Source organism: Amia ocellicauda, chromosome 7 (genome assembly GCF_036373705.1).
Source record: "Amia ocellicauda isolate fAmiCal2 chromosome 7, fAmiCal2.hap1, whole genome shotgun sequence".
NCBI lineage: Eukaryota > Metazoa > Chordata > Actinopteri > Amiiformes > Amiidae > Amia > Amia ocellicauda.
This window is the reverse complement of record NC_089856.1, coordinates 13,292,922-13,364,132: the sequence shown is the minus strand read 5'-3', so window position 1 is coordinate 13,364,132 and position 71,211 is coordinate 13,292,922. Positions and strand designations below refer to the sequence as shown.

The 71,211-nt window shown below is 44.2% G+C and overlaps 4 protein-coding genes and 1 long non-coding RNA gene across 7 annotated transcripts in view; all 5 read right to left on the bottom strand.

The window, feature by feature from the left end:
- Window positions 1-4,921: 4,921 nt before the first annotated feature.
- LOC136752852 (EEF1A lysine methyltransferase 3) lies at window positions 4,922-6,499 on the bottom strand. Its single transcript, XM_066708521.1, has 3 exons — window positions 5,999-6,499; window positions 5,699-5,810; window positions 4,922-5,607 (listed from the first exon to the last, which is right to left on the bottom strand). The coding sequence occupies exons 1-3, from the start codon at window positions 6,182-6,184 to the stop codon at window positions 5,210-5,212; spliced, it is 696 nt and encodes a 231-aa protein (XP_066564618.1). The 5' UTR covers window positions 6,185-6,499; the 3' UTR covers window positions 4,922-5,209.
- Window positions 6,500-20,990: 14,491 nt separating this feature from the next.
- LOC136754046 (uncharacterized) lies at window positions 20,991-21,911 on the bottom strand. The gene is made up of 3 exons (XR_010817505.1): window positions 21,793-21,911; window positions 21,369-21,444; window positions 20,991-21,077 (listed from the first exon to the last, which is right to left on the bottom strand). It is a non-coding gene; the product is annotated as an uncharacterized LOC136754046 (long non-coding RNA).
- A 19,965-nt stretch (window positions 21,912-41,876) lies between these two features.
- LOC136753830 (serine/threonine-protein kinase N2-like) lies at window positions 41,877-46,946 on the bottom strand. Its single transcript, XM_066710217.1, has 7 exons — window positions 46,869-46,946; window positions 46,486-46,577; window positions 46,074-46,248; window positions 45,290-45,366; window positions 45,046-45,179; window positions 44,178-44,285; window positions 41,877-42,080 (listed from the first exon to the last, which is right to left on the bottom strand). The coding sequence occupies exons 3-7, from the start codon at window positions 46,142-46,144 to the stop codon at window positions 41,877-41,879; spliced, it is 594 nt and encodes a 197-aa protein (XP_066566314.1). The 5' UTR covers window positions 46,145-46,248; window positions 46,486-46,577; window positions 46,869-46,946.
- Window positions 46,947-58,017: 11,071 nt separating this feature from the next.
- cyp27b1 (cytochrome P450, family 27, subfamily B, polypeptide 1) lies at window positions 58,018-66,534 on the bottom strand. Its single transcript, XM_066708520.1, has 9 exons — window positions 66,299-66,534; window positions 61,928-62,118; window positions 61,375-61,571; window positions 60,928-61,128; window positions 60,534-60,697; window positions 60,148-60,314; window positions 59,926-60,007; window positions 59,530-59,727; window positions 58,018-59,317 (listed from the first exon to the last, which is right to left on the bottom strand). Exons 1-9 carry the CDS (start codon window positions 66,485-66,487, stop codon window positions 59,204-59,206), a joined length of 1,503 nt encoding a protein of 500 aa, XP_066564617.1. The 5' UTR covers window positions 66,488-66,534; the 3' UTR covers window positions 58,018-59,203.
- Window positions 66,535-70,382: 3,848 nt separating this feature from the next.
- Window positions 70,383-71,211, bottom strand: part of mettl1 (methyltransferase 1, tRNA methylguanosine) — a 5,036-nt gene continuing 4,207 nt past the window's right edge. For all 3 annotated transcript variants that reach the window (XM_066708518.1, XM_066708517.1, XM_066708516.1), the window contains exons 5-6: window positions 71,192-71,211; window positions 70,383-70,962 (exon numbers count right to left, since the gene is read on the bottom strand). The exon at window positions 71,192-71,211 is cut by the window's right edge and continues 82 nt beyond it. In XM_066708518.1, the coding sequence (XP_066564615.1) occupies window positions 70,837-70,962; window positions 71,192-71,211 (146 nt within the window). In that variant the 3' untranslated portion in view covers window positions 70,383-70,836. The remainder of the gene's footprint in view (window positions 70,963-71,191) is intronic.

Below are 71,211 nucleotides of genomic sequence, written 5' to 3'. Positions count from 1 at the left end.
GCAGCAAGAGCAAAAGGAGAATCGACGGTGACTAAGTCAGGTCGAAGGGGGCTGTGACATGGCACGTGGGGTTCTGGGGTTAGGGGTGGAGTGGGAGGTGGAGCCTCCCTTTTATCCCTGTCCTCACTCTCCCTCTCCTCCTCCTCCCTCTCCCTGTCCTCCTCCCTCTGCCTCTCCTCCTCTTCCCTCTCCCTCTTTTCCTCATCCCTCTCCCTCTCCTCCTCCTCCCTCTCCCTATCCTTCTCCCTCTGCCTCTCCTCCCTCTCCTTCTCCTCCTCTCTCTCCTCCCCCAGTACCTGCAGTCTGCCTCTCTGTGCTCTCTGCTGAGGACTGGTGAGGCGTCTATTCTCGGGGCCAGTGCTGCAGGGAGAAGGAAGAGGAGGCAGGCAAGGTGGGGGGAGCTGCAGGAACCTGACGTGCTCCTTCTGGGGGGATGGGATGAACTCGGCCCGAACCAGCACACAGGTAGCATCAATTAGGACCCTGTGGCTGGGGGGCACATCCCCCCTACCACCATCCAGGACAACTGCTGGGCGTTGGCTGCTGTCGCCATGTTGACCGTCACCTTGACCTTTAATCTCCCCCTCCTCATCCGCTCCGCCTCCTCCTCCCCAAGCGTTTGTCCCCTTGCCCCCCACCTCCGCACAGTCCTCCCTCCAACCCTCCTCTCTCTTCCTCTCCCTCTTGCTCTCCTCCTCCTTCCTCTCCCTCTCCTTCTCTCTTCTGCTCGCCTCCTCCTCCTCCTCCCTCTCCCTCTCCCTCTTCTCCTCTCTCCCTCTCTCCCTCTCCCTCTCTCCATCTACACCAGGGTAGCTGCACAGGGCTGATTCAGGCTCTTGAAGGGGGTGTGCCGCCACCACACTTTCCTCCTGCTGGGTCGGGTCAGCCCTGTGTGGGTGGCGGGGTGCTCTCCACAGGGGGTGCCAATCTGCACCCTGTCTGCTCCTGTGGGCCACAGAGATACTGCCAGCCTGCACAAACACTGCCCTGTCCCTCTCTTTCTCTTGCTCCCTCTCTTTCTCCTGCTCTCTCTTCCTATCCATCTCCCTCTGCACTCTCTCTCTCTCCCACTCACTCACCAATGCCCTCTGCCTCTCTGCCTTCTCCCTCTCCCTCTTCACCCTCACCATCTCCTTCCTCTCTATCTCCTCCCTCTCCCTCTCCCTCTCCACTCTCACCATCTCCTCCCTCTCCCTCTCCCTCTTCACCCTCACCATCTCCTCCATCTCCCTCTCCCTCTCCCTCTCCACCCTCACCATCTCCTCCCTCTCCCTCTCCCTCTCCACCCTCACCATCTCCTTCCTCTCCCTCTCCCTCTCCACCCTCACCATCTCCTCCATCTCCCTCTCCCTCTCCCTCTCCCTCTCCACCCTCACCATCTCCTTCCTCTCCCTTTCCCTCTCCACCCTCACGATCTCTTCCCTCTCCCTCTCCTGCTTCTCCCTGCCACCGATCCTGGGCACAGTATGGTACCCAGTGCCCCATGTCTCCCCCTGACTCCTGAGTCCCCTGTGAACGGCTCTGCGCAGCTCCTCCCTGTGTGCGGCCTGCTGTCCTCCAGCCTGGGGAGTGGAGTTACAGCCGAGGCCTGGCTGCGGTGCCCAAGTCTGAGGGAGGGTGTTGGTGTAGCCGGGGAGGCATCCCTGGGGCCGCCGCCCTACGGGATCTGGGCCTTTTCTCTGGAGGACTCCAGTACTCCTCTCCTCCTCTTCCCATCTCTCGCTCCTCAGCGCCCCACCACTGCGTGGGAGAGGCAGGGTGAAGGATTTGGGCCACCCCGAAGAAGAATCAGGGACAGACAGGTTCAAACATCTTCCACCCCCTCCACCACTATCAGGCCGGGACACTAAACAGAACACAGTCTCCCCAGCTCTCCTCTGCCTCCCTGTCCTTGCCTGGGTCTCCCTGCTCCCTGCTGAGACCCCGCCCTCCATGGCCGCACCCCACCCCAGCCCCGGCCTGGTCTCTGACAGGACCGGGGCAGCTCCCTCTAGTGGCAGTGGGTCGAGTGCATCCTGGCCACCCCGAGTCCTGTCCCTAGCCAACTGTGGACAGGAATCGGGATCCACTCTTCCTCTTGCCTCCTCCTCCTGCCCCCTCTCTCTCCTCGTGTCCATTCCGGCCACATTCCTCTGCTCCTTCCCCACACGCTGTTCCTGCACTGTCCTGTGCGGGGCGCTGTAGGGTGGCGGGGGAATGTAGCAGGGCGGGCGGCTGAGGTAGCTGCTTGGCTCGTTCTCCTTGCTCTCCTGCCTCCAGGGCTTCTCCATGTAAGGGGGTGGTGGTGGGCGGGGCAGGGAGAAGGAGGGTGTGTGAGCAGGGTAGGGCAGTAGCTGGGGGGCTGGGGCACCTCTAACAGACTCCTTACGAGGGGGAGATACAGACTGACTGGGGCTGGACAGCTTCTGAGACCCAGTACTGACCCCCCAGCCTCCTCCCCACTGTAGTCCCCTCTCCCTCCCCCTCTCCCTCTCCCGCCCCAGAAACTGGTTCCTGGGCAGGGAGAGGCAGTATCGGACTCCCTGGCCCTCCAGCCCCCCACCCATCCTCCTACCACACTCCTCCCTCTCCCTCTCCCTCACCGCTCCTCCCCCACAGCTCCAACCCTCATGCCCCAGCCCTGGCTGCTCTCCAGGCGGGCTCTCCAGGGAGAAGGGCCAGTGCTGTTGAGGTCGGTTGGGGGACAGTTGGCGGGACGCTGGCAAAGGCAGTGTAAGTGGCAGGGCGTTGGCCCAGCTGGTGTAGTCCTGCAGCACCCCCCCGGTCCTCGTCCCTGGCACGGCCCAGGGGAATCCTATGGCCCCCGGGGTCTCTGGGGATCTGGGGTATGGAGAGAGAGAGGGAGAGAGAGAGAGAGAGAGGAAGAGAGGAAGAGAGGGTGAGTGAGATGTAATACTGATGTAACTAATTACATCCCTTCCCTCACTCACTCCCTCTCTCTCCTTCTACTCCTGCTCCATCTATCCCTCCCTCCTAACTCTGTTGCCACTCCATCCCTCCTTCACACCCTTCACTCCCTGTCTGTCCCTTCCCCCTCCCTCCCGTGGTCTTAACTCACATGTGTCGTCCCGGCAACGTCCCAAACTCCAGGAACGAAGACTGGGCCCCCCCCCTCTGCGCCCAGAATTCCATTGCAACGGCTCCAGTACTGGGCCTGGCGACTCTAGAACAGGATGCCTCTAGAACACAATAAAGCACAGCGCAATTCAGTACAGCACAGCACAGACTAAGTACACCTGCTTGTAATTGCTTATGATCACTAGTTATATTTACCATCAATAATTAGTGATTAAAATGAATCAACTGTTATTAATAAATAAATAAATACAGCAGTATTCTCTTGTCACAGCAAATTAGGAATTTTTCAAAAAGAGTGCTGGTGCCTCCCTGTGTATTCCCTCAATTCAATTCAAGTCAGACAAGACATGATTGAGATGATTGATATGCTAAAGCAGTGACACAAGCCCAGTGCTCAGGAACTCTCTCTCTCTCTCTCTCTCTCTCTCTCTCTCTCTCTCTTTCTCTCTCTCTACCTCTACCTCTACCACTATCTCTGCCTCTCTGTGTGTCTCTCTTTGCCTCTTGGTTTGTCTCTCTCTTTCTCTCTGGACACAATTCCCATGCACCCAAAAGTCAAAATCAGACCAGGTCCCAACTACACAACTCTACAGACCTGTGTGTGTGTGTGTTGTAGATCTCCGTGTTGAGCTCCGGACTGTGTATCTCAGCAGTGAGAGGTGATAGAGTCAGCTTGTTGCTGAGCCACGGTTTAATCACAACACACTGCTGTGCCCCCTCCCCTTGCTCCCTCCCTCCCTCTCTTTCTCTCTCCCTCTCTCTCTGTCTGTCCCTCCATCTCCAGCTCCAGGAATGCACCCTCCTCCACTCTGTGTGTTTCAGTAATTAAAAGTAAATACATTCCAAAAGAAAGCAACCAGGAATGAATTAATGACAGTGAAATGTATTTTGTCATTAACAAACACTGGCAAACCTCTACTCTAACTCACATACACACACACAGACACTCACTCTTACACAGATACACACACAATCTTACATCGTACAAACACATTTACACATACTCTCACTCTCTCACAGACACTTGTGCACACAGACACAGGTGCACACTCTCACTCTCTCTGACAGACACACACTCACGCAGCAACTCTTGTTGCTGACCTCAGTACTTTCTCGTCCTTGTTTTGAGTTGAGCTGGACGGGTCACATCAGGGTGTCTCTACAGACAGGACAGAGAGAGGTGAAGGGAGCAGGGAGGGGGGGAAGAGAGAGAGAGAGAGAGAGAGAGAGAGAGAGAGAAGGGGCCAAAGAAAGTAAAAAAAGAGCAAGTGGAAAGAGAGATCAGGATGGCACGAGACAGCAGCCCTGTTTTTGATTTTTTTAATGACACACTGTTCAGTAGACCTTTAAACAAAGGAAATGCAGCTCTCAGATTTGCAGATATGTGTCTTTGTGTGTGTGTGTGTGGGGGGAGATAGGGATCAGCTGTGTGCTGTCTGACAGGGGGGTGCTGGGGTGACCAGACTATCCCACCACCCCAGCCTGTCTTTCACTCTCTCCAACACACTGGAAGTAACAGGCTTTACTGGGAGAGCACAAACTACAGTCATCAGCACAGAGCGAAAGAGAGAGAGAGAGAGAGAGAGAGAGGGGGGGAGGGAGAGGGAGCTGAAGGAGAGAGGGAAGGTGACAGAGAGGGAGAACAGGGGGATAAGAGAGGGAGGGAGAGGGCAAGTGGGTGGAGGTGTTCTTGCTTGTCAGGGGTGTCCATCGTGATGCACGGGTTTGTCTCCTCGGCAGTCCCGGTGTCTGTGTGTGTGTGTGTGTGTGTGTGTGTGTGTGTGTGTGTGGAAGAAGTGGGTGTGTCTGAAGGGAGGCAGATCGTTTGAAACACAGGAGTCTGTTTTCCTTTTAAAAAACATTTATTTTTATTAAAAATACGTACTTAAAGGAGTTGCACACCACAGCAGATGCTTGTTTATATAAAAATCTGGATAATTACAGAGGATACAGCTCAGTCATGGCACTGTCCCTCTCTCTGTGTTTATGGGTGTCTAATCCTGTCTGTGAGCCTCTTAGCATCCCTGTCTCATTACAGCTTTGTCCGTGTCCATGTTTCACTGTACATGTTTCTGTCAGTGTATCCTTATCCCAGTCTTCCTCCCTCTCTCCATCCCTCCCCCAGTCCGTGTCATGACGCTCTCCCCAGCCTGGCTCTGTACATGTTGATGTTGCTCTCTGGGTGGCTCTGCAGCAGCTCCACCTGGAAGATGCGGGGCAGCAGCTCCCCAAAGAACTGCCCCGCCCCGTGCTCCGCCCTCATCCGTGCAGCCAGGTACGCTGTGGCCCCGCCCCCGCACAGATGCGCCAGCGTGGCCAGCAGCTGCGGGAAGCTGTCCTGCAAGTACACGATGTCCGCCCCCAGCACCACGTCCCAGTCCTGCCCGAACTGCCCCTGGTCTTTACCCCAGCACAGCGCCCGCACTTCGGGGGGTGGCCCCGGCCAGCCCTGGGGGGGGCGGTTGGCAGAGACGTTGTGCCGCAGCTGGGGGAGGGTGTGGGGCAGGTCGGTTAGCGTCACCTGCGCTCCTGCAGGGGAAGAGAGGAAGAGGGTTAGACAGATAGTTGTGGGTCAGACAGACAGACAAGTGGGTGGTCAGACTGACAGGGGGTTGCTTACCCAGTCGTGCTGCCAGGATGCCCAAGATGCCAGTTCCAGAGCCCAGCTCAATTACACGCTGCCCTGAGAACACACACTGCTGCTGTTCCAGATACCTACATAGACACAGAGCCTGGAGAGAGGACAGATAGAGGGAGAAAGGGAGGGTGGTTGAATAAGAGGTAGGAGGTGTTTTATCGCAGTGTACAGAAATTAAAAATTTAAAAGACAAACATATTTCTGTTTTCTGTCAAAGTAATGTACAGTATACTGAACACCATTCTCTACAGCGCCCCCCTGTGGTCGCCACGCCGCACTCACCGAGTCCCAGACCTGCGCCGCGACGCCCAGGTCCGCGCTGAACAGCTGGGTGATCCGCAACTCCTCTCCGCCGAAGCAGAAGCGACGCTCCTCGGAGAAAGTGTCCGCAAACAGGCCGTCATCTACTGGGAACACGCTCTCTTCTTCCCCCTCCTGCTCCCGCTCTGCCTTCGCATCGAAACTCATACTAAGCCGCAAACACTAATAGTAGTAGTATTTATAATACCAATAAAAATTATAAAAGCATCAATTTTAGTTTCTTGTATACAGTGCTGAAAACACGCTGTTTCCAAAGTTACAGATCATAAATGCATTCCGACCCGATCGCTACTGCACTGAGCTTGTAGGTTGCACAATTAAAACATAATTATGAAAATATATAATAACAATAAAACAAATTAAATCAAATATGATTTCAAAACTCGCGTTCAAGCATATTCTGGCTCATATTGCAGCGCAGCCCGCAACGCCACGTCGTGCAGCACACACGCTGAAAGTTACATGTTGATGACGTCAACGAAGAACTCGACTTTCGACATTTGTAGTTCTTTTTGCCCCGACAGCCTCACTGTCTGGTTTCACGTGTTGCCTTCAGAACCGTGCCAGACGATCAAGATCCTTGCTGAATTCGAGCTTGTCAGTTATTATTATTATTATTATTATTATTATTATTATTATTATTATATATAATATATATATAACTATAATGTAAAGCATCGGAATACAAATTGCACATGCGAGTACGTTTTGCATGATATATTACGGTGTTTTTATGGTAGATTGGAGGTTAATATCAGTATGGTTTGTATTTGAAGTAGTAGTAGTATAATTTAGGTTAGGAGTAGTGTGCATCAGTAATAGTATGTGAAAGTAGGTTAGTAGTTGTAGTTTAATAGGTAGGCTTTGTTTATGTCCATGATAGTATGCCATTTACTATAAGTATGTGTAAGTTGTATTATTATTATTGATCATACAATGAAATTAGACCCAATTTGGTATCGTTACAGTTTGATGTCAGCACAGATTGTGGTCACTATTGAATCTTAATCGGAGGTAGAGAATGATAAATACACACGTGTCAGTAGGCTACCACAGAGCACTACACATTCGAACAAAGACAAAGACACAGTAGCAATTTCACACACAAATAGAAAAAAGGGCTTGTTCTATACATTCAAGTGCTGGCCTGGCTTATAATAGCATTTTACACGCGTCAGGTTCACAGGTCCTCCTCAGTGCTCAATACTGCCGATCACTACAGGGGCGGGTTAGTGCAGCCAGCACAGCACAGCTGCATTTAAAAAAAAACCCATGTATTTAAAAATGCCCTCGAAAGTGTAACTTATTTAATACGTATGATAACTTTATTGCAATACGAATCACAGCCAAAACACGATGTAGTATCTGAAATACTGTAGTTTTATAAATATCATGTATAGTTTCAGTTATACCTAACATTGTCTGAGAGATGCGCTTTTCACACATTTTCTTTAGATGTTTTACTGTGATCTGAGCTTGCTCGTCATTTGGAGACAGTTTTTGTTTGCTGATTTCCAGTCAGCATCTTCAGTGGACATTTACTGTGTATATTTTAATTGCTATTGTGAATCTTGAAAAGCAATTTAATTTACTTTTCAATAAAGAACGCGCCTCTATGACATAGTATACGGTAAGCTTCAGTAATAACGATTGTAACTTTTATTCATTTGAAATATGGAACCAGACATATTAATTCATATATTGCTTAACAGAAGGTTCAATTAATATGTCAGTAACCTGATTTTCTAAAACACCAGATATTAAACATAAATAAATAAATAAACACTAGGAACATTGTATTTTGTCAGGGTTTTTTACATCTAGATATCAATGATGCTTCATCCCAAATATAACTGGTTAGACTCAGGAGACTTTCCAATAGGTACATTTTGGGGGGTGTGTCATCCTCACTCCACCATCCCACTGTTCTTCACCAGAGGTCGTCATCCCCCGAATTCGAACCTGTCCTTCCCGTTCACCAGCTCCACTCGTTCCATTTACATTCCACACCACACATGCAGTGTTCAGCCTTCACCCTCATTGGCTCTGCACCTCACATCCCTGTTCCCTGCTTCACTATTTAACTCCCCCTTTTTTTTTCCTGCATTCAATGCTAAGTCTTGATCTTCCTTGTGTTGTCACTTCTAAGCATTTTTCTTGGTTATTACCTTTGCTTTCCTGCCCTGACTACCGCCTCTTGGATTCCCTCTACTGTCTTGTTTGTACCATCGCCCAACCTGCCTGCCTGCCCTCTTGATGACCCTCGCCTGTTTCGACTTCTCTGTCTACACCTGGGTTCTCCCGTCCTGTGCCTAGTCCTCCATAACTGGGCCTATATCTAAATTTCCATTAGTGACTGTGTTAAAATTACTCCCAGAATTATGTTGGCCTGAAGGAAATTACCCAAAGTTTGAATAACCTTTTCTTTAATACTATGATTTTTTTATTTTTTTATTTACGGTTTGTTGTGTGTGTATATATATATATATATATATATACAGTGAGGGAAAAAAGAATTTGATCCCCTGATGATTTTGTACGTTTGCCCACTGACAAAGAAATGATCAGTCTATAATTTTAATGGTAGGTGTATTTTAACAGTGAGAGACAGAATAACAACAAAAAAATCAAGTTAAAAATCAAGTTATAAATTGATTTGCATGTTAATGAGGGAAATAAGTATTTGACCCCTTCGACTTAGTACTTGGTGGCAAAACCCTTGTTGGCAATCACAGAGGTCAGACGTTTCTTGTAGTTGGCCACCAGGTTTGCACACATCTCAGGAGGGATTTTGTCCCACTCCTCTTTGCAGATCCTCTCCAAGTCATTAAGGTTTTGAGGCTGACGTTTGGCAACTCGAACCTTCAGCTCCCTCCACAGATTTTCTATGGGATTAAGGTCTGGAGACTGGCTAGGCCACTCCAGGACCTTAATGTGCTTCTTCTTGAGCCACTCCTTTGTTGCCTTGGCTGTGTGTTTTGGGTCATTGTCATGCTGGAATACCCATCCACGACCCATTTTCAATGCCCTGGCTGAGGGAAGGAGGTTCTCACCCAAGATTTGACGGTACATGGCCCCGTCCATCGTCCCTTTGATGCGGTGCAGTTGTCCTGTCCCCTAAGCAGAAAAAGAACTGCAAAGCATAATGTTTCCACCTCCATGTTTGACGATGGGGATGGTGTTCTTGGGGTCATTCCTCCTCCTCCAAACACGGCGAGTTGAGTTGATGCCAAAGAGCTTGATTTTGGTCTCATCTGACCACAACACTTTCACCCAGTTCTCCTCTGAATCATTCAGATGTTCATTGGCAAACTTCAGACGGGCCTGTACATGTGCTTTCTTGAGCAGGGGGACCTTGCGGGCGCTGCAGGATTTCAGTCCTTCACGGCGTAGTGTGTTACCAATTGTTTTCTTGGTGACTATGGTCCCAGCTGCCTTGAGATCATTAACAAGATCCTCCCGTGTAGTTCTGGGCTGATTCCTCACCGTTCTCATGATCATTGAAACTCCACGAGGTGAGATCTTGCATGGAGCCCCAGACCGAGGGAGACTGACAGTTATTTTGTGTTTCTTCCATTTGCGAATAATCGCACCAACTGTGTCACCTTCTCACCAAGCTGCTTGGCGATGGTCTTGTAGCCCATTCCAGCCTTGTGTAGGTCTACAGTCTTGTCCCTGACATCCTTGGACAGCTCTTTGGTCTTGGCCATGGTGGAGAGTTTGGAATCTGATTGATTGATTGCTTCTGTGGACAGGTGTCTTTTATACAGGTATGAGATTAGGAGCACTCCCTTTAAGAGAGTGCTCCTAATCTCAGCTCGTTACCTGTATAAAAGGCACCTGGGAGCCAGAAATCTTGCTGATTGATAGGGGATCAAATACTTATTTCCCTCATTAATATGCAAATCAATTTATAACTTTTTTGAAATGCGTTTTTTTGTTTTGTTTTGTTGTTATTCTGTCTCTCACTGTTAAAATACACCTACCATTAAAATTATAGACTGATCATTTCTTTGTCAGTGGGCAAACATACAAAATCAGCAGGGGATCAAATAGTTTTTTCCCTCACTGTATATATATATATATATATATATATATATATATATATATATATATATATATATAAATATATAGTGTATATATATATTCCCTAATATAAATTGTTATTGATTAATGTCCTACCTGCCAGAATGATTAATTGATGATGATTTTCCCTTTAAAATTTCCTTTCAAAACAGCTGATGAATGATTGCTGCCAGGAAAACCATATATCATTTCCTCAGTGCTCTCTCCAAAATCCAGCATCAGAAAAACATGTGTTTCCTAAATGAAATACAAGTAATTTATAAATACAGTTCTGTGCAAATGTTTTAGGCAGGTGTGAAAAAATGCTGTAAAGGAAGAATGCTTTCCAAAATAGACATGTTAATAGATTATATTTATCAATTAACAAATGAAAAATGAGTGAACAGAAGAAGAATCTATATCAAGTCAATATTTTGTGTGACCACACTTTGCCTTCAAAACAGCATAAGTTCTTCTAAAGAACAAGAAGAGAGGGTGACCGAAACAGAGGAGGGAAAAAGAGAGAGGAGATGAAATCCCCAATGAAAGGCACAGGATTAACTCCTTACTTTACTGCACTGCTGTACTGAGAGACATGCGCCCTGTGACGGAGTTGTTTTAAAGACACCAAGCACATGTACATAAGTATTCACAGCCTTTGCTCAATACTTTGTTGAAGAACCTTTGGCACCAATTACAGCCTCAAGGCTTTTTGAGTATGATGCTACAAGCTTGGCACACCTATTTTTGGGCAGTTTCTCCCATTCTTCTTTGCAGGACCTCTCAAGCTCCATCAGGTTGGATGGGGAGCATTGGTGCACAGCCATTTTCAGATCTCTCCAGAGATGTTCAATCAGGTTCAAGTCTGGGCTCTGGCTGAGCCACTCAATGACATTGACAGAGTTGTCCTGTAGCCACTCCTTTGTTTCATTGGCTGTGTGCTTAGGGTCGTTGTTGAACCGTCGCCCCAGTCTGAGGTCCAGAGCGCTCTGGAGCAGGTTTTCACCAAGGATGTCTCCGTACATTGCTGCATTCATCTTTCCCTCGATCCTGACTAGTCTCCCAGTTCCTGCCGCTGAAAGACATCCCCACAGCATGATGCTGCCACCACCATGCTTCACTGTAGGGATGGTATTGGCCAGGTGATGAGCGGTGCCTGGTTTCCTCCAGACATGATGTTCCTCCAGACATTAATACATTTGCAAAGATTTTAAACAAACTTCTTTCACGTTGTCATTATGGGGTATTGTTTGTAGAATTTTGAGGAAAATAATTAATTTAATCCATTTTGGAATAAGGCTGTAACACAACAAAATGTGGAAAAAGTGAAGTGCTGTGAATACTTTCCAGATGCACTGTATAAACAGAAAATGTGCAATTTTAGCAATGGAAAATAGTAGCTGCAAAAAACAAATTGTCAAAATTTCCTCATCGGAAAAATTAACACCAGCATCTTGCAGTTGTTTTTGAAGAAGATGAATGTTTTGCGTCTTTCTGTTGGAGAAAGGTCAGCTTGATTTGCTCTTCAGCTAGACTAATCTGTTTTTCAGCTTTTTCAGATTCCCTCGTCACAAGTTCTCCATAAGCATCATTATTGTTGTTGTTTTTCTCAACATGTTTTCGTCTTTTGGGGGTGGTTCTACCTGTGGGGAATGAGGATCCTCGGATTGTTGTGGTGTGCCACTAGCTGGTGGGACTCCAGACTCTGTCTCCACAGGAGTTAGCATGATGGAGGTCAGGAGGTGGTCTTCTGACTCATTAACGGGACCAGAATCCCTAACATCATTCTCAGTCCCACAAAGCCCTGACTCACCTTCTTGTGAGACAGATTAAATGCCATGCAGAGCCTGAGATCTTGGTCTACCAATGATGTCAAGAATGATATCTGTGAATTCTCCTCGTTTGTGTGGCTTGTTCCCTGTTTGAGGGTATTTTGACTGTGGTCTTTGGTGGTCTTCTGCTTTAAATTAATCTACAGTAGTTTCACTTGCTCTGCCGTTCACAGTGGTATTTTACCATGTCATTGGAGACAGTTTGGGCCTCCATAAATTCACGATCAGTTCTTTGGTACAGAGAGATTCCTTTGCATTGGCCAGCCTTGCCAGTTTGTTACTTTTCCAACTAATCCAGAACACATAAAGATGATCAAGCCAATATGCCAAATATTATTGGGGTGATGTATTGCACCCATGTCCACATCCAGGCACCCCATGAGAGGGAATGGGAGTTTGTGAACAGAAAGGGGTGGCACTGCATCAATGTGTAATGTGAGGGAGATGCAGACCTCATCATAACCAACTGCATGGTGAAATGGCCAGGGCCTGTCCATGACACATGAATTCTGAGTAATATCTTCCAAATCTTTCAACAAAACCCCCCCGAGGGCATTCTTACTAGGTGACAGTGCGTACCCACTCTTACCATGGCTAATGACACCTTTTGCCACAGCAAGCACTGATGCAGAGGAAAGATTCAACAAAGAACAACCAGGAGCACAATTAAGTGCCTAAATGTAGTGTTGAAGAGGGGCTTTGCATGTCTGAACTACCTACATGTTGAGCCACAGCGAGCATGCAACATAATTCTCGCCTGTATTGTCCTTCATAACATAGCTCAAACACGCAGTTTCTCTCCATGATGACAGCGGTGATCTTCCACAGCCCCAAGTGGATGGCCCTGACACACCATTGTTAGCATTGCAGCCGAATGGACCAGCTGGAAGGTCAATGAGAGATGCTCTATTGAACCTTTATTATTAAAAGGTTCCTTGAATTAACAGTTTTCAGTGAAATGTGAAGTTTTGTGTTGTTAATTATTTTGTTATCCATTTGAGAGTTGAATTTTGTCTATAAGTTATCTTATGCATTACAGTTATGTATATGTGAATAAAAGTAACATACAAACTTTGTGTTACACTTTTTTAGTCTAGTTCACTCATGTCTTTTTGGCCTAACATGCTAAACAGAGGCCTATTCAAATCAGGATTCTGTAATCTTGATCTTGTGGTATCTGGATCAGAATGATCCTATCTGATTATTTTATGAAAAACCGACACAAAATCAGCAAGATGACTCTGATCCTGGATTGCAGGAAAGGGGATTACAAAATCTGGATCATTCTGATCCAGATCAAAAGTTTTGAAAAACTGGGCCCAGAAGATTGGAGTTGCTCTCGTATCATTGTCACACTATTTTGTTTTAAAAAACTAAAGGAAACAGAGGTTTTCCAACCCTGAAACAAAAATGCTTGAAAGAAACCAAAAATTCATCACACAGCAGATACTTTCACCCATGCTCGTTGGAACTAGGGGGTGAACTGTACATTAACAGCTAATGCTGCAAAGTCAGTTTTCAATCAATGTGAGGGATGAGGGACAAGGAGGTGAGACGACACGAGACGAACTCAAGATGACACACAGGGAGCATCCAGTAGAGTCGAGAGAGCCTGCTCTGTGAGTATCCTATTAAAGTCTTCTCCTGAATCACAGGACAATAAAATCAGCTGGTAGGATCCAGCACAGGGAAGCAGGCATGTGGTTCAAGGAATACAAATATTGTGTAGACTGCAGACTGCCACACAATCCCTGCTTCTCACTCCTAGGAAGGTTTTTGATTGGTGGTTACATTCATTGGCACTAATTTCTAGTTGAACTGCAGCAAATGAATTGCATAATAACCCACAATTTCTCAGAAGAAATCAACCATTCTTGTGTTGATAACTTTGTTTTTTCTTTAATACATTTGTAGAGCCAGGAATCAAACCATCTCTTGTATTGACTGCACCACTATGGTAGTGTCTTGTTCTTGCTGTTTTGATTGGTTAGTCATTATGTAAATAATACCGAATTTGATTATGAAATGTAAACGCATGTCAAATGTCTTGTGATGTAATTAGTTCCTGCTAAAGATGCTTATTGCTCATATCTGTATCTAATTTCCTCTTACTAGTTTTTCTCTGAATTTGCTCAAAGCCCAGACGATGGCAGCTTGTCTACCGAAACGTTGGTTTATGAAATGAATCTGTATCGGAGCTATTGAGTGTGCAGCTTGTATTTTCCTCTCTACGTGTGTGCCCGCTGGCCTGCACCTCACTAATCCAGGTGTGTGTCTGTTTTCTGCTTTTAGGAGTGTGTGACAGGCTGCTGTCTGTCACGGCACGGCTGCTGCTGACGTCCGCTGATTAGGTGCTCTTGTGCCGCAGCTGTGTTGTCCACTCACGGCTGCGGGCAATGGGCACCGAGGTGACTGTGACATCAGCGGCAGCTGTGCCTTGCCTATTTAATCCCTCTCCCTCCCCGACGGGGGCAGCTAACCGCCGAGAAGAAGGACTGAGACCTATAACCCTAACTGCCCGGAGCCCCCTATTTTGTGTGGACGTTTTGTTTTGCTTTGATTATTTTACCCCCTTGTGTTTGTCCCCTGTGAACCCCAATAAACCCTGGACACCAACGGAACCCGAGACTCTCTCCCTCCTTGTGATCCGGCTTTTACATTTGGTGGCCGATGTGGGGAAGATCCGCGGCACACTGTCACTGAGGACCAACCTGGTGCGTGGAGGCAGCTTCTGTGGAACAATTGCTGGCCGCAATGGTGCAGCTGCAGGCTCAGCAACAACACACCCTGGATGCGCTGGTCCAGCAACTTCAGGTGCGAGCTCCTGCACCTGCTCCTGCTGCGGCCGCTTCGAACCCAGCTTGGCCTGGACTGAGGATCCCGAAGATGGGGCCGGAGGACGATCCGGAGGCTTTTCTAACCATCTTCGAGCGCACTGCCCGGTTTTGCGGCTGGCCGGAGTCGGAGTGGGTGGTACACATGGCTCCCCTGTTGACCGGGGAGGCGCAGTCCGCCGCCCGAGTGCTCAGTCCAGAGGACGCCCTGGACTACAAGAAACTGAAGGACAGTGTCCTGGACTGGGTCGGCCTGACAACAGACAGAAGCATCCGATTCGAATCCGGCTCCCGGCACCAGGCCTTCACACAACAGCTGCGGGACGCCTGCCACCACTGGCTCAAGCTGGACGAGCACTCCGCCACGGAAGTTGCCGACCTGGTGGCCCTGGAGCAGTTAATCTGCCATCTCCCACGTCCCTCCGTAGAGTGGGTGCAAGCCCACCAACCCGAAGACCTGGAGGAGGCCACCAGACTGGCAGAGAACCACCTCGCTGCCCGGGACGATGCCACCTCCCGACGGCGGGCACCCTCCCTTCTGTTCCCAAGACCCTCTCTGACCCGACTCCCCCGGAAACCCCAGCTCCTAAACCTGTCTTTCCCCGACCCGCTTGCCCTTCTTCCCTTACCCGTCCCACAAATAAACCTGTCTCCTTAGCCCCCTCCTTTTCTCTCTCCCCAGGTAGTGTGCGGTCCCCTGGAACAGCCAGGGTGACAGGCCGGCGTCACAGGCAGCCTGGACATAGCCTGGCCATGCGCCCCCTGGCGAAAGGGAACGAGTTCTTGGACTCGCAAGCTCTCCCCTTCCTCCACCAGGAGGGCCGACACCTCTGGCGCAGCCCTGGATCCCATCTTCTCCCGGGTTTCTGATTTTGCCCTGGACCAGTCCCGGGATGATGCCCTGGGTCGGTTATATGACCAGGTCGCAGTTGTGGAGGGTCGCATAGTGAATGCACAAAGGGCGTGCTCGTATCCCCAGTTCCACATCGAAAAAGACTTGCTGTATAGAGTAACCAAAAACCGAGGGGGCTGTGGAGACACTCCGCTACTACCTCCTGGGGCGCCCCTTCACCCTGGAGACGGACCACGCCCCCCTGCAGTGGCTGCACCACATGAGAGACTCCAACCACCGCATCACCCGCTGGTATCTCGCCCTGCAGGAGTTCAACTTCCGAGTCCGTCACCGCCCCGGCCCTCAGCACCTCAATGCGGACTTCCTCTCCCGGCCCTTTCCCTCCCCTTCCCCTGTACCTTCCTCTTCTCCCTCCCTTCTCTCTCCCGGCCTGCCTGTCGGGCAGTCCTTTTCTAGGGGGGGGTGTGTGACAGGCCCGGCTGCTGCTGACGTCCGCTGATGAGGTGCTCATGTGCCGCAGCTGTGTTGTCCGCTCCCTCGCTAACAGGCTGCAGACTCACGGCTGCGGGCAATGAGCACCAAGGCGACTGTGACGTCAGCGGCAGCTGTGCCTTGCCTATTTAATCCCTCTCCCTCCCCGACGGGGGCAGCTAACTGCCGAGAAGAAGGACCTACAATCCTAACTGCCCGGAGCCCCCTATTTTGTGTGGACGTTTTGTTTTGCTTTGCTTATTTTACCCCCTTGTGTTTGTCCCCTGTGAACCCCAATAAACCCAACCAACGGAACCCGAGACTCTCTCCCTCCTTGTGTCTGGCTTTTACAGTGTTTGAAGGCTAACACCATGTCGCTGTGTATTCAAAGTCACAGTAGTTCTCCTCCTCCTCCTCGGTGAGTACGATGGGTTTCTGAGCCGGTGTCAGGACTGGGATATTTTCGGAAACATATGCATTGCTGAAATTCCTGACATCCTTGCGCCCTCTGATTGTAGGGATGAAAGGAGGCTTCACCTTCCTTTCCAGCAGTGCAATCCAATCCACTCTTTGAAACGAGATAGAAGAATAAAAGGACGGTCAGGATAAGGTGGTGCCACCTTCATGTGAAAGAGCGGCTGTAAAACGGATGCGCGTGCCAACGTACCGAGAAGAAGGGATGCTTCCTTACTTCTTCAGCATCCCCTTCACCAGACCCAAGGCGCTCGGCTGGAGTTTTATTCAGAAGCTGCGGATTATTCAAAACGTGCAGGAGAGTTGAAACATGATGTTAAAAAAATAAGTTCCCGTAGTTGGAAGTACAGATGAGTGAGTGTGTGTTGTTGTTTGGAACCTCACTCCACTGCTACACTGTCACTGGGCATTTCTCCAAATCCGTAACATTTACATTACCATTTAGGATACAGAGGGACAAACTGGAGGCAAGAACTTAAAAAAGAACCCTGGCATACAGACCTCTTTCATTATGGAGGTGGCGTTCGAGGAGACGAACCAAGGAAGGGGTTGCCATCATAATCTGACAATAAAGGCATGTGCTTTCGATTCTGTATGCATGAGAGATCTGTTCTTGGAACTATAAGATTTGATTTCAAATAGTCTAATTAAGTCATCAGGGCTTGAATTAAATCCTAACTGGCCCTCGTGGTATAGATTTAACTTTGCTTTGGTGGTATTCAATGAAATGGTTTTAACCATTGTAGCATTATGTTGGGTGTATTTTGAGAAGAGCATGTTGGGCTCTGAGCTGAAACACTGATCTAAAGAAGACCTCTCCCACCCAAAGTTATCAGATTTCCTTAGCTCATCAGCTTGGAACTAGTTTGCATCAAAGTGACAGTTTTGGGGAGGATGGCACCGAGAAGAGGCCAAATAGTTTGGAATTCTGCTATGAGATGTCTGGAGAAAGGGGCCTGTAGGTGATAAAAACTCTTTGAAGTGGACGAGAGCCGAAATCCCGACATAGAGCTACGAACCCAGGCCAACCGGCATTTCCAAAAGATGGCATGGATTGACATCAGTCATAAATCAAGCCCCCCTCCAATAGGACACTGGGGGCTGAAACCAAAATCCAATCTCAAGAACTCAGGGACCAATCACCTATTGATCTGACAGACTATAAGGAACAGCGGACGGTCTTTCTCTCGCTCTCTCTCACCTGAACCAGTAACTCGCTGCCACAGCTCAACCTGTAGCTCTGTTGCCAGAACCGGAACCAGAAACCAACCAAGTCTTTGCCGGCAACAGAAGAGTTAAACTGGGAGACTGGGAGGCCCGCCTGTGCCCACCTGATCAGTGGAGTTTTACAGCTGGACAATTGACTAAGTCGACTGTATACAAAAGTGTCAGCTATTTGAGTCTTAAGAAACTTGACCCTTGGAACAAACAGGGCCCTGCTTTCCTCAAAGACTTCGTCTTCAAGTAACTACGGTGGAACCCTGCTTACAAAGAAGATTTTGTGCACAACCTTGGAGCCTTCAAACCAGTGGAAAATCTGTTTGGAAACGACTCTACCCCAACTTCCAGGTGCATCGACTGAGTGGAAGTTCTTGGACAAAGCCGAACCGGACTGCCTTTGTTCCAAACCACACGGACCTCGTGCCGTGTGCTGTTATCTGAGCCCGAAGCCAGAGAGGCCTCTCTGCGACGAAGTTCAGATAAGTTTAACAGTTTGGAGTTCATGATTCATGACATTTGAGAAATCAATTAGAAATGTTAATCTGTGATTCATAACTCTAGAATGTGTAATATCATTTAGTTTTCTTCAATATAAATGTGTGTTGCATTAAACTGTTTTGTTGATAATTTTAGAAATAAAATCTGTCAACGCCGAGAAATATCTTCTCATTCCTGTTTAACTGTTTAGTCTGAAATTGACACAAGTTAATAGACATTAGATTATTGGTGGCCCTGCCTATCCTTAATCATTGAATAATAATCAGTTAAGGGAAATTGTGGTAACAAGTAAGGATCTTTCTCGGCACCTAAACGTAAATGAGACTGATATATATATAACGAGAAGTCACCTGACATAAATACTAACCTGCGTAGTTATTTAATGTCTGACTAATAATACTAACGAGAGAATCACCTTCGTCTTACTAACCGGTATTGTAGTCAATGTGTTTATAACCTTTTTTGTTTAACGATTTGTGTTATCATATGCGATCCCATGGTCTTTGATTTGGTCACGGAAGTGATTTGTCTTTGATTTGTTGATCTAGAGTTGAATTTTAATTAGTTTTTCCCTTTTGTATAATTAGTGTATTGCTACATTTAGTCTTTGTTTTGAATAAATTTGACAATTTATATCTTTGGAATTGGTGTCTGCGTCCAATTATTACAGAAATTGAGTTCTACAAGATTCCAGGATTCGTGATAAGGTGATACTATAAATTCACTTCTTTAATTGAAATTTTTAAGTGTACCTTACGCTACATTTGGAACCACGAGGGGATTATGATCTTACTTCAACAGAGGCCCTCTGCTCTCATTTTAATACTGCATTACCTTCAAGGCACTTGTAGGAATTATTTTAGGGCTCCACCTCCCCACCCTCTCTGCACACACTGAGACCCATCTAGAAACAGACAGCTAATGGGGGGGTAATATTTCCAGAGTGGCCAGATCCTGCCAAAACCTATTCCTGCTGAACTGCCAGTGGCCAAAAAAGAGCCGCTAATTAGGAACCTGAAACATTATGGGCAAAAACAGCTGATGGTCTGAAGCTGAAATCTGAGATTCCTAGGTGAGTCAGGTTGGTTATTTGTCGTTTTCAAAATCAAGAGGTATAAAAATGAAGTTCTGTTAAGAATACCCACCTTGTCAACCAGCATATGAAAGATGAGCACACCCAGCCCCACCAATCCACTGCCCGGGTGTACGATGCTTCGGTCAGGACTTCTAGAGCAAAATATGAGGGAGTGCCGCAAGCTGAACTAGTGTGATCTCCGAAACCAAGGCCTAACAAGTAAAATTAAGGTTAGTCGGGGGAAAAAAACACATCCTAGTACCAATGTAAATTATACATAAAGTACTAAACTGGGAAACAAATACTCATTTTCTTACTGTACCTTCCTTGCAGAGCCCAAAGTCTGCAATTTTTGGTTAGCCCTCTGAGTCCAGCACCAAGTTATCTGGCTTCAAATCCCTGAAATAAAAACACAGTATAATCACTTGGACTGCAGAATATAGAGACAACTTTGCCAGGAACACAAGAACTATTTCACTGTCAACCATTAAAAGTAACATACATTTCTCAAACTTTATGTATTCAGGTACATGTCTACACTGATTTTAAGACATGACTTCGATTATGAGGATTTGTAAGTGTCTCAATAAATAATTTACACAATCTAAGAGAAATTAAATTAAATGGCTAAATAGTTTATTCTTGATCTCACTGAGACTGTAGATTTTTTCATCTTTGCATATTGTAAAAATTGCTGATGTGTGATATCTTACCTGTACACTATTTTGTGCTCATGCAGGAACTGCAAGCCGAGCACCACGCAAGCCGCATAAAATTTGTTCAAGAGAAAAGATCAACAACAAAGAAAGGAGTTAAAATAGTTTTCCTTTTTGGTTTTTCAGCTCGGATTGAATCCAAATGTCAATAAGCCAAACCAGCCCATTTCCTGTCAGTGCAGGAACTCCAGCAATCTATGCTATCAGATCTAACAGAAAATACAGACAGACACCAAAAACTGCCAATTTGGTCATTTTATAAAAGTGAATCTGCATTCCTTTTGTGAGAATGATCATATTATTTAGTTGTACTTAGTTTGGTTATTTGGAGGTTGTGTGCTGATGGTTAGGAATCATAACTTGCAATAATTTCTGACCATATAGGTACACAGTCCTGAAACACACCTGAGGCATGACATCATTACTGCTGGCAGAGCGAGCTTATCTCCCGAGATCGACGATTCTGCACACGTCACACATCTCAAAGTTTCACTTACACAGCCTTAAGCTCCTTAAACCTGGCTGCCTGCATGTGCGTTGAGAGGTCTCCTCCTGCCGCATACTCCATAACAAAACAGATATGAACCTGCATCTGAAAGCAGGACAGGAGGCAACAAAAAGGGGTGCCGGACACTGCTGACGGTCTCCAAAATCCTCCTTTCACAAATGACACTGAGGTGAGACAAAAGACAGACAGCATGTGAATATACATTAAAAACAGCACTGGTGAACAATTCTGCAGCTGCAACAAAATGCCGACTTTCCTGCAGAGTAAGAAAGTCAAAAAGTCACAGAAGACCTTGCTAATGCAATGCTTTGGTGTATTACATACAAAACATGACTAGATTTATTCATCTTTGCTCTGCTTACAAACCCAGAAGCTTCACTAGAGTCAAAATGAAGCCTTACCTCTCAAAATTACCAAAGATTACGATATCTCCATTTTTCAGAGCCTTCATTGCCACCATTTCTGCTCTGTCTTTGTCCTCAGCAAGCAGCACCTATCAGAGCAACACAGAATCAAGATGGTCAAACTCCACTCTCAACGCCAGGATCAACATTCACAACACAAACATTTAGTAACACATCCTTCCTAATGCTGCACTTTAATAAGTCACAGACAATGCCTTTTTAAAGGTTAAAAAGTGGATGTAATTTCAAAATTGTCCACAGATATTTCTTAGGAAAATTAGTGTCAAGCAAATATCTATTCTCCACATTTCCTATTAAATTACTGATCGTTGGTTCTGCCCCACATTATAACCATGATGACTCTGATTACTGGGATTTACCTTCCCGAAAGTGCCATGCCCCAGCACGGCAACACATTTAAAGTCCTTCACACCAGAATCCAGAAGCTACTGCCCCCTGCAGAAGAGAGAGTGTGTGGTGGGGGGGGGGGAAATAGTTAGTTGCAGAAATTAACGACAATTCACTTAATTTAATAATCCAAAGAGTTTCTGTGTCGTTACTACTGACACGTTGCATTATCATAAACGGACATTCAGAATTTGTTTTAAAATCACAGGAATGTCTTGAATGTATTTTGCATTTTCCAAGAGCTCTTACCAAATCCATGAGATGTACTGCACTCCAGTCACTATCGTATGCAAAGTTTAAGACATCAAAGTGCTCATTTATTTTAAGATGCACCAATAATATATATTCATGTATTTTAGGAAGTTTCAGAATGGAGTTCAAACTGTTAAAAAGTACCTCATATCTGTAGATGATGGAACAGTTAAGCTCCTCGGCTCTGGAACGTCAGGCTCCTCTCGACGTTGGGTGTCTGCTTTTGCCACAACACGGTGTCTGTCACTCGGGATGTCAGTCACCACTGCATCCTGCAAATTGAGCACTTTCATGTTGAGAGGAGGAACAAAAAACTGTGGCCCTAGAAACGTTCTGTTCCCTAGGGTTATTACTGATGAATATCATGTCAGAATAAAATACATACATACATATCAAAGTTATTGGCCAATGTAAGGTCAATTCACAGGGTCATTTATATTGCCTGATCTCTATAATCACTTCAAACACACTTGAAACTAATTAGAAGCCTGTCTAGGGCTTTGAAGAGTGAAACTGCAGTAAAGCGAATTACTCCTTATTGTTAAATGTCTGCATAAAAGCAAGTTAGAATATCCATTTGCTTTGAAACATGCTTGGCCCAGCAGTGTTGGGGTCGTTACTGATAAAAAGTCATATATGACATTACATGCTGTGCAGACTTGTACACTGATTTTGATATGGTGCACATGAGTAAACGAGTCTTGTTGGATTTACAGCTACTTCCGATTAAAACACACATCATTCACATGAAGAACATATAAAATAGCGTCCAAACACCCGTTCATTTGCTACAGAAACTAACTGTAATATTACTACTGACATTAAAACTATAACGCATTACATGAACTCGTTATTAAGACATGTTATTACAGTAGGGTTACTGACGCTTTCCCCCCAACTCTGCGGCGGCACATGGATTTCTGCTATAAACCTGCTTTTCTACCCGGATCATTTGCTTTACCTTCTGACTCGGTCTTTCCAGGGCCGTCGTGCTGCTCGCCGGGGAGATGCCGTGCTGGAGGCGGCAGTGAGGCTCTGTGCCTCAGGCAGAACCACTCCAGCGCCTTCCTCCGCCTCCGACCGGCATCGGGCTTTTTCAGGCGAGACGTGAACTGCCTCCAGACCATGAGCGCCAGCACTACAGGATACACGTAGCACTTCCTCAAGAGCGACTTCAATCCCATGTTGTCTCCAAGCAGCTGCACCTGTTGGCCAAGAGATACACAATTACCAGGTGGCTTCCACAATGTCAAGGGATGTCCACTGTGTGTGAGATCTTGTCAATAAATGACGGCTGCCGTTCTAGGTCCTGGAGGCACTTTGACGTCACAATGAGATGACGGGTGAGCCGTAGATGCGAGGTTCCAGAACACAGTATGTATGTGTAACGTCTCCATGGTTAGTGAAAAGACCCTGCTTGATATAAACATATTAATGTACGCATGTTTGACCTTCTATTTAATAATAATTAATTGCAGGCAATGGGGGGAAATGTAGAGCGTGCATATGTGATTTTTACAAATCAATATATGTTTGCATTTTGTAATGCTGTTATACTGTTTGTAATATGCATTATATATATATATATATATATATATATATATATATATATATATATATATATATATATATATATATATATGATTCATGATCATCATGATTTTTTTTTTTAATGTATTGTTATGGAGGTTTGTTGCGCTCAGTGCTTGTTATTGTGTGGAACCTAGTAGCAGCCCTTGCTGGTTATGATCCAGTAGGACGTTAGTATTAATATGGGATGTCCTATATAGAGCCCGTGTTCAGTCAGTGAGTTGGTTGCTCGCAGGTTCCCGGTTCGGCGTCTCTATACACGGTCTGGACTGGGGCAACTGCGGCACTTTGTACTCGTCAGAAACACAGCTATTCGGTTTGTTTTCCTGATTTCTGTAAATGAACAGCTAAACTGCGGATCGTTTGACGTGTGGACATATTTCAACCTCGCGTCCAAAATATAACGGTGCATACACACGACCAGGGAGGGGTCTGGGGGGCTCAGGGTGCCATAGCTTGTAATCAGCTAGAAACTCCTACATCAGGGGTGGAAACAGCTGATTTCCAATGAAGACGCATATTTCTAGCAGGTGCACAAATAGAGAATCGTGCATCCTCACCCGTTACAGTTACAGAGCTGCACCGAAATAGCTATGCGATTGACAAGCACCAGAAACCGCGTCTGGTTTGCATGTATAGTCTCGGCTGATCTGTGATATTTCGCTGGTGATATGTGGTTGTGAAGCAAAGATATGTTTGAGTCCAAATCTGCCTGATTTCATGGATTTCATAGAGATTTAGAGCAAATGTTGTGGAATACGGTAACTCGACATTTTTTTTTTTTTTCTGATTTCACAGATTAAGTATGTTTTTAGAAATATTGTCTCTGAAGTCTGTTGATTTGAAAACCGGTGAGGACAGAGTCATTGAAATGGTTGACAAGGTTGAAAACTAATCTAAACCAAAGTCTCTGCACAGACATGAGAAAAACACTGTACAGTGTTGAAATGTTTTATTTAGGTAGGTAAGAGGAATAAGAGGAAATGTAATGTTAAAACATGTATAAAAATTACAAATTTAATACAAAAGCAATTGTGCCCAGAGCATCTGTCTGTACAGGTTGTGTTTTTGTTCTACACTCACCTAAAGGATTATTAGGAACACCATACTAATACTGTGTTTGACCCCCTTTCGCCTTCAGAACTGCCTTAATTTTACGTGGCATTGATTCAACAAGGTGCTGAAAGCATTCTTTAGAAATGTTGGCCCATATTGATAGGATAGCATCTTGCAGTTGATGGAGATTTGTGGGATGCACATCCAGGGCACGAAGCTCCCGTTCCACCACATCCCAAAGATGCTCTATTGGGTTGAGATCTGGTGACTGTGGGGGCCAGTTTAGTACAGTGAACTCATTGTCATGTTCAAGAATTTGAAATGATTCGACCTTTGTGACATGGTGCATTATCCTGCTGGAAGTAGCCATCAGAGGATGGGTACATGGTGGTCATAAAGGGATGGACATGGTCAGAAACAATGCTCAGGTAGGCCGTGGCATTTAAACGATGCCCAATTGGCACTAAGGGGCCTAAAGTGTGCCAAGAAAACATCCCCCACACCATTACACCACCACCAGCAGCCTGCACAGTGGTAACAAGGCATGATGGATCCATGTTCTCATTCTGTTTACGCCAAATTCTGACTCTACCATCTGAATGTCTCAACAGAAATCGAGACTCATCAGACCAGGCAACATTTTTCCAGTCTTCAACTGTCCAATTTTGGTGAGCTTGTGCAAATTGTAGCCTCTTTTTCCTATTTGTAGTGGAGATGAGTGGTACCCGGTGGGGTCTTCTGCTGTTGTAGCCCATCCGCCTCAAGGTTGTAGGTGTTGTGGTTTCACAAATGCTTTGCTGCATACCTCGGTTGTAACGAGTGGTTATTTCAGTCAAAGTTGCTCTTCTATCAGCTTGAATCAGTCGGCCCATTCTCCTCTGACCTCTAGCATCAACAAGGCATTTTCGCCCACAGGACTGCCGCATACTGGATGTTTTTCCCTTTTCACACCATTCTTTGTAAACCCTAGAAATGGTTGTGCGTGAAAATCCCAGTAACTGAGCAGATTGTGAAATACTCAGACCGGCCAGTCTGGCACCAACAACCATGCCATACTCAAAATTGCTTAAATCACCTTTCTTTCCCATTCAGACATTCAGTTTGGAGTTCAGGAGATTGTCTTGACCAGGACCACACCCCTAAATGCATTGAAGCAACTGCCATGTGATTGGTTGATTAGAAAATTGCATTAATGAGAAATTGAACAGGTGTTCCTAATAATCCTTTAGGTGAGTGTATATGTTCTTGAGATTAATGGATGGTTTGATTCCTGGTTGTGCAGATGTATTATTGAAAAAATTAAGTTATTATTAAAAAAAATAAGAATGGTTGATTTCTTCTGTGAAAATGGAAAATGTGGTCTAATTAAAATAGGGGGTATGGGCGTTGTTTTCCGAAACTGTTTTAGAAGTAGGAAGACTCTTCAAATGAACTTTCCAATTATGTGTTATTGTTCAGTCAAACTCTAGAACTACAAAATACAAAGTAAACCTAGTAACAAATACACACAAACAGAATACTATAAAGATTTACATTTTAAAGGAATGATGTGCAAATGACAATTACATTTACCTGATGCATGTTGTATGTTAAGTAAGTAGCGACATCAAATAAATGCAATTAACTATAAGTGTAGTCTACATTTAATATAGCCTAGATATAGTCAACAGTTACATATATTTCCTAGTCATATATTTAGGGATGTGGTTGTGTAATGATCCAAGTGATGCTGATATAGTGTATCGCCTACATTTTGTTTATCAGATAGATATGCATGTGCAACTGGGAAAGTGAGCTGGTTTATATAACAGAGGACAAAAGAAGACTATATTTTGGGAAGTGCTTGTTTAAACCTGATTAGTGATTGTGTTGAAGAGGCAAATGTGTTGGAGGGACATGAATATGCAACTGGACAGTTGGTGTAATTGAAAATATATATTTAAAAAAGGAGTTATTCCTATACTGCTGGGGCTAATTATCACAATATCTATGTATCTGTTTGCTAAATCTATGTCTCTATAACTATCTCAAAATCTAACTCACTATCTGTACGTCTATCTAAGTATCTATCTCTGTCTCTCTCTGGCTCTCTCTCAATAAATGTATTCTATATCATCTGCAAATCTGTCTCCTCTGTATAACCCTTGGATTTGAGGTGGTTCAGAGCTCTTTTAAGTGTGATGTGGGTTTGATACACAGACACGTATTCCAAACCAAATCGACACTGTCAGCTGCTGGTGTGACGTAACAAAGTTTCGTCTGCAGTGATCATGTCCTTACTGGCAAGGTGTCGTGGGGCTTCAAACCGTTGTATTGATACATTGTGCTTCGGGATGTGTCAATACTGCTTCCTGAAGCCTGCGTTGAGCATAACATCACTAATTGTCGGTGGATATTTTAATACGTTTTATTGATAATGTGCTCTTCTCATACCCAGGATGGTACAAGTCTAGTAAAGAGACAAGAGATTGTTAAGACGAAGGAAGTTGTGTTCCATCTATGTATTCATGTCCAGTAAGCAGTTTGTAAGGACTGTTTGAGTGACTGTCATACAGGCTTTGTGGCACTGTAGGTTTAGGAATAATTCTGAGGTCATGTGGTTTGTGGGTTTCCAGGGAATGGCATTTAAAGAGTACATTGTATGCTAAATACAAAAAAATCAATTTTACCAATGGAAAAAGGCTTTCTACTAAATATATGCAGTGCCTCTAAAAAGTCTACACCCCCTTGAGCGTTATTCACATTTTGCGGTGTCAGCAAAGTTTTTTCCACTAATCTACACAAGACACTCTGCACTGTCAAATAAATATAGACAGACAATATATAACAAGCTATCGCGGAGGAGCTGGGCATGAATGGTACCTACTGATGTAGCTAGAATTCTCCCAGAAAGTGATTAAGTGACATTATTTACAAAGGTTTGCACCTTCAAATAAACACATTGAAACATGCATTGTGCTCTGAAGTTCATGCTATCTGTTCTGCATATCCCCATCCATACACACGTCTTGCTTGTGGCTCCTGACAGTCTGCATGGGCTGCACTCGATGGTATCGGTTCAGAAAGTTTGCCAATCGTGATTGCAACCATTGCACAGCGTCTGATACATCAAAACAATACACATTCAAAACATAGGTTACAAAGAAACATTATGCTTTCATTACATTCGGTATAAAGCATTCCTTTGGTGGTGGTTCTTGAAATATTAATGGTTCTGTCCACATCCATGGTGCCCGAAACGGTGGAGGTGGCAGAAGCTAGAAATGCTGCCCTTCCATAGGGCATTGAGGTGTGTTCACCACAGTCGTGGCTGGGTGCCAGATGTGGACACAGACCACTGCAGGTGATAAAGTGATGGGAATTGGGGTCTGCATTGTGTTATGAATTATGATCTGTCTATTGGGAAGAGAGGTGGCAAGCACTCCATTCCCTCCAAAACCTCCTGCTCTCTTTCCCTCTCTGATTTCTATATTTTTGATGATCTTTGCTGCAGCGGTGCCAACCTGACAATAAAATAGTGCTACTGGGTCGACACTTTGGTCACCTAAGTCCTGTCCCAGGTTGGGGAATGGGCACAGTCTGAGTCAAGGCATCACTGACTTCAACTGGACCATTATTGTTCAGAGTAGACAGCCATGTATTATATTTATGTATCGATTCCCTCTCTGACTCCTTCTGGGGGCTCTAGGTATTGTTCTATATTTAGTGTCCTATCCCTAATATATGGGGGTTCCTAGGACAGACAACAGACAACACATACAAAACAGACAAAAGGCATCCAGAAATGGCTTGTACCCACTGATTGCATAATAATTGAGTGTAGTCTTTTCCTGCTCCCTTGTTGTGGACCCAGGACCTGTAAAAGAGAGAAATACTCATACTATAGTCCGTGCATCCATTATTGGAATACTCTTGATTGGAAGAGACCAAGTTAATTAATTACATTTGCCATAATATGGTTTGACCTGAGCCCAACATCTCCATCGTACCCCTCTTTCCTGTCCGTCCACAGACACTGGTAACTGTGGACATGAGGACTGTGGGCCACTCGATTCTTTTCATCCATTTCGACTTGAAATTCTGCTAAAACATCTTATATCAGGATAAATCCTATGAATTATTTTCGAAGAAACTTCTTTAACTTCATTGGTGAGAAGATACCTAACAGAAATCTTAATCAAACTTTCTTATGTTCTTATGTTATTGATTAATGTCCATTATTATAATTACCTACCTGCCAGAATGATGAACTGTCAAGGATTTTCCCTTATTTTTTTCATCCAGAACAGCTACCCCTGCTGAATGATTGCTGCCAGGAAACCCACATATAATATCCCCAGTGGTCTCTCCAAAATCCAACAACACATGGACATGCGTGTTTCCTAAATAAAAGTATTTTTTGTATATGTATATTTTTTATTAGTAGTATTTTTTTTCCAAACAGATTATGAATACCCTGGACATCAAAGATATTCAATTGAGAAATAATTACTCATGTTTTCATCACCAAAAATAAATAAATAAATCCCCATGCACACAGCCAGATCCAGATTCAGTTCAAGTGTTAACATTGGCGCGGATTTCTCCGCAATCTATGTGCGCTTTTACTGCAACACAATCCCCAGTGGACCGGCTGCTGTATCCAGTGCAGTTCAATCTTCGCTGAATGAAACTCACTCTGCTTGGCCGCCTCTTCCTTCGCAGGGCCTCGCTGTTCTGGCAGTGGATCGGAGGATCACCGTTCTTGGGTTCAGGTCTCTGTTGGTTGAATTCGTCCCAGGTGGGAACAATGTCGGTTGCATTTTCAGGTCCAGAAGAACTGATTTGCAAATGTCAATAACTTTGCGTATTGAACTCAAAACTCGGTTGATGAACTGGAATAGTAGAAGGAAAGTGTGCTTATGTTTTAAAAGAGTAGAATACATTATTTGCCAGTGGTAAAATGGATGCTGGTTTTAAATTTAATATATAATAATATAGAATTTGTTGAGTCGACTCACTTATCTGGTTCGAGTCACTTCAAGTCATTAGTTCTGACTGTTCAAGACAATTGGCAATAGATACAGTAGTATGCAAATGTTTTAGGCAGGTGTGAAAAAATGCTGTAAAGTAAGATTGCTTACTCAAAAGATGTTCAAAAATAGACATGTTAATAGATTATGAATGCTCAAAAATTGACATGATAATAGATTATGTTCATCAATTAACAAAATGCAAAGTTAGTGAACAGAAGAAAAATCTATATCAAGTCAATATTTGGTGTGACCACACTTTGCCTTCAAAACAGCATCAGTTCTTCTAGGTACACTTGCACAAAGTCAGGGATTTTGTAGGCATATAGTCAGGTGTATGATTAAACAATTATACCAAACAGGTGCTAATGTACGTGTAGAGAAGGGTCTTTTTGTTTTTATGTTTTTTATCATGAAGTCAATGACTTGAGTCAGATTCGAGGCTAGTCACGTATTTTGAGCTCTGACTGGAGTTTTTTCTTGAAGGGACTTGAGTGGAGTCGAAACATTTGATATCAATGACTCAAGTCTGACATGAGTCGTGCCACTTACTCAAGTCATTACAACTCTGAACTGTTGTATAGGGTGCTATACTCCAATATCTTGCACTTGCTGCAGTACTACATGTACAGTGAAACTTACTGCTTACCGTACTTGTTGACAAAGTTTCTCCAGAAACTTTAGCATTCTAGATATTATTTATTATTATTATTAGTAGTAGTAGTAGTAGTAGTAGTAGTAGTAGTAGTAGTAGTAGTTGTAAAAGTAGTAGTAGTAGTAGTGGTAGTAGTAGTAGTAGTAGTAGTAGTAGTAGCAGTAGTAGTGGTATTACAACCCTGCTAATTAAGAGAAGCTGTGTAAAAGCTTTATTAAATGCCTTGTAATTGTTTATTCTACTCTGATTATATGTATATGTATGTGTTCTATGGCTCGGCAATAAGTTAATGTACTCATGTTTAAAATGCTCATGTGGAGAATGTCGGAGGGCAAATTGTTAAAGGGCTGAATTGTCATGTGGGTGAATTATTATAGGGTCTAATTGCCGCAGTGATGAATTGTCACGGGGGCCAATTGTTGGGGACGAATTGTCATAGGGCGGATTGATGGGGACGAAGTGTCATGGACCTTACTCAAATACATACATTCTTACATACATACATACATAGATATACACACACTTCAAGACAAAACAATGATAAGGATAAGATGAGGATAAGGATTGGATAATATGAGATACAAGTTAATTAATTATATATTACTTATCGCTGAGCTGAAGGAAACTGAGGATGTTCAGTTACACCTCCATATTTTAATTATGGAGTGAGGTTGTTAGTAGAGTGCCACAGGGATCAGTATTACGGCATGTGCTTTATATAATCTATATTAATGATCTGGATAGTTAGCAAACTGTCAAATTTGCAGATGATACTAAAATAGCTGGCTCAGCAGATACAATCTCAGCAGCACAGGTTATTCAAAAGGACCTAGATAATATTCAGTTGTGGGCCGACACCTGGCAGATGAAATTCAATGTGGATAAGTGCAAGGTATTACATGCAGGTAACAATAATGTCCACTATAATGACACTATGGGAGGAATAGAACTAGATGAAGTAACGCATGACCTAGGAGTCTATGTCGTATAAAATAAGCAGAATTGCTTTGGATGTGACAGACAGAGAGACAGAGCTGAATAGATAGAGAGGAGTGCGATAGACAGAAGAACAAATAGAGCTCCAGAGAGAGGAGTGAAGAGCTAAACAGCCAGAGAGAGAGAGTGAAAGACTACAAGGACCTACAGAGAGGACTTTATTTGAGTGCTGTATTATCAGGCTAATTATCAGACACCGTGAGCAGTGAGGCTCACTTAATCACTTTATTGCTTGTATTGACTATTTATTGCTTTTCTTTCATTCTTAACATTTTTACTGATTATCATTAAGGTGTGCATTTTATTATACTCTTTCAATAATTATTGAATTGTTCACTTGTGTGTTTTCCTTTGAGCGTCACCCGCTCCCCACACTGTAGTTGTTAACACACCTGTTCCCTGACACTCAATGAGAGATGTTTATCCCTATAAAAAGAGGGCTGGAACAGGACAAAGGAGATTTGACCTCAGATTGCAAGCACGAGCACAAGCACTAGCTCGAGGGAGTGGGGCAAGTGAGGGGACGCTGTACGCAGAGATACCACAGCAGAGACCAGAATTTAGGAGGGGGAGGTTATATTAAGATTAGGGGGAAGCATTTGTATTTTTTTCAGATTAGTTAGAGCAACCATAACTTTTATCTTTTAGGAACAGTTTTTATATTTAATTTTATAGCCCAGTGAATTAAAGGCTGTTTAGAATAGAATCATAATTGGTTCTCCCTGGATGTGTTAGCAAAGTACGTTCCGATGAAGCAAGGCCGTTGTGGACATATCCAGGCCACCACACAGACAACAGGGTACAGTCTAGTGTCGAAGCTGCATGGGGAAATTAATACAGTATTTGAGGTCCCTCCTCATTACTAAGTACTGGGGTTGGCATAGTCGGCTCGTGAGTGCACCAGTGTCATCTCCACCTATGGTCCCGGTGACATACCTTTATCATATAAAATGGTATGGCATAAAATACAATGGACAGGAGAAGGGACAGAGAAAGTGGGGGAGGTCTAAGTGAGGTGCAGAGGGGTGTGTTTGAGGGAGAGGGAGTGGGCGAATTAAAAGTACTCAGAACTTTCATTTGAAACAATTAGTTTACAGTTTATTCTTTGCCTTACAATAGTATTCAGACCTTATCACAGTAATCACATTTTGTGGCTTTAAAGCTAGCAGTCAAAACACCTTGAAGTAGGGATTTGTAAAATATATTATGCTTTGAATTGCACTGTATTATATACATTAAAATCAGTAATGTTTTGTGCCTTTTACTGAACTGTATTTGTGCACTTTGTATTGCGCTTGTATTGCCCTGGATACGGGCATCTGCTAAGAAATAAATAATAATCATAATAATAGAGATTAATATGTGTTATATGCACAATCTACTCCAGACATTCAAAGTGAAACAGAATTAAATAGAGACTTAATATGAAAAAAATGATTGCACAAGTATTCTAATTCTAAATTAATGTAGATGGCCATAAGAAGCCACACAATTAGATTAATGGCCTCTGTCTGTGTGCAAATTGTAGTTCTCATGATGGCACAATTCAAAGCCCTGTCTCTATGAGGTTCCTCAGACAGGGATAAAATAATTTAAAATCCTCAAGAAATGGAAGGTGCATTGTACCAGCTAGCCACTGCCTAGATCAGACCATCCCTATAAACTGAGCATCTGGGCAAGGAGGAAACTGGTGAGGGATGTAACTTTGAGGGTAACGCCAGCTTTGGAAGAACTACAGAGTTCAATGGCTGAGATGAGAGAAAATGGGAATCAGTGAACAATATCCACAACACTTCACAAAAACTAGCCTGTATCGTAGGCCTTGTCTTACTCTTATGTCTTCAGTTTGAGCATTAAAGTGTTGGTTACAATAACGTTTATGTATCATTTGGTAACTTCACAAAATGGGACACCATAGGAAGGGTCTAAATACGTTTGCAAGACACTGTATATAAGTGAGTGAGTCAGACAGGAGATACACAGATGGTTGTGGTTTACAATGAAAAGGTAAAGTCATAAGTGCGGAGTGACTGGCCTTAATCACGTTATTATTTAATTCGTGATTGTTGGGTTTTTCACTTGATTCATGTGTGCACTATATTATATTTCACGTTTTTTCTTCATTATATTCACAAATATAACGTTATATATTTATGTTGGTTTCCTTCACTCCTTCCTTTAATTGTTTTTACATTGGTTTATGGTTTCACGTGTGTTTATATTAGTTTATGGCCAAAGACACGCTACACTTTTTGCTGTCGTCCCTCGCTGTCCGGTGGCCGCTCCCAGATCTGCAACCTGAAAAAAGAAAAGAAGAGACATTATTATTTCAATCTGCACAATAATAATTGCTTCTATCAACGGACATTACTTACTTCTAATTCCTTGGGATTCCTGGTCGGTCCGGGACTTGCCTGGCCCAAACGGCTACCGGCCTTCAGGGGCCCGTAGATTAAGCACGTCCTGCAGCAGGCATCTCACCAGGGGCGATTCAGGAATTTGTAAAATGGGGGGGCCATAAGGGGGCCATGATTACTACAGAGGGGCTGACAGCTAGGGGGGTCCGGGGGCAAGGAGATTGTTTTGGTAAAATGGCTCTTAAATCTCTTTTTAATCTAAGATAGAAGCAAATTACAAGGAAAAACTGGACAATTCATAAAAATCCAGCAAAAATGTACCACCATATTTGATACCGTTTGCTAGTGACCAATTATTTTGAAATTTACATGAACACGATAGTGATACCTTATTGCCATTTACACAATACAATATAGAGAACTTCTCCTCACCCCCAAAAGTGCTTCGATCCCTGAGCATTTGTTGAGTGCAAGAGGGGATGGTATTAGTGAATGAAATAGGGTCTCCTTAATATGCAAAAATAACGAAAATGCCTGATTGGACAGAATGGGTACACAACCCCCCAACATCACTGGAATGCATCTTTAAGCCCCTTTTAAGTGTAAGAGAATTTCATACGCTTGGTTTTTCTGTCAATCTAAATAAACAGTTGAACTGAAAACTCATAGGTCAATTGGTTTCTCTTTAAAGATTATTTTTACAGGGAAGACACTGTCCAGTCACAGATGGACAATATAGGTGCAATAATCATTTATCTTTGATAAAAATAGAAAACTAATTATCATTAAATTATATTGCTGAACATAAGTAACCTACTGGATTACAGAAAGGATAGGATATTACCCCCTATTCTCCTCTTCTCCTCACAGGGCAGCTTAGGTCAGTCTGGTCAGGCCGGCAGCATGTGTCTCTCTCTCTCTTCCTCCTGCTCTTCTTCTTGTCCTGGTCTCCCTCTTCTCTTTCTTCTTCTCCCCCTTGTCTTTGTCCTTTCCTTCTTTTATAAGGTTTCTCTTTAACCAATCACATTTTGCCAACACTACACCATGGTTTGGGTGCATGATACAAATATATATCGATATGGCAATAAGAAACCTAACTCCTTAGCCTCTTTGGGGTATTTGGCTAGGAGCCAATCAGAGGACAGGTATCCTGGTCTTATCTCTAGTTTAACTGTTAGCAGGGTGCCTCACAATCTAAGGAACTAGGTAAAAAGGGGAGATGTCTGTTTCCTGTACCAAACCAGACAGCATAGAATTTCCCATAGAAAAATACATTCTAGCAAATAATGTCTTACAGTGCCCAATGATCTAGAATCACCCACCAGAAGGAATCATCCAATTCCTGTATTGACTATGAACATTTTTATGCCCACGATCTGTCACAGACCTCTAAGTCTAATGGTGACCGACAAGGTATTTCACAATTCTTTATATCAGAATTCATCAAAATGTATCGCTGAAGTCACGGATGCTTTGATGAACCGACTCTGAATTCGGAAAGAGAATGTATTTTTCATTCGGTTCAACATGACACAATTTGATTTCCCACTTCAGACAGAGATAAAGACCCAACATGAGTTTTACAACATGTCTGGAAATCCAAAAGTCATGGGATGTATAGACTGGACTGTGTATAGATCTGTATGTTAGTTGCATTGGTTTAGAAAAGAAATAGAAACCCCAATTAGTTCACACATTACTCTCACTCAGAGACAGTGATTACAGTTATTACCCAATATCTCCAATACAACAAAACATACACAGTTTGTCGGGTGGTGTTAAGTCTTCACTTCCATCCACTGCAAACCTGAACGCATTCCTCATTTAAATAGGACGTTTCTTTGCAAATTAGCTGAATTAATTACAGCTGTGCTGATTTCAGTAAGAAGGGTACATGCAGTCCCTTAGAACTGCTGGCCCTCAAATGGTCTAAGGACTAAGGACTTTCTCTGGGGAGCTCTGGGGAGGAGGGTGGTCACTAGGAGGCGACCCTCCCCTGCTGTCCAGCAGTCATTGGCCACTGAGACCAAACAGATCCTGCAGGAGTGGACATGTCTGAGTCTACCAGGGCCTCCTGGTAAGGGGGAAGTCAACTCTCAGCGAAGGAACAGCCAAAATCATCATTCCATGGAGCCTCAGGAAGGAGCTGATTATAAGATACCATGAGGCGGCCAGTCATGTAAGTAGCCTCCGGACTCTTTCCATCTTGTGGAAGAGATATAGCTGGTATGGGATGGGGGAAAACTCCAAACAATAGGCGGCTGAGTGCACCCAGTGCTCCTGGGCAAACACATTATGCCTTGGCCTTGGTGGTTTGTGATTCAACTGCCCCAACTACATTAATAGCCCTATGTAAGGCTGTAATGCAGCTGCTTGAGTGCCCAGAAAGGTTCCTTAGTGATCGGGGAGCCAGCTTTGAGTCCCAGTGACTGGCAGACTTCAGGGAATATGTATGGGTAAGCAAGAGCAGGACTACCCACTCTCACCACCAAGGCAACTGTGCATGTGAGTGTGTGGACCAGACCTTGCTCTCCTTGTTGGGGACTATAGGGGAGGGTAAACCACAAAGCTGGTCCGATCAGCTTCCAGAACTGTTGCATGCCAGCAATAATGCAGTGCATGAGAGTACCGGCTTCTCTCCCTTCTTCCGTAAGTTTGGCAGGCAAGTCAGGCTCCCGGTGGACATGGCCATGGGGGCCTTACCATCAGAGGAGGGGTGGGTGGCCAGCCGTAAAGAACGGTTGTGAAGAGCCTCCCATGATGCAGCCAGTAGGGTTCAACTGCACCAGTTCAGGCTTCAGTCCAGGCTCCTGTAGTGACTGACCCCGAAGGTCCCCTGGTGGCAGATTTAGAATTTAGAGAAACCCCTGAGATAGCCAGTCGACCCACAGTGCCCTTGTATATACCTCCTGCCACCCAGCATCCACCGAAGGCAAAATCCCTTGCCTCGGCTTCCGTTCACTGAGCTCCTAGAACAAAGAAAAGAGAATTTAAACAACATACAAGACAAAATGCAGATTCACGCTTTTTTTCCTCTTATCTTGCATTGCTGGCAAGATGGGGTCCCTCTGCAGTGGAAGGTGCTCTGGACACTGGACTCAGGCAGCTGGGAGGGAGAGATAGGAATGTGCACAAGGGTACTCTGTCTGAGCATGAGAGGAGGACTCATCTGTGGTTATAAGGGAGTTGTTTCAGAGTCCCCCTTCTGTTTTGTCTCTCTCTCCCACTCTTTACCATCTGCTGCGCCGCCGAGCAATGTCCATCTGCAGAAAGTGAGCACTGCAAAGTGGGACCTGCGTAGTCAGCCTGCCACTGCTACATGGAGGACACCGATTGAGACTGTTGTTTCCCTGACTGGAGTTTCACTGCACTGGACCGTGAACTCTCTTTTCTTTCTTTCCATTTGTGTGTGGTGTATTTAATAGCATTAGGGGGTTTAGTTATAGGGTTTTAGTTAGTGTGATGGGGGGGTCCCCGGCCGGGGTAGAGGCATTTCCCCACTAGGGCTCTACCCATGTCACCAAACTTCCCTATACAACCACGCCACCTTGTGTTTAAGTGTCGTGAGGACAAGGACCTCGCTAACGCCCCCTATTTACCTAGCTCCCCTTTGCAGGTCCGATACATTGGGCACCCAACACTGAGACAACCAGTTCAACATTTAACAGTATTTATTACATTAACAATACACACAGAGATAGGACAGCTTTCACCCAATATTGACTAAATGGTCAGATTCCTTGCAGAATGACAAAAGTCTGCACGATGTGAATCCACCCCATGTAAACAAGCCTTGAATGCCTTGAAGCCCAATTTCCATATGTGTCCCTGGGTCCGTGTGTCCCTGTTCCGAGTGTCCCAGTTCCCAGATAATGTTTTAGAAAAGCTCAATGCATAAAAGGATGTATAAGGAGCAGAATGTGTATGTACTCATCATCGCGGTTTGTAAATGCTCTGATGCTATGCATTCATAATAAAGGTAGCCTACTGCATCTGTATTCATGCATATTGCAAAATAGTACCCTGTGTTCCTATGAACTAATAATGGGAAAATACTATTCAATTAACAATTGGTAAAATGTTTTAGTTTAGGCTTTAAAAAGGTCATGGACTTAATTGTTTTAATGGTGCTTTCATTTAGATACATATGTGTGATATCCCACTGTCTGTCACGGCACAGGCTGCTGCTGACGTCCGCTGATGAGGTGCTCATGTGCCGCAGCTGTGTTGTCCGCTCCCTCGCTAACGGGCTGCGGACTCACGGCTGCGGGCAATGAGCACCGAGGCGATTGTGACGTCAGCGGCAGCTGTGCCATGTCTATTTAATTCCTCTCCCTCGCCGACGGGGGCTGCTAACCGGCAAGAAGGAGGACTGAGACTTGCAACCATAACTACCCCGGAGCCCCCTATTTTGTGTGGACGGTTTTGCTTTGCTTTGCTTGTTTAACCCCCTTTTGTTTTGTCCCGTGAACCCCAATAAAACTCGGACACCGGAACCCGAGACTCTCTCCCTTTTTGTGTCCGGCTTTTACATTTGGTGGCCGATGTGGGGACTGCGTCTTTAAACCCTATTTAACCATCACAATCAAACTCATTCAGCGTCTATACACAGCACAGATACATTGTAAAAAGCAAGACAACAAAACGCGAGATCACACACGTAGCAGAAACGAAAATACAGCTATACGAATATGCTAAGATAACTCAGCCTTTTATTTGTATTGATTTTTATTGATGCATTAAGGGATTTACACCGATTCGCAATTTCAGACACTTTTACTACATTGAATAAAAAAGTTAGAGTTAACATGCACTGATTATTGATTATGGTTATATTATTGATCTTACTGTGTATTTGATCTTATCTTACTGTAGAATATGTATGTTTTGTGTAATTCGCACTGTGCTAAGAAAATGAATTTATTCATAAATTATTAATCATGCGCAAACCAACCCGGGACACATGACTCGTAGGGGCGCTGGATTCGGCGTCACACCGGACCAGATAATGACCAGTTCATTAACAAACAACATTTCTGTTCAATCTATATTGTCGTATTAACTCTCCATCATCATCATAATATCACTGTAACACGTCTTTCCTGTCACGGAAGCTGCGCTCAGTCGTCTTTCATTGCTGCCATTTGCCAACTCCTAACTAGTTATTGACCTGGTGAGACCATATTGTTACTGTAGTGTCTCTCTCCTCGACAGACCACTGTTCGCTGCTGATTTCGCTCATTTTTAATCAAAACTCTCCTCACTGCTCGCGTCTCTGATGGCATTTTAAACATGGAAGCTGCACTCCAGCAAATCACCCTGACCCCTGGCTCCTGACGTCACTGGTTCTTAGGTTCCAGACCAGCAAGTTTTTGGTGCCAGAAAAAGTGGCAGTTCTTTTGCGGTGGAAAAGCAAAAAATGGTTCCAAATTAGGCACTGGCTCCGAAGTAGCACCGGCTCCTTGTCGTGGAAAAGCGCTAACTGAGGATCAACCTGGTGCGTGGAGGAACGGCTATGGAGGCAGCTTCCGTGGAACGATTGCTGGCCGCAGTGGTGCAGCTGCAGGCTCAGCAACAACACACCCTGGATGCGCTGGTCCAGCAACTTCAGGTGCAAGCTCCTGCACCTGCCCCTGCTGCGGCCGCAGCGAACCCGGCTTGGGCTGGCCTGAGGATCCCGAAGATGGGGCCGGAGGACGATCCGGAGGCTTTCCTTACCATCTTCGAGCGCACCGCCCGGTGTTGCGGCTGGCCGGAGTCGGAGTGGGCGGTACGCCTGGCTCCCTTATTGACCGGGGAGGCGCAGTCCACCGCCCGAGCACTCAGTTCAGAGGATGCCCTCGACTACAAGAAACTGAAGGACAGTGTCCTGGACCGGGTCGGCCTGACATCGGACGGTCAGCGCCGAAAGCTCCGAAGCCTCCGGTTCGAACCCAGCTCCCGGCACCGGGCCTTCGCACAACAGCTGTGGGAAGCCTGCCACCGCTGGCTCAAGCCGGACGAGCACTCCGCCATGGAAGTTGCTGACCTGGTGACCTTGGAGCAGTTCATCTGCCGTCTCCCACGTCCCTCTGCAGAGTGGGTGCAAGCCCACCAACCCGAAGACCTGGAGGAGGCCACCAGGCTGGCAGAGAACCACCTCGCTGCCCGGGACGATGCCACCTCCCGACGCCCGACGGCAGGCACCCTCCCTCCAGTTCCCAAGACCCTCTCTGACCCGACTCCCCCGGAAACCCCAGCTCCTAAACCTGTCTGTCCCCGACCCGCTAACCCTTCTTCTCTTGCCCATCACAAAAATAAACTCCTTAGCCCCCTCCTTTTCTCTCTCTCCAGGTAGTGTGCGGTCCCCTGGAACAGCCACGGTGATGTGCCGGCTGGCGAACATGAATCACTCCGTTGTTTGTGCTGCTCGCCCCTCCGCTCACCCCGGTTCAGCAAAAGACTTCACGGTACCGGTAAGAATTGGGGGACGTGAAGTCAAGGCCTTCCTGGACTCCGGCTGTAGCAAGACGCTGGTCCAGGATGGCCTGGCTCCCCGGGGCACCGGCAGGCGAGACACTAAAGTAGCTATAAGGTGTATTCACAGGGACATACACTGGTACCCCACGGCCTAGGTGACTATGATGATTGGTGGGGAAACTTATAAGATGAACGTGAGGCTCGCCCCTCGTTTGCCATTCCCGGTGGTCCTAGGGCAGGATTGGTTTCGGTCCAATTTCTGTCCAATATCAAAGATCCTAGGCTCTCGTTGTCTGATGTGGCTGGGGCACCATTGGGACATGGCTCTGGGGGCTGATCACCCTTAGTGGCTGCGGGGACAACCTTCCCTCCGACCCCAGTCGTGCAGCAGCCAACAGTACTCTGTCGGACCCAGGGGAGGGAACGAGTTCTGGGACTCGCCAACTCTCGTCTTCCTCCACCAGGAGGGCCGACACCTCTAGCGCAGCCCCGGTTCCCGTCTTCTCCCGGGTTTCCGATTTCGCTCTGGACCAGTCCCGGGATGATGCCCTGGGTTGGTTATATGACCAGGTCGCAGTTGTGGACGGTCGCATAGTGAACGCACAGAGGGCGCGCTCGTATCCCCAGTTCCATATTGACAAAGATTTATTATATAGGGTATCCAAAAACCAGGGGGGGGACCCGGTCACAAAACAATTACTGGTACTGCATTTGCACAGGCGCTTTGTGTTTCTCTCTGCACACAAAGTACCTATGGCGGGTCACCTGGGTCGTGACAAAACCTTAAGCCGGATAACAGACCGGTACTTCTGGCCAGGCATCAAAAAGGAGGTAGAAAGGTGGTGTGCTGCCTGTCCAGAGTGCCAGAAAACCAATGCCAGTGCGGTACCGCGGGCTCCGCTGGTGTCACTGCCTCTCATAGAGATACCATTTGAGTGCATTGGGATGGATTTGATCGGTCCGTTAGAGAAAAGCTCTGCAGGGTATCGATTTCTGCTGGTCATAGTGGATTATGCCACTCGGTACCCGGAGGCGATTCCTCTACGGACAATGTCAGCGACTAGGATCACCGAGGAGCTGTTAAAGGTCTTCACTCGGGTGGGGATCCCAAAGGAAATCCTGACAGATCAGGGTACTCCCTTCATGTCACGCATGATGCTAGACCTCTGTAGGCTGCTGGGGATAAAGTCCTTCAGGACCTCAATCTATCAAACCACAGAAAGACGGCCTAGTGGAGAGCTTTAATAAAACACTCAAAAACATGATCTGTAAGTTTGTGAGCACAGACACTCGAGACTGGGACAAGTTATTGCTGCCCCTGCTGTTCGCTGTACGCGAGGTGCCCCAGGTGTCCACCGGCTTCTCTCCCTTCGAGCTGCTATACGGGAGGCGGCCGAGGGGCATCCTCGACTTAATATAGGAGGACTGGGAGGCGACCGCCCCCCCCCCGGACCTCTATGGTACAGCACATCCTGGACCCGAGAGATCGATTATCCGCACTGGGGAAACTTGCACAGTCGCATCTCTTACAGGCCCAGGAGCCACAACAGTGCTTGTACAACAGGGCAGCCCGGTTACGATCGTTCACCCCGGGGGACAAGGTACTGGTGTTACTCCCAACTTCAATATCTAAACTGCTGGCTAGGGGATGTCGATTATGAGGTGTGTCTCCTGGATCGTCGGAGAGAAAAGCAGATCTACCATCTCAATATGCTGAAGAAGTGGCAAGAGGAGGAAGCATTATGTGCTTCTAGTTCCTCCTGCAATAAAGAGTCTGAACCCGCTGTTTCTGAGGTTTGCGTTGATCCTAATTTAACAAACATCCAGAAACAGCAGGTTTGCTCTTTTTGCACCGCTTCCAGCATGTCTTTTCTCACCGACCCGGGCTCACACCTCTCATTGAACACCACATCCACACCGCACCGGACACCTGTGTGCATGTGCAATCCTATCGTACCCCTACTATAAAAGGCAGGCTGTCAATGAAGAAGTGCAGAAGATGTTGGAGCTGGAAGTCATAGAGAAATCACAGTCAGAGTGGTGTAGCCCTATAGTCTTGGTGCCAAAGCCTGACGGCAGCACTAAATTCTAGATTCTAGAGCACTAGATAGTCGCTGTGTATTCAAAGTCACGGAAGTACTCCTCCTCCTCCTCAATGAGTATGATGGGTTTCTGAGGCGGAGTCAGGACTGGGATATTTTCGGACACATAGGCATTGCTGAAATTTCTGACATCCTTGCGCCCTCTGATTGTAGGGATGAAAGGAGGCTTCACCTTCCTTTCCAGCAGCGCATTCCAATCCACTCTCTGAAACGAGACAGAACATAAAAACATAAGAACATAAGAAAGTTTACAAACGAGAGGAGGCCATTCGACCCATCGTGCTCGTTTGGTATCCATTAATAACTAAGTGATCCAAGGATCCTATCCAGTCTATTTTTAAATGTTCCCAAATTTTCAGCATCTACCACATTGCTGGGGAGTTTGTTCCAGATTGTGACTACTCTCTGTGTAAAGAAGCGTCTCCTGTTTTCCGTCTTGAATGCCTTGAAGCCCAATTTCCATTTGTGTCCCCAGGTGCGTGTGTCCCTGCTGATCTGGAAAAGCTCCTCTGGCTTAATGTGGTCGATGCCCTTCATGATTTTGAAGACTTGGATTAAGTTCCCACGTAGTCTCCTCTGTTCCAGGGTAAAAAGGTTCAGGTCCCTCAGTCTCTCAGTAGGACATTCCCTTCAGACCTGGGATAAGTCTGGTTGCTCTCCTCTGAACTGCCTCTAGAGCAGCGATATCTTTCTTGAAGTGTGGAGCCCAGAACTGTACACAGTATCCAGATGAGCTCTAACTAGTGCATTGTACAGTCTGAACATTACTGCCCTTGTTTTAAATTCTACACTTTTGACAATATACCCTAACATCTTGTTTTCCTTTTTTATTGCTTCCCCACATTGTTTGGCTGGAGAAAGTGAGGAGTCCACATAGACTCCTAGGTCTTTCTCATGTGTTACTTCATCTCGTTCTATTCCTCCCATAGTGTCATTATAGTGGACATTTTTGTTACCTGCATGTAATACCTTGCACTTTTCCACATTGAATTTCATCTGCCAGGTGTCGGCCCACAACTGAATGTTATCTAAGTCCCTTTGAATAACCTGTGCTGCTGAGATTGTATCTGCTGAGCCACCTATTTTAGTATCATCTGCAAATTTGCTAACTATCCCAGAGTCCAGATCATTAATATAGATTATAAAAAGCAAAGGCCCTAGTACTGATCCCTGTGGAACTCCACTAACAACCTCACTCCAGTTAGAAGCAACTCCTCTAATCGACTCCTCCTGTTTCCTATACATCAACCAGTTCATAATCCATCTACTTACATTACCCTGAATGCCTACAGCTTTCAATTTGAGGATCAGTCTTTGGTGTGGAACCTTATCAAAAGCTTTCTGAAAATCTAAGTATATCATATCATATGCTTTCACATGATCTACAGCTGCAGTTGCGTGTTCAAAACATTATAATAAATTAGTAAGACATGATCTGCCTCGTCTAAACCTATGTTGACTATCTCCAAGAATATGGTTTTCATTAAGATGCTCCTCTATTTTCTGTTTAATAATTTTTTCCAACATTTTACAAGTAATGCAGGTGAGACTGATTGGTCTGTAATTTCCTGGCTCAGTTGTGTCCCCTTTCTTGTGGATTGGTATGACATTTGCTGTCTTCCAGTCAGTTGGCACATCCCCTGTTCTAAGTGTCATTTGGAATATTTGACTTAGTGGCCTATAAATAATTTCCCTCATTGCTTTAAATACTGTAGGACATATACCATCTGGTCAAGGTGATTTCTTTGTTTTTAATTCTGCTAATCCCTTTAGTACCTCCTCCTCATTTATCCTGATCTCTCTTGACAGATTGTTAACCTGTGGCATGTTATCTGTCTTTTCTTTTGTAAAAACCTGTATGAAATAGTCATTTAGGACATTTGCTACATCTTGTTCGTTTTCGAAGATATTTCCATTTTTGCCATTTATCTGTTTCACTTCCTCCCTTATTGTCCTCTTGCTGTTGTAGTATTGAAAAAAGCTCTTTGCACTAGTTTTAGCTCCAAGAGCTATGTTTCTTTCTATTTCCCTCTTTGCTTTCCTGATCCCTTTCTTAAGATCTCTTTGCAGCTCAACATATTCTATGTATTTTTGTTTTTGTATTTGAAGAATAAAAGGACGGTCAGGATAAGGTGGTGTCACCTTCATGTGAAAGAGTGGCTGTAAAACGGATGCGGCAGTAAAACGGATGCGCACACCGTCACTGGGCATTTCTCCAATTCCATAACATTTACATTACCATTTAGGATACAGAGGGACAAACTGGAGGCAAGAACTTAAAAAAGAACCCTGGCATACAGACCTCTTTCATTATGGAGGTGGCGTTCGAGGAGACGAACCAAGGATATCGCACTTCAGCCTCAACAATGTTGCGAAACTGCTGGTCTCCATCGTCACCGCGGAAAGGAGGCTACGGGCACAAGGAGAGAGGGAGGAGAGCACATTAAAGGGTTACTCCAGACCACACCTTTGAATATTCACATTCTGAGCCCAGGAATGCAAAAGCCACACAGACACCGATATTGTATACTGTGCAACAATATAGTAAATTCACACCTTTGGCATGACTTAATAAAGCAGATAAATCATAGAACACAAAGTCAAATTCATCGCTGCAATAACTGGAATCCTAACCTGGTTAACAAAATGCCCTGAAGGGGTTGCCATCATAATCTGGCAATAAAGGCATGTGCTTTCGGTTCTGTATGCATGAGAGATCTGTTCTTGGAACTATATGATTTGATTTCAAACTTTGCTTTGGTGGCATTCAATGAAATGGCTTTAACCATAATGGAACCACGAGAGGATTATGATCTTACTTCAACAAAGGCCCTCTGCTCTCACTTTAATACTGCATTACCTTACATTTTTCAAGGCTCTTAATAGGAATTAATTTAGGGCTCCACCTCCCCACCCTGAGACCCTTCTAGAAACAGAGAGCTAATGGGGGGGGGGTAATATTTCCAGAGTGGCCAGATCCTGCCAAAACCTGTTCCTGCTGAACTGCCAGTGGCCAAAAAAGAGCCACTAATTAGGAACCTGAAACATTATGGGCAAAAACAGCTGATGGTCTGAAGCTGAAATCTGAGATTCCTAGGTGAGTCAGGTTGGTTATTTGTCGTTATCAAAATCAAGAGGTATAAAAATGAAGTTCTGTTAAGAATACCCACCTTGTCAACCAGCATATGAAAGATGAGCACACCCAGGTCCCACCTATCCACTGCCCGGGTGTACGACAGGACTTCTGGAGCAAAATACGAGGGAGTGCCGCAAGCTGAACTAGTGTGATCTCCAAAACCGAGGCCTAGCAAGAAAAATGATGGAAGTCATGGGAAAAAAACACATTCTAATACCAATGTATATTATACATAAAGTACTAAACTAGGAAACAAATACACTATTTATTTTTTTTACCTTTCTTGCAGAGCCCAAAGTCCGCAATTTTAAGATAGCCCACCGAGTCCAGCACCAAGTTATCTGGCTTCAAATCCCTGAAATAAAAACACAGTATAATCACTTGGACTGCAGAATATAGAGAGAACTTTTCAGGAACACAAGAACTATTTCACCGTCAACCATAAAAAGTAACATACATTTCTCACACTTTTTGTATTCAGGTACATGTCTACACTGATTTTAGGACATGACTTTGATTATGAGGATACACAATATAAGAGAAATTAAATTAAATGGCTAAATAGTTTATTCTTGATCTCACTGATGCATATTGTAAAAATTACTGATGTGTGATAAAATAATAAAAAATAAAAATAAAATATCAACAACAAAGAAAGGAGTTAAAATAGTTTTCCTTTTTGGTTTTTCAGCTCGGATTGAATTCAAATGTCAATAAGCCATACCAGCCCATTTCCTGTCAGTGCAGGAACCCCAGCAATCAATGCTATCAGATCTAACAGAAAATACAGACAAACACCAAAAACTGCCAATCTGGTCATTTTATAAAAGTGAATCTGCATTCCTTTTGTGAGAATGATCATATTATTTAGTTGTACTTAGTTTGGTTTTTGGGAGGTTGTGTGCTGATGGTTAGGAATCATAACTTGCAATAATTTCTGACCATATAGGTACACAGTCCTGAAACACACCTGAGGCATGACATCATTACTGCTGGCAGAGCGAGCTTATCTCCCGAGATCGACGATTCTGCACACGTCACACATCTCAAAGTTTCACTTACACAGCCTTAAGCTCCTTAAAACTGGCTGCCTGCATGTGTGTTGAGAGGTCTCCTCCTGCCGCATACTCCATAACAAAACAGATATGAACCTGCGTCTGAAAGCAGGACAGGAGGCAACAAAAAGGGGTGCCGGACACTGCTGACGGTCTCCAAAATCTTCCTTTCACACATGATACTGAGGTGAGACAAAAGACAGACAGCATGTGAATATACATTAAAAACAGCACTGGTCAACAATTCTGCAGCTGCAACAAAATGCCGACTTTCCTGCAGAGTAAGAAAGTCAAAAAGTCACAGAAGAGCTTGCTAATGCAATGCTTTGGTGTATTACATACAAAACATGACTAGATTTATTCATCTTTGCTCTGCTTACAAACCCAGAAGCTTCACTAGAGTCAAAATGAAGCCTTACCTCTCAAAATTACCAAAGATTACGACATTTCCTTTTTTCAGAGCCTTCATGACCACCATTTCTGCTCTGTCTTTGTCCTCGGCAAGCAGCACCTATCAGAGCAACACAGAATCAAGATGGTCAAACTCCACTCTCAACGCCAGGATCAACATTCACAACACAAACATTTAGTAACACATCCTTCCTAATGCTGCACTTTAATAAGCCACAGACAGTGCCTTTTAAAAGGTTAAAAAGTGCAAGTAATTTCAAAATTGTCCACAGATATTTCTTAGGAAAACTAGTGTCGAGCAAATATCTATTCTCCACATTTCCTATTAAATTACTGATCGTTGGTTCTGCCCCACATTATAACCATGATGACTCTGATTACTGGGATTTACCTTCCCGAAAGTGCCATGCCCCAGCACGGCAACACATTTAAAGTCCTTCACACCAGAATCCAGAAGCTGCTGCCCCCTGCAGAAGAGAGAGTGAATGGTGGGGGGGGGGGGGGAGAATAGTTAGTTGCAGAAATAAACGACAATTCACTTAATTTAATAATCCAAAGAGTTTCTGTGTCGTTACTACTGACACGTTGCATTATCATAAACGGACATTCAGAATTTGTTTTAAAATCACAGGAATGTCTTGAATGTATTTTGCATTCTCCAAGAGCTCTTACCAAATCCATGAGATGTACTGCACTCCAGTCACTATCGTATGCAAAGTTTAAGACATCAAAGTGCTCATTTATTTTAAGATGCACCAATAATATATATTCCTGTATTTTAGGACGTTTCAGAATGGAGTTCAAACTGTTAAAAAGTACCTCATATCTGTAGATGATGGAAGAGTTAAACTCCTCGGCTCTGGAACGTCAGGCTCCTCTCGACGTTGGGTGTCTGCTTTTGCCACAACACGGTGTCTGTCAGTCGGGATGTCAGTCACCACTGCATCCTGCAAATTGAGCACTTTCATGTTGAGAGGAGGAACAAAAAACTGTGGCCCTAGAAACGTTCTGTTCCCTAGGGTTATTACTGATGAATATCATGTCAGAATAAAATACATACATATCAAAGTTATTGGCCAATGTAAGGTCAATTCACAGGGTCATTTATATTGCCTGATCTCTATAATCACTTCAAACACACTTGAAACTAATTAGAAGCCTGTCTAGGGCTTTGAAGAGTGAAACTGCAGTAAAGCGAATTACTCCTTATTGTTAAATGTCTGCATAAAAGCAAGTTAGAATATCCATTTGCTTTGAAACAGGCGAGACGTGAACTGCCTCCAGACCATGAGCGCCAGCACTACAGGATACACGTAGCACTTCCTCAAGAGCGACTTCAATCCCATGTTGTCTCCAAGCAGCTGCACCTGTTGGCCAAGAGATACACAATTACCAGGTGGCTTCCACAATGTCAAGGGATGTCCACTGTGTGTGAGATCTTGTCAATAAATGACGGCTTTGGCACAAGACAGCCGTTCTAGGTCCTGGAGGCACTTTGACGTCACAATGAGATGACGGGTGAGCCGTAGATGCGAGGTTCCAGAACACAGTATGTATGTGTAACGTCTCCATGGTTAGTGAAAAGACCCTGCTTGAGATAAACATATTAATGTACGCATGTTTGACCTTCTATTTAATAATAATTAATTGCAGGCAATGGGGGGAAATGTAGAGCGTGCATATGTGATTTTTACAAATCAATATGTTTGAATTTTGTAATGCTGTTATACTGTTTGTAATATGCAGTATATATATATATGATTCATGATCATCATGATTTTTTTTTTTAATGTATTGTTATGGAGGTTTGTTGCGCTCAGTGCTTGTTATTGTGTGGAACCTAGTAGCAGCCCTTGCTGGTTATGATCCAGTAGGACGTTAGTATTAATATGGGATGTCCTATATAGAGCCCGTGTTCAGTCAGTGAGTTGGTTGCTCGCAGGTTCCCGGTTCGGCGTCTCTATACACGGTCTGGACTGGGGCAACTGCGGCACTTTGTACTCGTCAGAAACACAGCTATTCGGTTTGTTTTCCTGATTTCTGTAAATGAACAGCTAAACTGCGGATCGTTTGACGTGTGGACATATTTCAACCTCGCGTCCAAATTATAACGGTGCATACACACGACCAGGGAGGGGTCTGGGGGGCTCAGGGTGCCATAGCTTGTAATCAGCTAGAAACTCCTACATCAGGGGTGGAAACAGCTGATTTCCAATGAAGACGCATATTTCTAGCAGGTGCACAAATAGAGAATCGTGCATCCTCACCCGTTACAGTTACAGAGCTGCACCGAAATAGCTATGCGATTGACAAGCACCAGAAACCGCGTCTGGTTTGCATGTATAGTCTCGGCTGATCTGTGATATTTCGCTGGTGATATGTGGTTGTGAAGCAAAGATATGTTTGAGTCCAAATCTGCCTGATTTCATGGATTTCATAGAGATTTAGAGCTAAGTTTCTTGACTCAGAATCGCTCATTTCAGGTCTCCAATTTTCTAAATCTTCTGGGGGGGGTGGCGACCCCCAGACCCCCCACCGTGAATTCCTCAATCCTATTTGCCCTCATTTTGCAGCATTAATTTTGAACAGTGGACAGTGACAAAGCGAAGTGGTACAGACTTGAATCTAATAAGACACGAAATGGTTGAAAATGTCTTATGTTTATCTATATGCCTCCAATAATCTGTAACAAATGAAAACAATTAAGTGTTCTGGAAGCGATTTAATACTTATATTTACATCTGTTTTGGACTTTCTCAAATGAATGTACTAAATATAAACAACGGGTTATATTACTAATTCACAGAATTGTGTGTGTGTTGGAAAGTGGCATTTACAAGCAATGCAAATTATATATATACATATATATATATATATATATATATATATATATATATATATATATAGTTAAAGTGAGAAGTAATTTTTTTTTTATTTCACAGATTAAATATGTTTTTAGAAATATTGTCTCTGAAGTCTGCTGATTTGAAAACCGCTGAGGACATTGAATTTGAGTCATTGAAACGGTTGACAATGTTAAAAACTAATCTAAACCAAAGTCTCTGCACAGACATGAGAAAAACACTGTACAGTGTTGAAGTGTTTTATTTAGGTAGATAATTGCAATAAGAGGAAATGTGATGTTAAAACATGTATAAAGATTACAAAATTAATATAAAAGCAATTGTGCCCAGAGCATCTGTCTGTACAGGTTGTGTTTTTGTTCTATATGTTCTTGAGATTAATGGATAGTTTGATTCCTGGTTGTGCAGATTATTGAAAAAAATAAGTTATTAATAAAAAAAAACAAGAATGGTTGATTTCTTCTGTGAAAATGGAAAATGTGGTCTAATTAAAATAGGGGTATGGGCGTTGTTTTCCGAAACTGTTTTAGAAGTAGGAAGACTCTTCAAATGAACTTTCCAATTATGTGTTATTGTTCAGTCAAACTCTAGAACTACAAAATACAAAGTAAACCTAGTTACAAATAGTACGCAGTCACATTTACCTGATGAATGTTAAGTAAGTAGCGACATCAAATAAATGCAATTAACTATAAGTGTAGTCTACATTTAATATAGCCTAGATATAGTCAACAGTTACATATATTTCCTAGTCATATATTTAGGGATGTGGTTGTGTAATGATCCAAGTGATGCTGATATAGTGTATCGCCTACATTTTGTTTATCAGATAGATATGCATGTGCAACTGGGAAAGTGAGCTGGTTTATATAACAGAGGACAAAAGAAGACTATATTTTGGGAAGTGGAGAGAGACATGTGCTTGTTTAAACCAGATTAGTGATTGTGTTGAAGAGGCAAATGTGTTGGAGGGACATGAATATGCAACTGGACAGTTGGTGTAATTGAAAATATATATTTAAAAAGGAGTTGTTCCTATACTGCTGGGGCTAATTATCACAATATCTATCTATCTATGTATCTGTTTGCTAAATCTATGTCTCTATAACTATCTCAAAATCTAACTCACTATCTGTACGTCTATCTAAGTATCTATCTCTGTCTCTCTCTTGCTCTCTCTCAATAAATGTATTCTATATCATCATATCATCTGCAAATCTGTCTCCTCTCTATAACCCTCAGATTTGAGGTGGTTCAGAGCTCTTTTAAGTGTGATGTGGGTTTGATACACAGACACGTATTCCAAACCAAATCGACACTGTCAGCTGCTGGTGTGACGTAACAAAGCTTCGTCTGCAGTGATCGTGTCCTTTCTGGCAAGGTGTCGTGGGGCTTCAAACCGTTGTATTGATACATTGTGCTTCGGGATGTGTCAATACTGCTTCCTGAAGCCTGCGTTGAGCATGACATCACTAATTGTCGGTGGATATTTTAATACATTTTATTGATAATGTGCTCTTCTCATACCCAGGATGGTACAAGTCTAGTAAAGAGACAAGAGATTGTTAAGACGAAGGAAGTTGTGTTCCATCTATGTATTCATGTCCAGTAAGCAGTTTGTAAGGACTGTTTGAGTGACTGTCATACAGGCTTTGTGGCACTGTAGGTTTAGGAATAATTCTGAGGTCATGTGGTTTGTGGGTTTCCAGGGAATGGCATTTAAAGAGTACATTTTATGATAAATACAAAAAAAGGCTCCCTACTTAATATATGCAGTGCCTCTAAAATGTCTACAACCCCTTGAATGTTATTCACATTTTGCGGTGTCAGCAAACTTTTTCCACTAATCTACACAAGACACTCTGCACTGTTGCGGTGTGATTTTTTTTATTTTTTTTTAAATACAGCCTCCTCCAGCAGCAGCAGCTATCCCTGAGACTGACCTTGAAATAACGGTGCAGGCAGTCCTGGACGGTGCTCTGAAGGAGTAGGTCCAGAGCCCGGTGGGTGGAGGCCTCTGGGGAGACGAGTGGAGCTCCGCAGCTGCAGGAGAGACACAGATGCGGAGACACAGGGCCACAGTTATTAAACACAGTCTGTGAGGAGTCAAACACATTGGCCCCACTGGTCTTCCATCGGCCACTGATTTGTTTCATTTGAAAGAGATTAGACACAAAGGGGGGGTTGTTCTTAGGTTCTGTACTTCACACCATGTAATTTTTCATATCAGTGCTCTTCCTGCAGGTTATTATCTCTGACCACAGCCCTGCCAGCAAAAAGTAAAGGTGCATCAGAAATATGCTCTGACATCCAGGGGCAGCCTGGCTGCGAGTGCTTTCCTCTGATCTCTCTACTGCTGGGGGTGCGAGTCTGCAGTGGGGAGTCCCATCTCCCTCCCTGAGGGAGTGTGGAGCTTCCTTACCCTGGGGGCTAGAGCTGGCAGTCTGAAAAGAGTGTGTGCATATTCCCTATTCCACCTTGCACACTCAGTCCATAACTGTCATACGACGGTGAAATTATTTTGATTTTATTGATTGATTGATTGATTGATTGATTTGATGGGTCGAATGGCCTCCTCTCATTTGTAAACTTTCTTATATTCACTTTTTCAGGTGCTAAAACTGACATTGACCAATGAAACACGAGAGGAGGACCTGGATTGGTGGAAAAGCTTATCTTCATGTCTAACCACAAATAACTGTACAACATAGCAAATAAATATAGACATATAATATATAACAAGCTATCGCGGAGGAGCTGGGCATGAATGGTACCTACTGATGTAGCTAGAATTCTCCCAGAAAGTGATTAAGTGACATTATTTACAAAGGTTTGCACCTTCAAATAAACACATTGAAACATGCATTGTGCTCTGAAGTTCATGCTATCTGTTCTGCATATCTCCATCCATACACACGTCTTGCTTGTGGCTCCTGACAGTCTGCATGGGCTGCACTCGATGGTATCGGTTCAGAAAGTTTGCCAATCGTGATTGCAACCATTGCACAGCGTCTGATACATCAAAACAATACACATTCAAAACATAGGTTACAAAGAAACATTATGCTTTCATTACATTCGGTATAAAGCATTCCTTTGGTGGTGGTTCCTGAAATATTAATGGTTCTGTCCACATCCATGGTGCCCGAAACGGTGGAGGTGGCAGAAGCTAGAAATGCTGCCCTTCCATAGGGCATTGAGGTGTGTTCACCACAGTCGTGGCTGGGTGCCAGATGTGGACACAGACCACTGCAGGTGATAAAGTGATGGGAATTGGGGTCTGCATTGTGTTATGAATTATGATCTGTCTATTGGGAAGAGAGGTGGCAAGCACTCCATTCCCTCCAAAACCTCCTGCTCTCTTTCCCTCTCTGATTTCTATATTTTTGATGATCTTTGCTGCAGCAGTGCCAACCTGACAATAAAATAGTGCTACTGGGTCGACACTTTGGTCACCTAAGTCCTGTCCCAGGTTGGGGAATGGGCACAGTCTGAGTCAAGGCATCACTGACTTCAACTGGACCATTATTGTTCAGAGTAGACAGCCATGTATTATATTTATGTATCCATTCCCTCTCTGACTCCTTCTGGGGGCTGTAGGTATTGTTCTATATTTAGTGTCCTATCCCTAATATATGGGGGTTCCTAGGACAGACAACAGACAACACATACAAAACAGACAAAAGGCATCCAGAAATGGCTTGTACCCACTGATTGCATAATAATTGAGTGTAGTCTTTTCCTGCTCCCTTGTTGTGGACCCAGGACCTGTAAAAGAGAGAAATACTCATACTATAGTCCGTGCATCCATTATTGGAATAGTCTTGATTGGAAGAGACCAAGTTCATTAATTACATTTGCCATAATATGGTTTGACCTGAGCCCAACATCTCCATCGTACCCCTCTTTCCTGTCCGTCCACAGACACTGGTAACTGTGGACATGAGGACTGTGGGCCACTCGGTTCTTTTCATCCATTTCGACTTGAAATTCTGCTAAAACATCTTATATCAGGAAAAATCCTATGAATTATTTATACTTTAACTTCATTGGTGAGATGATACCCAACAGAAATCTTACAAAATCCACTTTATATTTTAAAAAATTGCATTCCAGTAAAATGTTGCAGGGGGAATAGAAATATCCCTACATAAATTCCTAGTTTGTTTGTTGTCAAAATTCTTATTTAATTTATCCACATTCCCCAGATGTAATGTGTCAGAGATTAACAGGTGGATTCACGTGCATACTCAACCAGAAGGCTGGCAAAGGTACAAAGGGGAGATCCAATCATCGTAGTCAAAGACCAGTCCGGAGGTAAATCGATTCAGCAAACAGGGAGATCCAAAGGGGGAGGTCATAGGAGCAAGTAAGAGGTCGGGAGCACTAAGAGCCACGCAATCTGGGAATGCTTAGAAATGGCTCTGGGAAGAAGACAAGCCTTAGCAGTGACTGAAGAGCAAACAGGTTTCAGTGCAGGGCTGAGTGAAGTCTGAGGAGCAGGTAGGGAGAGGTAGAACCAATGAGTGCAGAGGGATGTTGGGACAAGTGCACATGGTGATGTGGAATGTCAATTGGATGATTGGTAAATTGGAGAGGGAGACTGACTAGTATTGGGTGATGAGGTTGACCTCAAGTGGTGAACAGGGGAAGTGCAGTGAGCAGGCCTGACACCAGAAATAAGGATGATGTCGGACCAACAGTCTCAGGCCTGCAAACCTCTCTATATTATCTTAAAAGTGATAAAGCCCCTCTGGGAATTGCAACAAAAACTATTGCAAATTATTTAGAGTGAATTTGAATTTCAAATGCATTTAAGAATTCTGAGTTATTAAATAATTTTAATTGAATGTGTCCCACCAATAGAATAGTTTTCATACCTTTTCGAAAAATTAAGTTTATTTTTTATATTTGATATCTTTGTTATTCCAAATAGTATATCTATGTGGGGGAAATTGTTTATATATTTATGTCCAAGTCAACTGTACCTGTTTATGAAAAGTAGCAAGTTTAACAGGGATTATATTCACATCTAGAATTCAATACCACCAACCTTCCGAAAGATAAATCTAGGGAATGCATTCTACATACAAGCTTTATTTTTAAGAAGATTTCATATCCAATCAGTATTATAAATAATAAACAAAAATAATGAAATAAACAAAATAGTATTTGAAGTCTTATAATCCAATACAGTGAGGGAAAAAAGTATTTGATCCCCTGCTGATTTTGTACGTTTGCCCACTGACAAAGAAATGATCAGTCTATAATTTGAATGGTAGGTGTATTTTAACAGTGAGAGACAGAATAACAACAACAAAATCCAGAAAAACGCATTTCAAAAAAGTTATACATTGATTGGCATGTTAATGAGGGAAATAAGTATTTGACCCCTTCAACTTAGTACTTGGTGGCAAAACCCTTGTTGGCAATCACAGAGGTCAGACGTTTCTTGTAGTTGGCCACTAGGTTTGCACACATCTCAGGAGGGATTCTGTCCCACTCCTCTTTGCAGATCCTCTCCAAGTCATTAAGGTTTCGAGACTGACGTTTGGCAACTCGAACCTTCAGCTCCCTCCACAGATTTTCTATGGGATTAAGGTCTGGAGACTGGCTAGGCCACTCCAGGACCTTAATGTGCTTCTTCTTGAGCCACTCCTTTGTTGCCTTGGCTGTGTGTTTTGGGTCATTGTCATGCTGGAATACCCATCCACGACCCATTTTCAATGCCCTGGCTGAGGGAAGGAGGTTCTCACCCAAGATTTTACGGTACATGGCTCCATCCATCGTCCCTTTGATGCGGTGCAGTTGTCCTGTCCCCTTAGCAGAAAAACACCCCCAAAGCATAATGTTTCCACCTCCATGTTTGACGGTGGGGATGGTGTTCTTGGGGTCATTCCTCCTCCTCCAAACACGGCGAGTTGAGTTGATGCCAAAGAGCTCGATTTTGGTCTCATCTGGCCACAACACTTTCACCCAGTTCTCCTCCGAATCATTCAGATGTTCAGTGGCAAACTTCAGACGGAACTGTACATGTGCTTTCTTGAGCAGGGGGACCTTGCGGGCGCTGCAGGATTTCAGTCCTTCACTGCATAGTGTGTTACCAGTTGTTTTCTTGGTGACTATGGTCCCAGCTGCATTGAGATCATTAACAAGATCCTCCCGTGTAGTTCTGGGCTGATTCCTCACCGTTCTCATGATCATTGAAACTCCATGAGGTGAGATCTTGCATGGAGCCCCAGACCGAGGGAGACTATTTTTTGTTTCTTCCAATTGCGAATAATCGCACCAACTGTTGTCACCTTCTCACCAAGCTTCTTGGCGATGGTCTTGTAGCCCATTCCAGCCTTGTGTAGGTCTACAATCTTGTCCCTGACATCCTTGGACAGCTCTTTGGTCTTGGCCATGGTGGAGAGTTTGGAATCTGATTGATCGATTGCTTCTGTGGACAGGTGTCTTTTATACAGGTAACGAGCTGAGATTAGGAGCAATTCCCTTTAAGAGAGTGCTCCTATTCTCAGCTCGTTACCTGTATAAAAGACACCTGGGAGCCAGAAATCTTGCTGATTGATAGGGGATCAAATACTTATTTCCCTCATTTACATGCAAATCAATGTATAACTTTTTTGAAATGCGTTTTTCTGGATTTTTTTGTTGTTATTCTGTCTCTCTCTGTTAAAATACACCTACCATTAAAATTATAGACTGATCATTTCTTTGTCAGTGGGCAAACGTACAAAATCAGCAGGGAATCAAATACTTCTTTCCCTCACTGTATGTTAAGTCCACCTTGTTCTTGTGTGTTAGAAAGTATTTCTTTAAATAATGAGGTTTGTTTTTCCATATGAAAATATATAACTTCCTGTCAAACTCATTCATTACATACTGAGATGCATCTAGTGACAGGAAAGTATAAACTGATCTAGATATTCCTTCATTCTTCGATAATAGAACACGGCCAGATACAGATAAATCCCTTAACAACCACGAATAACATTTTCTTATTTTTTTTCTATAATGGGCATGAAGTTCAACCTACTTCTTTCTTCCAGATCTTTACACATCTTAATTCCAAGATATGTTATCACCTTTTAATAGGAATGTCACAGACGTTGCTTAACTCACAATCTTCTAAGGCAAATCATTCAGATCCTTTAACATTTAATGATAATCCAGATACAGAAGAAATATATTTTGATACTATCAATAGCCTCCTAATAACTTAAAACCCCATAACTTGCAGTGTTATAAACATAAACTCATGCTTAACTGTGACAAAGGCTTTATACATATCCACAAACAAAATTAAGCTGTCTTCATGAATAAGGTCACTGTAGTCTATTAAATCCAAAATCAAATTCCTATTGTTACATGTGTGCCTACACCTCATGAAGCCAGACTGTGATTCATCAATCATTTGATCCAGTCCTTTCTTTGTTCAATCTGCAAATATTAAAGCTTACAGTTTTGCATCACTATATATTCAAGTTATTGGTCTCCAGTTTTCTAATATGAGAGTATCATTATTAGGTTTGGGTATGAGAGAAATTAAGCCTTGTTTTAGAGATGTAGGTAATTCTCCTCATTCAATAGATTCACAAAACACCAAAATTAAGAAATCTACCAGTTGGTCTTGAAATGTATTATAAAACTCATATTGTTAAGCCATCACTTCCTGGGGATTTGTTGGCTTTTAAGCTTAACCACAATGTTTTCAATTTGATTATTTTCTTTCAATTTTTTCTTTTTAGCTATTTATTTCTAGAGCCCGACCAATACAGGTTTGGGGTCTGATACTCATAACGATCATTGGGAAGCTAAATTTCCTGATTACCGATATATCTGCTGATATTGACTTTTTTGTGACTGACAGGGAGAGATTTGAGGGATCCATGCTAGAAAATGTCTGAGAAATTGTGTCAAATATGCATTGAAGGCAGGATTGTAACAGTTTACATAATAAACGTAACCTTAATTTCCATAATGAATAACAACCACAAATTAAACATTGTAGAAATTATAACTTATTTAATGTATAAGGGAGAGTAAAGGAAAAAAATATAAAAATATGCATGTTCTATACTACACAATACAACACTCTAGATTTTTCTGTGTTTTTGCTGCAGTGATGTACACTATGTTATCGTGTTGTTACCACAGTACACCACACTTTACTACACTTAACGTGTTTTTACCACACTCTCTCTTGCTCACTCACTGGGCTGGTAGGTAAAGGGGTTTCAATAGTGACCCAGTAATTTTGACAATACATTTTAAACCGTAATACCACATTGTGCCACAAGATGTCATCCCTTATCAAGAGCACTAGATCTGGTTTTACTGCAAAGTGGGAGAGTTATTCTGGATCTTAGCTTAAGGCTCAAAGCAGCATTCTTTCCCTTAACGGACAATCAGTATTGAAGGGGTTAACTGGCTTGTGTCAATTGACGCTGTTCCCAGGCTGAGGTAACCCCCCTCCACTGTCCAACACACACACACACACAAACCATACAGTCTCACACACACAAACTGTGTGGAGCTGGCCTCTGTTTAGGCCCCCAGTCCTTTATACTGAAATTTACTAAATTTACTAAAAGAGTCAGTGAGGGTGACCTGACAATCACACACTCTTAACACAAGTTTTGGCAAACATACACCAAATCACAGAACACAGACTCATGTATGTATGACCCTTTTATTGAATAATTATGAAATTAAATAAAGGCACAGGAAAACAAAAACACAGATGACACAGTAACAGTCATAGAAGCACCAGTCACAGTATTTGTGGACTTTTAAGAAAGGCTGATACACGAGTAAAACAACTGCTACAGTGTGGATACACAGTGTTCACTGATTGTGGCTGAATTGTGTCCTGTCCGTCACAGTTGTGGCGTAATTAAATGCCAGTGTGACCCTTTAATTGTTGCCTCTGGCAGTATGAAAATAAATAAATGCATAAATTAATCAATAAATACATCCATAAATAAAACTTTTGCAAAGAACGGTGTCACAGCATGGGGGACTGACACAACCGAACAAATAAACTTCTGATGCGTCGCATCAATAAAGACAAAATATAGAAAAGAGTAAGTTTCAAACACTGGGTAAGGGATGGGGAGGTTCTGTATTTGAGGAGTTATCTAATTAATGAATTAAGAGCGGCAAACAAGGGCAGTTTCCTCTCACCGTTGTTCTTGCTCTCCCAGCTGCTCCTAGTAACTTAATTGGTCTGATCTGCCATTGTTGGGGTGATTTAATGAATTGTCTCCAGGCTGCCGGTGATACTTGAATATGTTAATTGAATAAGCAGGATCTGTAGCTTTGAACTGTAAAAGGCCTTAGAGTGATGCCATAGGCATCTGATTACACTTGGTAACTAGACAATGGGGGGCGAACAGATTTGCATACACGTGCTGTACTAGAGCAGTTAGTGGGTGACCCTGATCCAGGAGAGAGAGAAAGAGACAGTCCTGCAGGCAGCACAGCTCTCTCTGCAAGTCTCCAGTCCCTGGGTAAGCTGGAACTGGGACAAATTACACCCCGCTAATCGAATCAGTTAACGGGTTTGGCATTAATGGAACCCACGAGAGGCTGAAGCCCTGCAGGACCCGGCTATGCCAGCTGTGGTGGAACCTGTCCTGTCTGTGTTGGGCTGACACTCAAGCCACCCCACACAGCTGCCCCTCCGCTGTCTATTTGGCAAAAGGCGCCGGTTCCCCTGCACTGCGGCACTGCTCACTTTTCAGACCCTGGGCCTCCGCAGCTTGGGGCTCAAGTTATGCCCAGCTCCCAGGCCCAGGATTCTTCAGTCCTCCTGGAGGAGGGATGTCGGGGTGAGCTCTCTGGGCCGGCAGCACCGTCAGCGCTCATTGAGCTGCAGGTTGATTGGAGATGCTGGTACCAGCAGGGTTCTGGTCATGGGTCGGACCTCTCCTCCCGCTGGGTCAGGCCGGACCTCGAAGTGGGTCAGGATCTGAGTGGGGGGAGAATGCGGTCAGGGTCTGTGGTTTTTCACTCGGTTAGTCAGTCCTCAGCGGCACCTTCAAGTACTGCACACCTCAGATACCACCTTGCCCGCAATACTTTTGACCACCTGTGTCCCTTACCCCCTGCCCTCCACTACCCTGTCAACTGTCAACCTCCTGCCCTCCTCTCTTCCCCCACCCTCTCTGCACCCTGCCTCACCCGTGCCAGGGCGAGGTGCAGCTCCAGCAGGGCGATGCGTCGGCCGATGCAGCTCCTCTTGCCCACGCCGAAGGGCAGCGTGGCAAAGGGATTCGGGCTGTGTGTCCGGTCCAGCCAGCGCTGTGGACAGAACTGGTCCGGCTCAGGGAAGAAGCGCGGGTCCCGGGACGTGGCGTAGTGGCACAGCGTGATCAGGGTCTGGGGGGAAGAGTAACTGAAATCAATGACAAAATCTTGCATACAGTCTATAGAGAGCTACAGTACAGTGCAGCACAATAGTGCAGTACAGTAGCACAACAGTGTAGTACAGCACAGTGCAGTGTAGTATAGTGTGCATTACAGAATAGTGTAGTGTAGTATGGTGCAGTGCAGTAAAGTGCAGTAAAGGAGTCTCACTTTCTTGGGGATCAGGTATCCTCCCACAGTGATGTCTCTGTCAGCAATCACTCGGGCATTGGCAGGAATCACAGGATACAGTCTGAAATAATGTACACAGTGAGAGTTTGCAACACAGTGACACAGTGATACAGCGAGAGAGACACACACACACACACACACACACACACATACACACAGAGTGAGTGACACAGCGGGAGTGAGCGCCACAGCAAGTCTCACCTTAGCACCTCCTTGACCACAGCCTTCAGCAGCGGCATTTGTGCAATGTCTGTGGACTCTGGCACTGCACGCCCCCCCATCACTGCCTCCACCTCCTCCCTCACTAAGCTCTGCAGCTCGGGGGCCCGGGACAGCTCGTACAGACTCCATGACAGGGAACTGGAGATCTGAGAGAGAGAGAGAGAGAGAGATTAGACACTGGACAAAACGTGGCAAACTGGGATGCTTTGAAAGAGCACGCGAGAGAGAGAGAATGAGACGGAGAGGGAGAGTGATAGGGAAAAGCACGGTCAACACCCCCACCCCCAACCCCCCTTTGATTGACATAGAACAAAGACCTTGATTAACCAATTAACCAATCGCACGAATGCCCAGTCGGCACTCACCGTATCCACCCCGGCCAGTAGCAGCTCAGTCACGTTGCCGTACACATCCTTCATGGACAGGCCCTGCTGGGACAGGAAGGAGGCCAGGTACTGCCCCCCCCGGCCCTCCCCCCGCGCCACGCGCTCCGCCTCCTCTGACAGACGCTTGTCGATGTGCCCCTGCGCTGGAAGGGGAAGAGGAGGGGGTGGGGAGTCAGATATGAATATAAAAAACACTAATACTATCCTGACAAAGGGAAGTTGAAAGTTGAGTGGTGACGGAGTAGTGACAGAGCTGAAGCACAGTTGTGGTAGAGTAGGGACAAGAGAAATTAGCATGCTATGGCAATGACGGAGTAGTGATAGAGTAGTACTGGAGCTGTGGCCCTCCCGACCACCTCTCCCCTGTACTCACCGAACTGGAACATGTAATCCCAACTGGCGCAGAAGCGCTGCCAGGGCTGGGGCAGCAGGCGGTGTAGCCAGTGGGGCATCGCCATGGTGAGTAGGGTAAGAGAGAACATGCTGCCCAGCGACGCCACGAAGCGTTCCGTCTCTGGGGGCAACTGCTCTGCCAGGCAGCCCAGCCGTGTCTCGAACAGCACTGAAGACACGCCTGCCACCAACACATGCAAACATGCATTGGTACACACACTAACACACACAGATTGATATACACACTAATACAAACATGCAGGTTTTTATACACACATCAATACACAGACACATGCATTGATACACACAGTGATGCACATAAATGACCCAGCGTTAATCAACTGACCTTTAAATCTAATTTCAGGGACCCTTAATTATTTACAATAGGTGGACAGACAGGCAGGTGGACAGGTGGACAGGCGCTCACCTTCCAGGCCATAGCGGTAGAATTCCTGTGTGACATCGGTGACGAGGCCGGCAGGGTGGCGGCGGCGGCGCAGCTGCAGGCGGGTCAGGAGGTCAGTGACCACGGCGTTCAGCCCCTCGCCCAGCGCCCCTACTGCCCGTGGGCACAGCATCTGCTTGCCCAGGAGACTGCGCACTCTCTGCCACTCCTCCCCCTCCCTGCATAGACACACACAGGGAGAGAGACACCGAGAGGTCAGCTGCATGAACAGCAGTATTGAATTCAGACAATAATAATAATTATAACAGTAATAATATTAATAATAAGTGACTCAGCACATAGATTTCACACACAGCGAATCATTACATACTCACTTAATCATTTCCTGCACCCCCCTCACTGAGCTGCCTTGACGCACTGTCTGTGTTACTCAGCACCTCCTCCTAGTCTACTCTTCACAGTGGCCCACATTCCTCCCAGTGAGGAGAGGACACATGTGGATTCCTACTGTGACTAAAGACCAGCTCACCGAGAGAGAGGGAGACAGAGAGCGAGGGAGAGAGTGGTCACTCACGAGGTCAGTAGGCCGTAGGAGTGTCCGCGCTGTTGCCGGTAGTCCTTCCAGGAGGAGAGGTCTGAGCGGATTGGGTGCTGGCCCTCTTGCCTCAGAACCTCCTCGATCAGCGCCGGCTCAGCCACATGCACCGTCAGGATTGGCCCAAAACTCGCCTTCCACACCGGGCCATACCGGGACAGGCCCTCCGCCTGGACCCCACAGAGCCGCCACAAAGCAAGGGAGAGGGAGGGAGAGAGAAAGGGACGAGATAAGTGGCAATCAGGCATTGACACCAGTGGGGTGCAGTACTGGGACTTTTTTTTTCACACGGGGGTTGAGGGGGCAAAGGTAACAGAAACAATTGCTCCTTAATTAGCCGTTAATGAAGATGCGTTGGACAATTTCCAGCAGGAAGAGCAGCTGACCTTTTGCCCTACGGGAGGCCACGCCTCTTCACACCTGAGCCCTGACCCAGCTCATTGCCATGACAGTGGAGCCCACCCGTCCTGCCAGCACATTACATCAGCCAGTCCAGGGCGCTCCCTCGACACGCCTCCCGCATGTCTGTCCCTACTGTCCATTATTATTTTTTGCAGTCACATACAGATCCATATCTTACAAAAAATAGACTGAATATAGAACATAATTGTGGTTACATTCAAATGCTCCATGAAAAATAAATGGCAAATAAAAATAATATTTAAAAATGTAAAACAAATATGGTTGATTGATGCAATATGTATCTTCCCATTTCGTGCTTCAAGGCCCTAATATGATTTCATACAATTCCCATTTTAAGCATCTGTGATCAAATATATGTTGCTGGTTTATAATTCTGTATGTCATTTTTTTGACATTTGATACAGCTCTTTTACCGATTCCCTCCACTTCTGAAGACTCGGTTTATCCTGTTTTTACCAGTTTCTAGTTATCTACTTTAAAGCTGCAATTCTTACAATTCAAGGTAGATAAAGTTTTGCTGCTGTTTGCAATTCTGTAAGCGAAAATCCAATCTAATTCTACTATAATCTAATTGCAGAAGGTTTTGTACCACCTGAAATGACCAAAATATGTGTATGATTTGCAATCGCTTCCCCACAGCCTCTCTAGCAAGCTGGTCTGGTATGTATATATTTAGCTTGTAACACTGGGGTTTTAAAAAATGATTTTCCATGCATATTCCCTCCAAACTTGTGAATTTGTGGTTTTATGTACATTCATGCACATATTCTCTCAATCTTCATTTTCTATAGAGTCCTCCAACTGGAGTTGCAATTTGGATTTTGCACCAATTAATTTAATAAATTAATAAATTAAATGTCTGAAATAAGATGTTTTAGTCTACAGTCATTGTGTGACTTCACTATACATTTTAATGCAGGGTATGTAACTTTGTAAATAAGTATGAATCTGATAAAACAAAATCGGGAAGAGTTGGCCCCTTGTCTCTTGAGGGTTTCAGTACCTTACGTTTTACTCTTTTTTTTTCTTTTTTTTCTGATCCCATATAAATCTAACAAGGAGTTTTTCCCCCCAATGCAAATGTATCTGGACCGATAGAGATGGTTAAAGTTTGAAACAAAAATAAGAATCTGGGGAGAACATTCATCCGTATCGCCTCAATCCTTCTTCCCAAGAGCGAGAAGGTCATCAGCTTATTTGCATCTTGTCTCAACTGAGTTTCTAGAGTTTCATAATTACATTTATATAGTTCAACTAACTGTTTAGGTATTATTATGCCCAAATACTTAAGCTTAGTCTGCACTTCCAATTAGGTCTGCTGCTGATGAGCACATGTAGCAGCCTCACAGACAGGGAGGAGATCAGATACATTGTGTCGGAAGATATTATCTAATATAATAAGTGCCGTGTGTGATCACGAAGAAATTACAGTTTTATTAGCGGCATGGAGTGAAATCCACGTACAGAGACAATAACTGCTTACACTTAATATCCGAGTGAATTAAAAACTTGCCCAACACGGATTTCACAGGACCGGTGCAGCGCCTGACTAGTTCAAATAAACTGAAGGATAATAATCGCATCGTAGCAGCCGATTTTATTAATATTGTATGATCAGCTGGCCGGTGTTTTAGGCTGTGTTTTATGAATGGTGTGCAGGACAATCCGCAGACAATCAGTATGAAGGGAACACGATTCAGTTAACGTGTCCATTTACAAGTTAAATTAATGAATAAATGAATACAGCAGATCTGGGTTTCCCTCTACAACACTAAGGACTGCTTTAATAAATGCGTCCATAAACGGGACTGTAACGTGTACACTTTAGTTAAATTATATCCTGCTATATTGAAGCTGCTGTTACTGTATTATTCATAGTGAAACGTGTGTGTTTTGTTTCAACTGTAACTTGCCCTGGTTAAGGACGTCAGCAAAGTAAATTAAAAATAATCCGGCAAAAACTAGTGTAATTTGCACTTAGAAATATGTAGAAAGACTAATACGTTAAGGGAGTCCAGTTGTGTCGTTTACAATACATATGTGCTAGTACAAATTATGATAATACTATTATTATTATTATTTTATTTATTTGTATTGTTGCACATGGAAACGTTTTCTCTACGGTAACGTAATGCTTGTCTGAATATAATGCGGTCTCTACACGTCTAGCTCTTCCTAATATCTCTGAACAGAAACGTGTATTTATTACGCGGTTTACACTAAAGCAGAAAGAATCAAATAGACACACAAGTCCTCTCCACATCAGGCTGTATCGCTCGTAGTGTTGTTGTCTGTCTCGAAACACAAACCAAACCCACAATCCAGGCACTAGTCTGCCCCCTTACCCCCTACCCCTGTCCTGCGGGTGAAGTGCAGGATCATTGCTGGGAGATTCACACATTGGGTCATGCAGAGTTGATTCCCATTATAAAGTGTGACCTCATTCTGATTATGACAGAATACTGTGGCGTGCATTAGTCACTCCGGTTGAGTGACAGAGCAGGAGTCACACCAATTACACAACACCTGGCTTGAATAGGGAGCCAGAACAACCTGCGGCACTGGACGCCAGGAGTGTTGGGAGGATCGCACATCGTCTGTGTTTTACACCGTCATGGGACACTGCAGAAACATGCTGAGGGGTAACTGAACTCAAGGTGAACAGTGGAGGGCTGAATAACTTGAATGTGTAATGTGTCCAGTCCAGTCCAGTACAGCAGGATCTCCAGCCCTGGTCCCGGAGAGACACAGCACAGCACAGTACAGTTCATTCCACTCCTGTCCACTGCAGTCTAGTCCAGTCTAGTCCAATCAGGTTACCCTTATTGCTAAATTACAATGGAATTTCCATCGTATGTGAGGGTAGTCACAACGAAACTCCACGTCTTCAGGTTTAATGAACTGGCTGTTTAATATACAGCTCTGGAAAAAATGAAGAGACCATTGCACATTTTTCTTAAATCAGCATCTCTACATGTATGGCTGCATTCCATTCATATATTTATTTGGAATTTGGGAGAAATGTTGTCAGTAGTTTATAGAATAAAACCAAAAAGGTAATTTTACCCAAACACATACCTATAAATCGTAAAACCAGAGAAAATGATAATTTTGCAGTGGTCTCTTAATTTTTTTCCAGAGCTGTATAATATAACAGTTTACTTTGCGCTTTACTGTAGCGCCGCTCTGTGATACCGAAGTGAAATCGAATAGTGTTTTAATGCAGAATTTGTTTGTTTTCCCCAAGAATAACCACATTGTTTATCGATTTGTTTTGTACAGAATAACACTTATCTGCTTTACTCTTAATTGTGTGATGATGACATTATATATATATATATATATATATATATATATATATATATATATATATATATATATATGTTTGTTTGTTTTTGTTTTGAGCTTTCATAATTAATTATCTTTGTTATCTTCTGAAAAAAAAAACAATACAAAGTCGTTGCTTTTTATACAATAGTTCGTTCCTTACCGGACTTCTGTGATTCGGTATCGGTAAGACTCTCTCGGTTATGTTAGCCTATAGTGCCCGGGCGTACTTTTGTGTTCATTGAAAGTGGTAGATATGATTTGCTTTATACACATACACCCTGTTAAAGGAGTTTAAAGGTGACCAGATTACTTTGCGATCAGTTTCTTTCATCTCACTCAAATATAGCACGTCTGATTTACATTAAGATTAACTGCAAGGTGTGCAGGACTCAAATAAATTCACCAACAAGGCAGATCCTTACCGTGGAAAATAAATCTATAGTATAATAATGGAGCATATATGTGTAAGCTGTGTTATTATAGTAGTAGTAGTAGTAGTAGTAGTAGTAGTAGTAGTAGTAGAATCATGAAACTAGCTTTCATTACTCGTAATATATTAATATTAGCGTGTTTTCTTTGTCAATGAACGACACCCACCTGTAGTTCATGCAAGCGGGACAGACCCCCCCGGGCGAAGAGGTCCCAAGCGAACCCGAGGGCGGAGGGTCCGGGCATCTCCGCCAGGGTCTTCACAGCTGCCCCCTTGGTCGCCCGCAAGGCTCCGCTCTCCCCCCATCTCTCCAGCCACCGCAGAACCGGGGCGCTGACTTTCAGAGCTTGCAGCATCTTTCCTTGTGAGGCCAAAGGACCGGAGAGGATGCGACACTTTTGGGTCTTCCCCAGCTGCCCTCGTCTGTATTTATATTAGTGTTGAAGTGGCATGCGGGATTCCAAGGTGCCGCCCAGCTTGATTACTGATTACTCGCCAGCCAATCGCAGGGCACTACAGACTCTACGGACAGGGAAGGGGGCGGGAGATCTGTGGAAGGTGCGTCCAATCAGAAGTGCAGGAGACTGGCAGTCCTTTCTACCGGCGCCGCGGCCGCACACGTGTAGGGAGATGGGATCAGCTGTGAGGGCAGCGGAGCTCAGCTCTCCGCGGGAAATATATTTTATAATATACCCAGTGCCACAGATTGCAAGCTATAGGCTTTTAACTGTAAATGGACATCGACGGGCCTGTCAGGAGTAAAGTGCTCGCCAAGGGAGGGGTGTGGAGGCACTGCGTAATATTGCTCACTTGTCGGGCCACGGCAGAACAAAAGAATGCATAAATACATAAATCAAACAATAACATAACAAGAAGGAAACAATAAATAGTGTATTTAGTCATGAGACACGGTGCACGTTGTCCGTGTGCGTGTCACCCGCCCAGTCTTCGCGATGATGTCCTGAAAGCATGAGAATGAAAGACGTGCCCGAGATACTGTCCAAACACTTCAGCAATTACGCATCAGTCTGGCCGATGCTAACGACGTGTGAGAGAGAGGGAGGGAAACAGAGAAAGAGGGACTTTACGGCTCAAGTCAGCTTCCTCTTCTCGCTGGTCGTTACTGACTGTGGTCACGATGTCGGTCAGAGCCGCTGCCCGGGCTGCTGTCTCCACGTCGAGGTCCCCCCACACCCCCGTGTTAGTGAAACACAGCTGGATGCACTGAAACGCCCTGAATGGCCTGTTAGCATATCTTCCGCTCTTACCCGCACATGCCCCGTACAATATTGCCAAGTTGCCCACGGTTAATGTTACTCTAATTAGGGACGAAGCCGCACTCTTTCTCCAGCTGTATTGTGTTTCTCCCAAGGTGAGCGTTTAGTGTCAGCTGTAAGTCGCCTCGGGTGAAGGCGTCTGCGAAGAAATAAATAGCAAACATTAATCTGAATAAAGGCGCCTTTTCAGACAGAATTTGACATATTGTAAAAGTAGATCTCAGTAGAGGTAAACGAGCTTTTAACAGTACTGGGTCACGCAATCTTCATAGACAATGTAACCTTGACCTTCCCCCCACAAGCAGCTTCACTTTTTTATGATATTCTGTTCTAGGATTATTTATTTCTTAGCTGACACCCTTATCCAGGGTAATTTACGCCGCCCAGGCAGTCTCGCTACAGCAGTACAGAGCTGTGTGGCTGTGTGTGTGTGTGTCTCTGTGTGTGCATCTGTCTGTATGTCTGCATATGTATGTATAAGCGTGTGCGTGTGTGTATGTGTGTGGCTGCGTGTTCTGTTACAGAATCCTCATCTGGTTCAAGGTAGTCTGTACACAGCAGACACACTAAAATTTGGTTTACACAGAAGTGAGAGCATTGACTTGGGAGCTATTTTAGGTCTTTAACCTTGATTTGTTAGCATTTAGACCCCCCATTACAAACACACACACATACATACACACACACACACCAGTTTATGCAATTTATGCAAAAAGTCTCCTTCTCTGCCTCATATACATACATACACACAGACACCTTACATAGATGTACATCTAATATATATATATATATCCTAAACATATAAACAAACAAGCACACGTATGAACTTCCACTGGACAGCTAATTTCCCCATTATTTTAATTATATATTTTCCTGTGATTGAATTCATGCTTACTGAATTCTATACTTAATAAACCTTTTATTTTGATTTATTGTAAAACCAGCAGTTTTTACAGTCCTGTTACAGTTCACCAGCCTGCTTAATAATAGTTAACAGCTTAATAATAATAATAATAATAATAATAATAATAATAATAATAATACTTTTTTGTATGGTAGAGATAGAGACAGAAAAATTGAGAGTTTAGGGTCTCTCTCTCTCTTCCAGTTCAAGGTACAGAACTGGCTTCTGTCAGCGTGAGTGGATAAAGTCCAGACAGAGAATATCTCTGAGATGTCTCCCTGTGTGTCTGCCTACCTGCGCACAGGAAGCCCACTGATTCTGGGTCTCCTGTAGTCAATGGAGGCTCCAGTGGTCTCAGACAAGGTTATCTGTTCACACTAGATCCCTGTTGTACTGAGTTGGAGGCCAGGGTATCAATCTGCATTACAGACATTTGGACTTCGAAATCCACCATAAAGATCCTCGACCAGAGAGAGAAAGAAAGAGAGAGATAGAATCCCAGTTGCAGGGTGGAAGTGGGTGAAAGGTCAGACTTCATAAGGCTGCATGGGAAAGGTCAGGAGGGGGTCAGAGGTCATTTGCAGTATACCTGCTTATTATTTCACTACAAGTATATAGGATGCAGTTTTGAACTTTGGCTTTGCAAAGTTTCACTGTAGTTTACAGAATGCTGGAGAAAGAAAGTGATTGTATGTGAGAGACAGAGTGACACACAGAGACAGAAACAGAGAGACAGATGCAGACAGCCAAGCACATAACACTCATCTTTCACACACACTCTCTCTCCTGATTTTCAACTTTCTCCTACTTCCCCACATTCCTGACCTGGTGTCACTGTCACTGTGCCAGGGTTGGACTGCACTGCTCTGGCCTGAATCCAGTGTTTCCCTTTGGTTTGGTTTGGTGTGTTGTCATGCTGTGCAGTTCGCATTGTGTGTGCAGTGTGGTGCAGTGTATAGTAGAGTGCAGTAAAGTGAAATGTTAATGCCTTTTCATCATGAAAGTCCATCCAAGCAGTCAGGAGCACTGCTGACTTAAACATCACACCATGTACTGCCACACTACCCCACTCGCCACCTGCCTGGCAGATACCAGGAACAAAAGCAAGCAAAACAAGATCTGAACTCTCTGTACTTACTTGTTTGTTTGTTTGTGTGTGCACGAGTATAACACTTGGCTCAGGATTACAGAAGGTAGCTTTGTGTTCCTGTCAGTGTGAGTCAGCCGTGCCGAGTCAGCAATCGTTCATTCTTGGCACAAATGCAATGCCACACATGCAGAAGCTCACAGGCACCCACGGAGACACAGACAAAGATGCACACATGAGTGGAAAACACAGGAAGGAGGGAGCAGGGAGCAGAGAGCAGAAGAGTGTGCTGAAGGGGTTAACATGACACAGAGCTGGCGCACAATGGACCCCTTTGATCAGAACAGCTGTGGGGATCAGAGGGTGGGGGAGGAAGGGTGAGAGACAGAGGTAGAGAGAGAGACAGCACTGTATGTCTGTCTGTCTCTAAACCGCACACTGGCCTGGCTCCCTTCCTCATTTTCTCAAAAGAAATGATAATAAAAGCAAAGGGTTTACTGCACAGCCTGCGTGTCGGGACAGGACTGCCTCTCAGCACACGCCACAAAAACACACACCAAGGATGGAGGGGATGGGGGAAGGCACAAAAGAAAAAAATAGATAAAAAAAAAACAAAAAACTAAAAAACACAGGGGTCACCAGGAACAGCTCAGAGCAACACGGAACAGACACAAACCACAGTGAGGGAGAAATAGTTACCACAGGCTTGGACACAAAGGGGTGAAGGGTCAAAGGTCAAGCATCAGAGACCCAAAGATGCAGGGCCCAATACGGGGGGGAGGGGTGCTGTGGCCAAGTACAGATTTTTATTGGAATGGTTTGATTTTCTTGCCTCCTGACATTTCAAATTTAAATTCTAAATCCAGTCCCATGAGGTACAATAGGATCACTGCAGGCTTGACAAGATTGCTGTACAAGAAAAGTAGCGAAGCCAGGGAACAAAAGAAACCATGTGGAGAATTAAGACTGACAGGAACAAGGACTACAGGATTTCTTTTAATATAATTATTTACAATGACATAACATGTGTCTATTACACAGATTAATAATTGCTTTTGTTTTTTTTGGCAACAGTAGGGTTTGGATATCCCCTCCAATATTATGAAATAGAAAAGTCCCGTCTCTGTGGATAGAGGGCCTGGCTCACTACAGGGATCACCCAATTTATCCTGGGGGAGAGAAAGGCAGCAACTTCTATTCCTATTGCAGCCAACAGTGTGAAATTTAAATTTAAAAGGTAAAAAAAAACGCATTATACCAAACATGGCTGTGTGTGAGGACAGTACACAGGCAGGGTTTAAACACACAGCTGGGAGAGTTCATGGTTCTAGAGTGACTGCAGCATCCAGGCTGAGGCTTCTAGATTGTGGTGTGGTTCTAGATTCAGAGTTTTTGAGTTTATATCAATGTGTCCAAGTCAGTGTGTTTGTCCGCAGGTCAGTCTTTCCGCAGTTTGTCCTTCACCCTGCGGAAGACAGCCAGGTAGTTCTTGCCCCCATTTCTCTGCACTTTCTTGCCCTCCTCTGTACACGTGCCCAGGCGAGGGATGATGATATCATCAGCCTGCAGGGACCAGCACACCAGGAAATTAGTCTGAGCAACTTCAGCACAACAAAATACCACAATGCACAGCAAAGTACAGCACAACACATAGCACTCTGCTTCCTTAATCCATCCTAGTTCATCTCTCCCTTCTACGTGCCTCCACCCAATTTCCCACTTCCTTCCCATCTCCATAATCTCCCCCCCCCCCACCTCTGTCCTGTTCCCTCCCTCCCTCTCCCTCTCTCACCAGCTCCTCGTCAGTGACTC

What these genes read in the sequence shown, in the direction of transcription:
- LOC136752852 (XM_066708521.1), bottom strand. Translation starts at nt 6,184, where the DNA reads ATGAGTTTCGATGCGAAGGCAGAGCGGGAGCAGGAGGGGGAAGAAGAG. An exon ending in CGGCGCAGGTCTGGGACTCG is followed by an intron (nt 5,811 to 5,998) that starts GTGAGTGCGGCG and finishes TCCTCTCTCCAG; the next exon opens with GCTCTGTGTCTATGTAGGTA. An exon ending in CATCCTGGCAGCACGACTGG is followed by an intron (nt 5,608 to 5,698) that starts GTAAGCAACCCC and finishes CTTCCCCTGCAG; the next exon opens with GAGCGCAGGTGACGCTAACC.
- LOC136753830 (XM_066710217.1), bottom strand. Translation starts at nt 46,144, where the DNA reads ATGGAGTATGCGGCAGGAGGAGACCTCTCAACACACATGCAGGCAGCC. An exon ending in CTTTGGGCTCTGCAAGAAAG is followed by an intron (nt 45,180 to 45,289) that starts GTAAAAAAAATA and finishes TTTTCTTGCTAG; the next exon opens with GCCTCGGTTTTGGAGATCAC. An exon ending in TTCATATGCTGGTTGACAAG is followed by an intron (nt 44,286 to 45,045) that starts GTGGGTATTCTT and finishes TTGTGCCCGTAG; the next exon opens with CCTCCTTTCCGCGGTGACGA.
- cyp27b1 (XM_066708520.1), bottom strand. Translation starts at nt 66,487, where the DNA reads ATGCTGCAAGCTCTGAAAGTCAGCGCCCCGGTTCTGCGGTGGCTGGAG. An exon ending in CCCGCTTGCATGAACTACAG is followed by an intron (nt 62,119 to 66,298) that starts GTGGGTGTCGTT and finishes TGTGGGGTCCAG; the next exon opens with GCGGAGGGCCTGTCCCGGTA. An exon ending in GTGGTCAAGGAGGTGCTAAG is followed by an intron (nt 60,008 to 60,147) that starts GTGAGACTTGCT and finishes ACATTATTTCAG; the next exon opens with ACTGTATCCTGTGATTCCTG.